Here is a 72089-nt window from a genome sequence, read left to right as displayed (position 1 = left end):
TTAAAATTTATGTTACTTCATCTAAACAGATATATTTTTATTTTCATACAAATAAAGAAATATAATTAACATAATTAAAAATATAAAATTTTCTTCCATTTTTCTCATGTACTCCTACATTTTAAACTCTGTTTGGTCCCAATTAATTTTCATTCTATTACATTTCATTTTTCTTTTTCACATTTTCAATCACATAATTTTTCATAAAATAATATTACACGTAATTCGAAATTTTTTCCTCATTTTTCAAAAAAAAAATAAATTATTCCACCCATTTTCATTTCTACAAAACGGGAGCTAAGCTCTCATTTGATAACTAGTAAAAAGAGTTTTTTGGAAAGAATAAATTTTGAAATAGTACTTTTTTTAAAGAATATGTGATTAAAAAGTAGGAGAAGTTTTGAATTTTGGACAAAATATTTTATTATAAAAATGTGTATTGAAAATGAGTTTAAGAAAAAATAGTTCTGTAAAATGATTGTCAAATAGGGGCTACATAATGATTTAAATAAGAGAAGTTTATATCTATAAATAATAATGTACATTAAATAGGACATATTAGAAAATAAAAAATCAACTATACTTTCGAAAAAGAAAAGGACATAATATGGGATGGATGAAATGGGGAAATCAATCATTCAATCCTGTTTTTTTATAGGATAAAGATAATATTTTCATCCAGAGAAAATGCTGACTGTATGATGATGGATTGGGTGATGTGATAAATGAAGGAAGATCAAATACAAGAAACGAAACTATAGATCTGTTTGAGATCTATTTTTTGGAAAATAAATTTAATAATAGTAAATTTTTTTAATTTTTTTTTTTTGAAGAATGTGATTAAAAAGTAAAGAAAAAATTTTGATTTGTGTATAAATTATTTTATTGAAATAATATATAATTAAAATGAATTCGAGAAAAAGAAAGATTTTGTTGAATAGGGCTCTAGGGGCTAGGTGGACTATTTGTGAAAAAAGTTCAAAGCATAAAGTGAAACGAAATCTTACATAAATCCGCGGCAAATTGTGATGTTTTTAACCTGCGCTTTTCTCCAGATATGAGAAATTTTCAGTCAACCGATGTAAGCCCATTTTTGAACCCCCATTTGTTACAAATTCCCTTTTTTTCTTTTAAATACACTTTTTTTCCCGAAAAATAATTTTACACGTAAATTTAAAATTTATTCTTACTTTTATCCTTACATCCTCCAAAAATCCTTATTACCAAACTTATTTTTCATAAAATGTGATTCAAACACACCCTAAATAACGATTGAAATGTTACACGATTAAATAGTCGAATTATTGCACCGTTGTACATTTTAAGTTGGATCAAGTGGCCAAAGAAATAATTAGAAGGGTCTCTCACACATTCATTTCACTAGGAACCATAACGCTGATTTGCATAATTGTTGGAAAACACACTTTAATTGAATTCTAAGATCATCAAATTGTGTGGAATTCCAAGTAAACGTACACCTTTCAAATTACTTTCAAATTTATGTTACTTCATCTAAACAGATATATTTTTATTTTCATACAAATAAAGAAATATAATTAACATAATTAAAAATATAAAATTTTCTTCCATTTTTCTCTTGTACTCCTACATTTTAAACTCTGTTTGGTATCAATTAATTTTCATTCTATTACATTTCATTTTTCTTTTTCACATTTTCAATCACATAATTTTTCATAAAATAACATTACACGTAATTCAAAATTTTTTCCTCATTTTTCAAAAAAACATTATTCCACCCATTTTCATTTCCACAAAACGGGAGCTAAGCTCTCATTTGATAACTAGTAAAAAGAGTTTTTTGGAAAGAATAAATTTTGAAATAGTACTTTTTTTAAAGAATATGTGATTAAAAAGTAGGAGAAGTTTTGAATTTTGGACAAAATATTTTATTATAAAAATGTGTATTGAAAATGAGTTTAAGAAAAAATAGTTCTGTAAAATGATTGTCAAATAGGGGCTACATAATGATTTAAATAAGAGAAGTTTATATCTATAAATAATAATGTACATTAAATAGGACATATTAGAAAATAAAAAATCAACTATACTTTCGAAAAAGAAAAGGACATAATATGGGATGGATGAAATGGGGAAATCAATCATTCAATCCTGTTTTTTTATAGGATAAAGATAATATTTTCATCCAGAGAAAATGCTGACTGTATGATGATGGATTGGGTGATGTGATAAATGAAGGAAGATCAAATACAAGAAACGAAACTATAGATCTGTTTGAGATCTATTTTTTGGAAAATAAATTTAATAATAGTAATTTTTTTAATTTTTTTTTTTTGAAGAATGTGATTAAAAAGTAAAGAAAAAATTTTGATTTGTGTATAAATTATTTTATTGAAATAATATATAATTAAAATGAATTAGAGAAAAAGAAAGATTTTGTTGAATAGGGCTCTAGGGGCTAGGTGGACTATTTGTGAAAAAAGTTCAAAGCATAAAGTGAAACGAAATCTTACATAAATCCGCGGCAAATTGTGATGTTTTTAACCTGCGCTTTTCTCCAGATATGAGAAATTTTCAGTCAACCGATGTAAGCCCATTTTTGAACCCCCATTTGTTACAAATTCCCTTTTTTTCTTTTAAATACACTTTTTTTCCCGAAAAATAGTTTTACACGTAAATTTAAAATTTATTCTTACTTTTACCCTTACATCCTCCAAAAATCCTTATTACCAAACTTATTTTTCATAAAATGTGATTCAAACACACCCTAAATAACGATTGAAATGTTACACGATTAAATAGTCGAATTATTGCACCGTTGTACATTTTAAGTTGGATCAAGTATATGAGTAGACGCTTTGGATTCAATCTCGCGCGACACGAGTAGGAAAAATCAGGGTCAATAGAAATGTACTATGAATCAAACCCTAGGTAATCAATTTAGGAATAGTCGTTGGTCCTTAATGTCGGCCATGACTTCTAGCAATTATTATTTTTCCTTGGCATTAATAATTAAGAAAAAAACATTGTTGTATCGATCTTAGCCTCCATTCGAAAGAATTTATATAAATAATTTATAATCTGTAAATATATAAAAATGAATAGTGTATAAATTGATAGTAATTATATTACATTAAACTATTACGTGTTTGGCACTCTTGAGTAAATTTGAAGATTCACTAGCATGCTTGTTTATTACTTATTGTATTTGTTGTTCGGAATTAGTGTTAAATTACTTTAATTATATTTCAATTTTTTCGCAATTTTCGACTCTTGGTATCAATCACAAATCTAGTTTATAAATTTGAAATAGCCTTTCCTTTTTGGCCTTTAGTAAATGTATTCCGCTTGTTGTCCAAAAATACAGATGTGCACGTTGAATTTAAATTCGAGACCAATTAATTTTCTAGAAAATTCTTGAGTAATTAAGATTGATAATAATATTTTACTAAATCTATACAGTTTCTTCTCAAATTTTGATAATTAATATTTGTACCTTTGAAACCTCTACCTCGTGGATCGGCAGTGTGTGGTGGTGGATATCCGATTTGCAAAATGTAATCAAATAGTTGAATTATTGGGACGGAATGGATGTTGATAACCTCTTGAACTTCCATGAAGAAAATGAAATGACTTAAAAAATGTTGACTAACAAGCAAATAATTGAGACCATCATATGAAAAATGATAGTCTACTATGAAGCTCATTTCGCAGATAGAAGATCTCAAAGTGAGGATGACATTTGAATAATTTCTTATTGTAGTATGAGAAATTCACATTTGAACTTATTACCATGTTAAGAAAAATTAAGATGAGATGCATCGTGACATCAAATTCAGGAAGAAATAAGCAATGCTTGAGTCATATTTCAAGAAGGTTTCATAGTTGAATCATAAGCACTATACATTAGGAAACTATTTATTTATATGTGATCTTTAAGAATTTTTTGAAATGTATTATTTATGAATTTAACAAATTATTAAATAAGCACATTACCCCCAAATTGAAACTAATAAACAAGAATTATTAATTTATGAAATATTAAATTATCGAGGTTCGTACAATTACAAAAGTAAAAAATAAAAAATGTATGGAAGTATGTAAATAGTATGTAAAAATTTGGTAATTACATGAATGAAACAAAAATAGACAAGTCATCGTCCCTCGGGCATATTCCAGTGGTGCAAAGGACGAGGGTGAGGTATACTCAGTTTTGCTGGTAGCCACAGTTTGAGAGTTTGATTATTGAAACATGGATTGAAATTCTTGGTGAGCACCAATGTACAGGCAGCTTTCGTTCTCTGGCCTGTTGGGGCACATTCCGCGATTAACCTCTTTCACGATACTTCAACGACGGGTCGATGGAGGATCTTTAAGGTTGGGATTCAACCTTTAAAAATAGACAAGTCATCTGTCATTTTCATTGATCAGATTCATTCGCCATCTTTTCCTTTTAATAATAAATCCATGTCATATTACTACAGGATACTGCTGGCCACCAATGGTCTTATCGGTGCCAAAGAAATGACAATAATAATACTAAACTTTTACGTGTCACATTTCGCTTCTCAGCTCTAAAGTTATGTTACATTAATTGCCATAAATTTTCCCACACACAGCATGAAACGACTGGATTTGGAACATCTGTGAAAATAATTGCCATAATAAAATATATGATTATATTAATTTGTTAAGTTATTTTTACATTTGGGTGGTTATATATAGAAGTACAGCTCTTGACGATCAGATTTCTGCAGCCTTTGGATTTCTGTGTCTCTCTACACACACACACACACACACACACACACACAGAAGGTAAAAAAATGTCAGATAGAAGAGAAACGGAGGAAATAACCGCGCCTTTATTAGATTACTCATCAATCCAGACAAAGGAAGGTATTGAAGATGATGAAGATCAAACTCTTTGTCTAAAGGTTTGGATTGAATCAAAGAAACTTTGGAAAGTCGTCGGCCCGGCAATCTTCAGCCGGATCGCATCCTACTCCATGTTCGTCATCACGCAAGCCTTCGCCGGCCACCTCGGTGAACTTGAGCTCGCCGCCATGGCCATTGCTAGTAATGTCGTTCTTGGCTTCGACTTCGGTCTCTTGGTACACTTTAAACTATTTCGTCTAACAGTTTAAGTTGCTATTCTTATTTTATTATCAGATTTTTGCTGAATTTTACTTTGTGGATGAATTTTTTTTTTTAGTTGGGAATGGCAAGTGCTTTGGAAACACTATGTGGCCAGGCATATGGGGCAAAGAAGTACTACATGTTGGGAGTGTATTTACAACGTTCTTGGATTGTTCTTTTCTTGTGTTGCGTTGTGACTTTTCCGATATTCATCTTTGCAACCCCAATTCTGAAATTACTAGGACAGCCTGCGGACGTGGCGGAGCTTTGTGGGTTGGTGGTTTTGTGTTTTATTCCTTTACACTTCAGCTTTGCACTTCAGTTCCCTCTACAAAGATTCTTGCAGAGTCAGATAAAGAACCAAGTTATTGCTTGGGTGAATTTGATTGCTTTTGTGGTGCATGTTTTGTTAAACTGGTTGATTGTGTACAACTTCAAATTGGGAATTGTTGGCACTGCTCTCATCTTGAATTTCTCTTGGTGGGTTATTGTTTTGGGTCTGTTTCTTTATACCGTTTGTGGTGGCTGTCCTCTTACATGGACCGGTTTCTCCGGCGAAGCATTTTCCGGCCTCTGGGAGTTCCTTAAACTGTCGGCTTCTTCTGGTGTCATGCTTTGGTAATCTATTTCGATTTAGCAACTTATTAAAAATTTAAACACGACCAAATATGTTGAACTTGTTTCTATATATATGTTTATGGACTGATTCAATTCAATTCTTTTTTCTTTTTTCATTTTTTATTTGAAATGGAACAGTCTGGAGAACTGGTACTACAGGATACTCATAGTGATGACCGGAAATCTGGAGAATGCTAAAATTGCTGTAGATGCTCTATCTGTATGGTAAGCAATTTTTTGGGAATTTGAATTGTCCTTTTCATTTCCACATTGTCAACCAATCAGAAAATCCTACCAACGTGTTCTTAATTCATATCTCATCAAATTATTTAAGTCAACTTTACATAAAAAAATTTTGATAGAAAAATAAATTCAACTTGTAATCAGCTGACCAAAGTCGAAAAAATAAGGTAGTGGTTGATTTGTATTTTCATTTTTCATTTTCATTTTCAAAACGATTTTTAATTTTTCTCGAAAACTGCCCGTTTTCACGTTTTGAGCGTTTTCAACATTTATAACTGAAAACGCTAAAAACGATAAAAAGTCGTTTTCCATTTTTAGTTATAAATTTTAACTCGTTTTCGAAAATGAAAAACGAAAAATGGGCCGAAAACGGCAAACCAACCACGGCTTAAACTTTTGATTAAAAAATGAATTACTTGTGGGTAGATTAAATTTTAGTTGAAGTAGAAAATTTCACTTTTAATTCTCTTTTTAATTTAAAAAATTGACTTGGTATTTGAAAGCTGGCATGATACACGTTATCTAGTCTTCAAAATGGCTACAAACTCTTTATTTTTAAACTATTGTCCTTTTATTGGTAGCTTTCACTTGTTAAGGCTTGCACAGTTTGCACGTCATGATTCCGACAATTGCTAAAGATGATATGCCATTTCTGGTTTTGGGCATACTGATATTGAAGAAGTTAAAAAAATAAAAAAATAAAAAATAAAAATAAATAGCAGAACACGATGCATGATGATGTTTATTTTGTCGATTATTGCAGTATGAACATTAATGGATGGGAAATGATGATCCCACTTGGCTTCTTCGCTGGAACTGGGTAAATACTTCTATTTCACTTTACGTACTTCTCTTCTTATCATTTATGAATCGTGCAAATCATTTTCATGAATTGTCTGTCTCTTTGAGTCCAAATTAAATGGCACTTTCGAAGCCCAATCTTGAAGTGCCACTTGAATGGATTACTCCCACTTCTTTTTTTTTTTATTGAAATATGAGGCTGATCCTAGATATCAAATTTTACACGTCTTTGTTATCTAAAATAAAGCCAATTTTTTCATTTGTACAGAAGCTGGGTTCATAGAACCCTACCCGAAACTCATAGTGACGTGAAGCCCCACGCAAATAAATAATAGACTAAAAATAACTCACTTCCTATTATGAGGTGTCGATAGGGGTTTTGTACCCCTAACTGTACACCTAGCATTGCCCAAATAAAACAACATAGATTTACAATGTTACAAGTCAAGGTCTTCACGAGTTTATATATTATTCAAAAATAGGGCTTATAGCGACCGAAAACATCACTATCGATCCATTATTGAACCATCATTTGGAGCTAATCATGGATTAGTTGATATTTCATTTTAAATTATGATATATATTTTGGGTTATACTATGTGTACATCGGAGTTGACAAACCCCTTCATAATAGGGTGCTTGCAATTTTTTTATTGGACATGGGTCCCCTATTGTGAAGGACTATACACCGGAGCGACATGTCCGTGCACACACACACACATATATGTTGTTAAATAGCTTGTTACTATTTTCTTCATGATGAAAACCATTTTTGTATAAGCTGTGCATGTGTAGAGGAGGGAAGGTCATATATATAATTAGAAGGCATAATTTGATGGGAGAAATAAATTTGTGGGATTGGTAAGTTTATGAATGATTATCCAATTATTTTTTAACCACACAATTTTTTTTCAACTTTTATCCCAATTTGATAATATTTTTTTATTAAAACTTTGTTGACCAATACCTTATATTAGAAATTGTTTAGTCTGCTACTTTGTCATTTCTCCATTGTCATTTACCCCTTTGGATTACTCTGTCTGCATCCCTGCTTAGTCATAAGTAACCCAATCCTGTCTGGAAAAAATTTTGCTGCGAAAAAATTGATTTTTGTGTCAAACCACACGGCCCCATCACGTTTGATTTAAAGCTGCTTGTTTGCCAATTTTTAAGCTGTGCATGCCTTTAACATTTCCAAAACGACAATTGAGCCCTTATTGCCACTCTATATGAATAGTATGTGAGGGGCAAAATTGGGTATCGTCATCCACAAAAATTATGGTACTATAATTGTCAGAAAGGGTGTCGGAAGGTAGACAATAAAAACGAGTAAATTTATTTGTACAGTTCAAGTTGTCAAAATTTGGACCAGTGATTAAAAAAATAATTTTTAAAATAAATGAATATGATGTTGGCAATCAAAATTGTAAAAAAAATAAAAATAAATTGTACAAATCGCATGATTGAATAAAAATTTGATATTGGAAATATGTTAAAAATTTGTCGACAACCCCTAAGAATTATTCTCGTGTCATCTCAATCGGCAAATCTCATCATCTAGAATGAGTTCAATTGATATAGTTTTTTAGAGACAAAGCTTGTGAGATCGACAAAATTAACAATATATATTGAAAAGGAAATTATGATTTTTAAATAGCTTATGTTTTTTAATTTGTGAAGTTTAACATGTTATCATAATAGACAAAAAGATCATGTATCACTCATTCAATAAAATTGTATACATATCAAGCATCTAATTAAGGGCACACTAAGGACAATATTCAAATTTATAAATAAATATATTCTACTATCACATTCATTTTCTTCTTCATTTATAGTATATAACTTAAAGTCCTTATATTCAAGCTTTAAGCCACCCTTTGGATGCAATTTATAAATAAAAAGTCAAAACATTATTTTCAACCGTACATTCATAATTATCACAGATTATTATCCGACATATTGTGGAACTCATGATTATTTCTCTTACTATTCCAATTTATAAATTTGCCAAACAGTGCATAATTATGTTGACTAGTTCGTTGTTATTATTATTATTATTATTATTATTATTATTATTATTATTATTATTATTATTATTATTATTATTATTATTATTTTTCTTTATGTATATAGAGTAAGGGTGGCAAATGAACTGGGAGCAGGAAATGGTAAAGGAGCCAAATTTGCTGCTATAGTGTCCGTGACACAGTCCATAATAATTGGTCTATTCTTCTGGATCCTCATAATGTTTTTCCACAATGAACTTGCCCTCATATTCACATCCAGTGATACTGTTCTTAAAGCTGTAAGCAAACTCTCTATCCTCTTAGCCTTCACCGTTCTCCTCAACAGTGTTCAGCCTATTCTTTCAGGTAACTTATTTGTTTTGGCCTTTTTATTATGATGTTTCTAAACAAGTTCCAATGTAAAAGCTTAAAAGTTTTCTTATTAATGATAGTGATCGAGCTGTCTTTATTCTTGCAGGGGTTGCTGTTGGATCTGGATGGCAGTCATATGTTGCATATATAAACTTAGGTTGCTACTATTTACTCGGACTCCCACTTGGATGTTTAATGGGATGGGTTTTTCATCAAGGAGTTATGGTACGTGTGTTTAACTTATCTTACAATATGTTTGGTACGTTGGACTAAAGTACATGGTTTATATCCTTCTCAGTCTTGTGCACTACGAGATAGTGAACATGTTTTAATTATATTAGTCGTGTTATATGTACCTAGTTTGGACTTAAAATGATAATTTTTAAACGTTTAGGGTATCTGGGCCGGGATGATTTTTGGTGGAACTGCAATTCAAACTTTGATATTGGCCATCATTACAATTCGTTGCGATTGGGAAAAAGAGGTGAGAAAAACTATTATATGATATTATTTATTTATTTTCTTGCTTTTTATAATTTTTACTGAGGCAATTTCTTTTAATTCTTATTAGAATAATGATATTCATAATCAACGACTGTAGTAATTATCTTATATGACTGCTTATTATTTGATGCTTTAATTTTGTTGCCTCAAATAACAATCATTATAATGCTTTTAATAACAAGCTGCTATATAAGAATGATTACTGCAATTATTGACTATGCATAGCATTACTCTTCTTATAGTCATTTTATCTTAACTTTTAATTAATTAAAAAACGTAGGTACATGGTTTGGCCATTTCATCACATCAGCTTTATTTTGTACTATTGCAGGCTAAGAAGGCAAGTATGCATGTGAAGAAGTGGGGAGATGTTAAACATAACATGTGATCTAAGCATGTGTGAAGGGACCAAATAAAGAAATCAGATATCCAAATATTTTTTCTTCTGCATATTTTTCGCTGAAGAAGTTGTAACGTAGCTTTCATGTTTAAAATTGAAGGAATTCAACTCAGAATCTCTCTTATTAGGTGGGAATTATACGTGCCATTGCATTATTATACAGTGCTTCACGAAACAGAGAAATCCTTTCGCCCAGGAATAGAAAGAGTACGAGTCTAAACATATGAAAGAATTTTACCTTTTCTTTTTAATTTATTTACTTAGGAAAAACAAAATGTTAGTTCTTTGAAATTTGTTGGGGTGGCTTCAATCAAGAGGGTGATTTTGAAATGAATAATTTTGTGTAGCACCACGGGTGATATATCACCAAATTAGATGGCATATGCAAGTGATATGACATTTTAAATTTTAAATTTTAAATTTTAAATTTATTATTATTATTATTATTATTATTATTATTATTATTATTATTATTATTATTATTATTTGTTTTTAAAGCGGTCTATTAATTAATGGCAATTACATATAATCGACATTGTTGAAAACTATTCAAAACAATAATTAGCAAGGGATTTTGGTCACCAAAGTAGATCCTCTAATTCGATGCTTAAGTTGCGCTATTAGACCAATGTTTTAAAAATTGATTTGGACATCAGTCTGAGGAAGGTAAAGGGTCAAATTGGAATGGATTTCAATGCTAATGAAAATCAATAAATAAGTATAAAATACATAAAATTTGAGGAAAGGTAAAGGGTCAAGTTGGAGTGGAATTAAATACTAAAGAAAATCAATTAATAAATATAATTTATATAAAAATTAAAGAAAATTTTGCCACAACAAAATAAAGATATAAATATAACTTATAAGTCAGTAATATTATAAAGAAAGAACAAAAAGATAATTTAACTAATATGTTAATATCTTTAAAAATATATAATAATATAAAAAAACCACCAAAATTTTGTGACTGATATTGATGATCGTGATTGAAGTATCATCTATAATTCTTGACAACATCACTTATAATATTACCTCGATAATAGTTGAGAAAGGTGTGCCATGACCACCAAAGATATCGTCTCAATTACCAATATATTTAGATTTTCAATCGAAACCATCAATATTCATAACATTTACGATCAACAATGTCTTCTTATTAGTGATTGGGACAACACCACAGCAATGTTGACTTAAAAAAATAATAATTACTTTTTCATGCGAACATTGGAATTTTCTTGACATAATTTTGTTGCGATTTTGCCCTTTTTTGAGGTTTTTGAATATTTTTTAGGTGAGATTTTTATTTGAAGGAAGAAAAATGAAATTTCCTTTTCGACCAGAAATGGCATTTCAATGAAAGATTATTGAGATTTTTAAGAGTACCTTCCCTAATTTTACCTTGATCTGAGGATAATTCTTAGAGTAGAATATTGTGGAGTTAATTGTTACATTGGCCACTGTACTCTACCCATCGTCATGAACTACCCGTTAAAGTTTACGATGCTTTCTAATAGCAATTGAACTTATCTCCGTTTCACTGAAATGGCCATCGGATGGATTCCGTCCGCGAACATGTCCATGTTGAAGACGGAAAGCTGATTTGTCGTGTTAAAATGGCAACCTCTTGCACACGTGGATGACAAGTCATTCAAACACAGCCTTATTAAAAGAATGTTTCCTTGGAAAGAAATGAAATGAAATCATAACTCTTTCCCTTGAGAGAAAATGGGAAAACTCAAGCCCCATCCTCGAATATTCAGTTTTAACGTTGTTCATTTCCCTTCGAATTGGAAATCCCAAACTCACGCCGCGACAAACCCAAACCCGAAATCCATTTCATTTTTGCATAGTGATTTCACCCTAACCCATGAAAAAGCCCTAACCCCAAATCCATTAGAAGCATCCATTTCATTCTGCTTGTTGAAAGGGGAAATTGGCAATCGCTATTGTGCACATCAACACTACTTCCTTTGAATTGATACCAGGTTTTCATGTAATTTGTGTACAAATAAAGGACTTTTGATTTTAAAAGGCTGGTTTCTATCAAATGTAAATTAGGAAATGCTATATGAAACAGGATGCTAATCTGAATTAAATGTGATTTATGCTTAATTACTTGTCTTAGCTAGAAACAGGGGTAAATTTCTTTGAATTTCTCTGTTAACTGCACATATTACTTTAAAATGGAAGGGAGAAATATGGGTATTTGTTATAGCTGTAGGATGCCTGGGCACATATTGCCGGATTGCCCAACAAAGACACGATGCCGAGAATGTGGATTGGCCTTTATGAAATGTATGGAGGTAGAAAAGAAGACAAAAACATAGGTCGTTTATTCTTATATTGTACAAGAGACTGTGGTTATTTTAAGTGGAACAATGATCTATCATCGTTGCAAGAAACACCTTTGCAATTTGATGGTGAGTCCATTGTAAAATTAAAGACGAAAGATCCGCTTGAAGATTTGTTATCTACGTTGAAGACACCGTCCAGTTTAAGGAAGAACAATTGGAGATATCCATCAACATAACGATTCGTAAGGGAAAATGAGCTATCGAGCACAATGGGAAAGGAAAGGGAAGAGTTTCATAAATGTCTTCCAACTATGTAATCGAATAAAGATGTATGTTCTAGTTTTCAAAATTAATGCTCATGTAATCGGCACTAGTAGTTGTGGTACATTAAGGCATCGAGACTTAGATGCGATGTAATAGATTAAGGATTGACTTCAATGCAATGTTGTAGTAACTCCATTATTTTTCGAACATATTTTCAGTTGCACATATTTTCTAATTTCTGAACTACGTAAAAATATCGATGTAATCATGTAGTGTGAACAATGTAGGTGTTGCATAGATTTGAGACTACAATTTTAAAAATGCGGGCTGATTTTGTGGACACTGAATAGAACAATTTATGTGAAGTGTGTTGTTTCCCTGTTGCGATCTTATTTATTGCACTGCATTGTACATTCCTTTTGAATAAAGATCACATCAAAATAAAGGTGTTGCGGAAGCTCTCTCAAAAGGATCTTCAAACGGTGGTTTTCCAGGCTCAGTCCAACGAACCTTTCTCTACCAACAACCAATCCAAACGGCTCCAAACCACAACCAATTGATTCACCTTGGTTGCTATTCAATCTTACCCACGTAGGACAAGAAATGATGATGATTTATCGCCACAAAGGCTAAGAGAAGACACTACAAAGGTATACTATGAAAGAACCACCAATTGCACACGTTATACCAACATTCTGGACACTTCTAGACACCTTTTTTCTTACACAAAAGGGGGTAGCCAGGATTCTCTTGTTTCTTCTCTCAAAATCACACAATCATCATATCAAAGTGGCTAGGGTTATAACCAAATATATACTCTAGGGTTAGGCTTTATGTTAGGCCTGGGAAAACTCAAGCCCTATCCTCGAATATTCAGTTTTAACGTTGTTCATTTCCCTTCGAATTGGAAATCCCAAAGTCACGCCGCGACAAACCCAAACCCGAAATCCATTTCATTTTTGCATAGTGATTTCACCCTAACCCATGAAAAAGCCCTAACCCCAAATCCATTAGAAGCATCCATTTCATTCTGCTTGTTGAAAGGGGAAATTGGCAATCGCTATTGTGCACATCAACACTACTTCCTTTGAATTGATACCAGGTTTTCATGTAATTTGTGTACAAATAAAGGACTTTTGATTTTAAAAGGCTGGTTTCTATCAAATGTAAATTAGGAAATGCTATATGAAACAGGATGCTAATCTGAATTAAATGTGATTTATGCTTAATTACTTGTCTTAGCTAGAAACAGGGGTAAATTTCTTTGAATTTCTCTGTTAACTGCACATATTACTTTAAAATGGAAGGGAGAAATATGGGTATTTGTTATAGCTGTAGGATGCCTGGGCACATATTGCCGGATTGCCCAACAAAGACACGATGCCGAGAATGTGGATTGGCCTTTATGAAATGTATGGAGGTAGAAAAGAAGACAAAAACATAGGTCGTTTATTCTTATATTGTACAAGAGACTGTGGTTATTTTAAGTGGAACAATGATCTACCATCGTTGCAAGAAACACCTTTGCAATGTGATGGTGAGTCCATCGTAAAATTAAAGACGAAAGATCCGCTTGAAGATTTGTTATCTACGTTGAAGACACCGTCCAGTTTAAGGAAGAACAATTGGAGATATCCATCAACTTAACGATTCGTAAGGGAAAATGAGCTATCGAGCACAATGGGAAAGGAAAGGGAAGAGTTTCATAAATGTCTTCCAACTATGTAATCGAATAAAGATGTATGTTCTAGTTTTCAAAATTAATGCTCATGTAATCGGCACTAGTAGTTGTGGTACATTAAGGCATCGAGACTTAGATGCGATGTAATAGATTAAGGATTCACTTCAATGCAATGTTGTAGTAACTCCATTATTTTTCGAACATATTTTCAGTTGCACGTATTTTCTAATTTCTGAACTGCGTAAAAATATCGATGTAATCATGTAGTGTGAACAATGTAGGTGTTGTATAGATTTGAGACTACAATTTTAAGAATGCGGGCTGATTTTGTGGACACTGAATAGAACAATTTATGTGAAGTGTGTTGTTTCCCTGTTGCGATCTTATTTATTGCACTGCATTGTACATTCCTTTTGAATAAAGATCACATCAAAATAAAGGTGTTGCGGAAGCTCTCTCAAAAGGATCTTCAAACGGTGGTTTTCCAGGCTCAGTCCAACGAACCTTTCTCTACCAACAACCAATCCAAACGGCTCCAAACCACAACCAATTGATTCACCTTGGTTGCTATTCAATCTTACCCACGTAGGACAAGAAATGATGATGATTTATCGCCACAAAGGCTAAGAGAAGACACTACAAAGGTATACTATGAAAGAACCACCAATTGCACACGTTATACCAGCATTCTGGACACTTCTGGACACCTTTTTTCTTACACAAAAGGGGGCAGCCGGGATTCTCTTGTTTCTTCTCTCAAAATCACACAATCATCATATCAAAGTGGCTAGGGTTATAACCAAATATATACTCTAGGGTTAGGCTTTATGTTAGGCCATTAAAGGGGTAAACGGGCCAAGATTCAAACCATCCATAAGGAATACAATTGGGCCGGGTGTAGCTCATGGACTTGGTTGTTGGACTTATTTCATTCATCGGCCTATGCCTATGAAATAATATTAACCCACGTTAACATCATAGCCCGAGATTTATTGGGTATCAAAAACCCAACAAATCTCCACCTTGATGCCTAATAAATCTGCAAGCAATCAAAAACACACAGTTAACACTTGCATAATCAAGGTAGCCAATAAAATTGGATCACAGACCTTACCTCATGTTTCCAACTTGAAACACATACCATACATGCTCCATGTACTCACTGGGGTAAGGTCAAAAAACACCCAAGCAGAAGCAAATATTTAACAGTAAACAATCAAGAGCAAATACACGTGCGATGACGATATACTATAGGATAACACACACAGATCTTTTCAGAAACACGTTCACATAGAACCATAGATTAACACCAAGTCAATCAAACCACGGTCAACCACATATACAACACATGCATAAATGACCATAAGAAAAGATCTCACCACACTTATCTTATCTCATTCCGTGTTGCTCACACCTCGAGAACACATATCTCCTCTCATCGCCCATCACGCTCACTAGACAGATCACTCAACTCATGTCTAACTGGTAAGTCACAATAGATCCTAAGTCTACGGGACAATCCTCTATCTCTACATCACTTCTCCCAACCTACGTAGATAATGGATCTCCACCTAATAGAAGTGATAGAAGTGCCGCTCTCACACTTCACCTGATTAGGGTCTCTTTTCAGATAAAAGATCCTAGACATTTGATCACATCTCCACTCGTGATCCAAATGTCACACTCTACATCCCTCGTGCATATCATCAATGCACCTCTAGGCATCTATACTCCACCTTACCAAAAAACATCCAACTCACTGCTAATGCATCTCAAACTCACTATGGCAAAACAACACCTTTCGGTGACTACAAAGGTTAATCCACTCACCAATGCTCCCAAAAAATTCACAAAGAAAATAGTGAAGGTGGCACTCTCAAAGAGAATCGAAGAAAGAGTTGGTTACTTCACAACACTCAAAAAGGAGGGTCACAAAGAGGAAGAATATAACCCTAACATGGCTGCCTCACATAATCTCACAAACCACACAGGCTCACAAAGATAAAGGAGAGAAATGGCTGCCCAACTTTCTTCTTACTACCGCACTCTCACACCACTCACAGAGCAAATAAAGTATGCCACAAAACTTAACCCACTATGCATGTAAACATATTACACAAAGTAATAAGTCACTCTAATTCATGCAATTACACATATCAAATATATTGAAAGTGTAAAATCAACATCGCAACAGAATTAAGTGACCACATACATGTAGAAAGGATTACACACAAATGCAATGCAAGAACCAGGTTTATTCTCTCAATAAACCTCACTAGGATCACTACTCGACCCTAAAGTCATATTCGCCTTGTCTCTATCCTCATCTTTCCTTTTATTATCATCCTAAGACAATCTCTTTCAACTATGTTCAAATTTCACCACAGTTAAAATATGTTATTTTTTGCATTTACCTTACACCCACATTTGCCAACAATACCAAATAATGACCACAAGTAAAGTATGAACATAATTCACATAGAATAGTCCAGTAAACTTTCCTAAGGCCACATGCAATTCTAATAATTTAGAAAAATTGACAGCAAATTTACAAAGAATTTAAGGCAAATAATTAACAAATAATTCCTAGGTCTAGCAACAGGCAATAGTTACCCCTTCATGGTAACCCCAAACCTAATGTTACCCCACACGATGACCTCTAATGCAAAAAATAAATTACTCTACACATTTATTTCAACTGCAATAATAAAAATAAAGAACACGATACCGAGCGAACCACGTCTAAAGGTCCGTAAATATCGAGAGACGCGAATTCACTACTTTAGGACTATCACTATTCATCCTAAAGTCTCTGGAAACTGCAGCAACCAAAAATCACGATCGAGTCCCGAGCGCCCGAAGAACAACGCTGTCCAGTTTCTACTGTATACCCTGAAACAGAAAACTTCCAACACGAAAAATGTCAGAAATAATATGAGGAACAAATTGCCTGAAGGGACCTTCTCAAAACTCCCTTCCACGCGCCCTCACACGCTCCTTTTCCTCTCTGCGCGTGGTCCTCACGCGCCACCTTCGACAGACACGCGTCGACCTGCAGGGTTCGCCTCCTCCTGCGCGTCATGCCAGTGGTCTCCGTTTTCCCAAACCCCTTCTGGATTGATCAGAAAACGCGAAAAACGGAGACTCATTTAAACAATTTTTGGACAGCTTCTTCGATCTGATTTCTGCTGCGTTTCTGCCTATTTTCTGGACGATTTCTGGTAGATTTCACGAGCCAAAACCTTCACCTTGAAACTCTGATATCAATTGTTGCGGAAGCTCTCTCAAAAGGATCTTCAGACGGTGGTTTTCCAGGCTCAGTCCAATGTATCTTTCTCTACCAACAACTAATCCAAACGGCTCCAAACCACAACCAATTGATTCACCTTGGTTGCTATTCAATTTTACTCACGTAGGACAAGAAAGGATGATGATTTATCGCCACAAAGGCTAAGAGAAGACACCACAAAGGTATACTATGAAAGAACTACCAATTGCACACGTTATTCCAGCGTTCTGGACACTTCTGGACACCTTTTTTCTCACACAAAGGGGGCAGCCAGGATTCTCTTGTTTCTTCTCTCAAAATCACACAATCATCATATCAAAGTGGCTAGGGTTATAACCAAATATATACTCTAGGGTTAGGCTTTATGTTGGGCCATTAAAGGGGTAAACGGGCCAAGATTCAAGCCATCCATAAGGAATACAATTGGGCCGGGTGTAGCTCATGGACTTGGTTGTTGGACTTATTTCATTCATCGGCCTATGCTTATGAAATAATATTAACCCACGTTAACATCATAGTCCAGGATTTATTGGGTATCAAAAACCCAACAAAAGGAATTCAATATTATTTACGAACAAATAAAGATACTGATAGTGTGTCGTTCAAGATTTACATATTCGCATAACTTATTCGGACACAAAGCATCCAACAAAATATACTGACTTAATCACTTCTCTCAAATGCTCGACGATTTCTAAAAAAAGTCATATGTTTTTATGGTCTACTAATTTCAAAAACACATAATTACCAACGCATTAGGTTTTGATATAACATATCTATACAAAAGCACTTGCTTATGACAGTTTCAAGAAAAAAAAATCAACCACAGCACCAAAAATTGTGATTTACTTGCCAAGCTTCAATCTGTTCATGCCGTTCTGCTTGTAGGTTGCAATAATGTGGCAATTGAAATCTTGGCATAATTTTTTTTTTATGCCCTGTCTGCCCTTAACCGCGATGATTCTACCTCATCAATACTCTGCAACTCATTGACAATCACTTCAAAATTAACTTTGTGGTAGGAACATTAACATTAGGTAAGGTGGTAGCTGGTCCAAATGTTACGCTCCCTATTTGCATTTCTCTAACTGCCATGGGAATAGGCAGGAATTGAAATTTTTGTCCTTCAACTAGGTTGTGGGTCGACGATGATCTCTTTCTACGTGGCATTCTTTTGGCGACCATGTTTTCCTGTAAATCAACAAACAAGTCAGATTAACTCCATGTTCAAATCATATGGAATAGGTGAGATGATGCAAAATAGATGAAGTACAAGAAACATCAATAGCATTTTCTTAAACATACACGAATAAAGAATTTTGGGCATCTGATGGTTATTGTTGTCCATTTGATTAGCACTAATGAGAAAAAGAGATACTGATTGTAATACGGACTACAACTTTACCCGTTCGTTACCTATTACATTGCTACTTTCATCCACGACTTCTAATTCTCCTTCAAACCATTCTTGTTACTTAAGAAATGAATTGGAATACAATTAAATGATTTAGACATGCTTATAAAAAACAAATGTTATGCTCACATCGGTATCAAGTGCATCCGATCTTTCATGATACCATTAATTGTGATCGCGTGCTCCGCATGTTGAACGTGTCATTTTCACTCAACCCTTTCTTCGAACGTAAGATTTTCCTCGAGAATCCACAACCACATCTTTGTCCACCCCTTTCCTCCTATTTACCTGCTCTTTTCTCTTTTGTTGGACAATACACAAAGGGGAAATTATGTCTACGACCTCCAAATGTGGCTATAATTTCATCCCGTTAATGGGGTTCAAAATGTTGTCATAGCATCTCATATATGTCTTGATTATGTAGCAGTTGTTAACGTATTTTTTCTGGGTCGTTCATAAACTCTCTTATAATGGACTTGCGTGCATGCACGGAATCCCAGTTAGTTTCATCCTCTACAGGCACATGCTCGTTCTTGTAAATCGACGACATATGTTCTGAAGCTGCAATCAACTTGCCATTTAGGCCCCCTTAGATAAGTGCAATGTGCATTCGTGAGACTTCTTCGCAATGTTTTAAAGTTTTCTCCTGATCTTAGGCCACAAACGACCCATGCATCTCATTATATTCTATCGATGCTTATGAATTCGAGTTATGAAGCTTAATTGAATAGAAGTAAGTATTGTAATAATCATATTTTCCCTATCACTTCACAATGTCTTATTGAACACATCACATACATTATTTAAAAGGATGTCTCTTTTGACATGAACTAAGAAATGAGACTTGCTCCATTCTTGCGGAGGCCTTTGCATCAACCATTTGTACGTATCTTTGTTGTGTTGCCTAATTTGCTGCAACCAATGTTGATGGTCAAGGATAGTTTTTGATTTTGCAACACACCAGAGGTAATTTTTTAGAATATTTCCCTTATAACCTTGACTGAAGAAGTTTGTGTACATACATTGGACACATAATCTATGCTTAGTGATAAGTGTGTTTTTACGCACTTATTAGGCATTTTAATGAGCTATTTATTGATGAAATTGAATGAATTCCTATTTATAATTGTGTAATTATGGTGTTCGTAAGCCAAAATCCCAAATTGAAGGAGAAAATGGCTAAATGAAGGAAAAGATGACCAAAAGTGCACAAAAAATGAATTCAAGGACCAAAGTGTACAAGTGCCGAAAGTTTAAGGACTTAATGTTGCAAATTTTGGAGGGCATGATTGAAAGAAAAGTCAAATTTTGAGGACTAAAATGTACAAGTTCGAGGTTAAGGGATCTAGTGTGAAAATTTGGAGAGGACCTGAGCTGCAAATACTAAAAATTGGGCGCGCCACTGTAGCAGCGCCGTGGTGCCACACCTCTGTCCCTTATAGTGCTGCAGCACAATTTTCAGAGCGCCGTGGCCGTGGCTAATGACCTGTTTGCCTATATCTTTGTAGGTAGTGATCATTTTGCAATTACAAAACACGATTTTTGAGCCATTTAAAAGGCAAAATTGATCCATTTTTCTCTCATTCTTCATTCACTTAAAAAACCCTAGCTTAGAAAGAAAAGGGGGCAAGCAAAAAGGAGAAGAAATACCACACCAAAGGGAGAAAATCTTTGAGAAATCAAGACCAAAACCAAGCAAGCTTCAAGGATTTGACCAATGGACGGGTTTATTTCTTTGTCTTGTATTTTACATTATATTTTTCTCAACTTTTGTGATGTATTCCTTTAATCCTTTCATTTGTGCCCTACAAATACAATTGGCTAAACATTTTGATGTTGGGATGAATGAGGAGCTTGGCTTAACTATATAAATTTCTTTATCCACTATTTAATGCTTATATTCTTGTGTTTTTACCATTGTTTTGAGTGTTTTATCATTATTGTGGCCACTATGTGATAATGTCTAGTGATTTGTGTGATTATTGAGAAATTGTTGCACATTTTAGACTAAGGTGGTAGAAACCTTAGGTTCTTGTGGAAATAGAGATATATTCCTAGCCCTAGGTAACTCTTTAGTTATTTTCATTAATATTTAATGCTTTCGATCGTGTTTAATCAACATAGAGATATAGTAGGTTAAACCAATTGATAAGGGTTAGTTTCACTTGAGAAAGTTAATTAACTAAAATAGGAAAATCGAGTTTGACGAGAAAAGTGAGCAATGCTCTATTGAATTGTTTTAAGGAATTAATTTAGTGACAGCCAAGTGGAATCATAAATCTCAACCAGATTAAAATCTAACTTCTATCATAATTGCAATTGTGTATTTCACTTGAATACTTAGAATCATTTTCTTTTAATTTTCAAATTCAAAGATATTAATTGTGTATTTCTCGATCATTTTTCAAATTAACTCCCATGTAATTGGAATAAACACTCTTCGAGGGATCGACTCGGACTCAAAAAGTCCATTCTATTACTTGAACGCGATCCGTGTACTTGCAGTATAGGATTTTAGCGAACAATTTTTTTGCGCCATTGCCGAGGAGTGTTTTAATTCAATTACAATCTTTTGTTGATTCGAATTTTCAGAATTTTATTTTTGTTCTTTTGTGTAGTTTTTAAATTTTTATCTTAAAGTTGACTTCTTAATTTTGGTTTCTCTAGGTCTTCAGTAGTGCATGCTTCGTTCGAAAAGTTTTGATCTTTTCGAACTTGATCCGGATATTGAAAGAACTTTTCGAAGAAGGCGACGGGAACAAAGAGAATTAAGAAGGCAACAATTGATTGAGATGGCACACCAAGGAGGTAATTTGGAACCTAATGCTTAACCGAAAAATGTTCCTCGAGGTGGCATTTCACCGGGTTTTGTTAATCAAGTGGGTAGAGCTCAAGAGCCCAATGTAAATGAGGAAGATATGCTATTTTGGGACTTTATGAACCCACCCGTAGTAGAGAATGAATCAAGTATTGTCTACCCTTCATATGGACATCCAAACTTTCAACTTCTTCCGGATGTCATCAGCTTGTTCCAGTACTATTCCATTCTGTGGAAGAATTAATGAGAACTCTCACTCACATGTTGCACGGTTTATAGAAAATGTTGGAAACTTTAACTATGAAGGTGTGAATGTGGAAGGGATCTGGATGAGCTTATTTGTTCACACTTTAAAGGATAAGGCAAGGGAGTGGCTTGAAACTCTATTCCCTGGAAGTATAAATAGTTGGATGTAATTTGTTCAAAAATTCACAACCAAATTCTTTCCACCCGCCTGAGTAGCCAAACTTAAGCATGACATAACCACTTTCCAATAATCCAAATTTGAGAGCTTTCACGAGGCTTGGGAAAGGTTCAAGGATATGCTTCGAAAATGTCCAAATCATGGAATCACAATGGGACAACAAGTGAATTATTTTTATGCCGGGTTGACTCCTTCTTGTCGTTCAAATGTATGTTCATCATCTAATGGCTCAATCAAGAAGAAGAGTATTCGGGAAGCATATGATCTATTTGAGGTCATGAGTGAGCAAAGTACTATGTGGTCAGATAGAGGTTCACAAAGAGGTGTTGGTGGAGTTCAAGATGGTGAAGTTTTCTCAATGGTTCTAGCAAAGATCGACTTATTAGCAAAGAAGGTAGAAGGACTTTCTACATCTACATCTACCTCTAAGTCTAACTCTCATTCCGCTCATATGGTACAATCTCCGCCTATGTGTGATATTTGTGGAGCAAATCACCCAAGCCCGAGTTGCCCATTGATAGGTAGTAGTTTGGCATCCACCGAGCAAGTGGCATATGCTCAAAACTTTCAACGCCAAGGGTATAATCCTTACTTTCAAACTTATAACCCCGGTTGGCAAAATCATCCAAACTCCTCTTATGGAAACCAAACTATGCTCAACCCGAGGCCATAAGAGAAAAAAGAAGGTTGGTAAGATGCCATTGCTAAGTTAGCAAACCATCAATTGCAATATCAGGAACGTAGTGATGTCTCTTTGAAAAACTTGGAACGTCAAGTGGGTCAAATTGCTAAGATTCTCTCCGAAAGGCAACAAGGGACGTTGACTAGCAACACCGAAACAAATCCAAGGGAGAATGTGCAAGCCATTACCATTAGGAGTGGGGTACAGTTGCCCGAAATCACGGTGGTACGTCCTAAGGCTCAAACTGGCAAGGCACCTATAGAAGAAGAAGGGGTTAGGCAAGAACCTAATGCAAAGGATGAAGCAAACAAAGAAAATGAACCGGAGCCATCAACATCAAAGGCTCCAACACCGATCAACTTATGTGCCTCCTATTCCCTTCATACAAAGGCTTCACAAACAGAAATTGGATTCTCAGTTTGGAAAACTTTTGGAGGTATTCAAGAAACTACACATAAACATTCCATTTGCCGATGCATTAGCTCAAATGCCGAGTTATGCCAAATTTATGAAGGATATTCTTTCAAACAAAAGAAATCTCGAAGGGCATGAGATAGTAATGCTAACGGAGGAGTGTAGTGCCATCCTTCAAAAGAAGCTACCACCGAAAATCAAAGATCCAGGGAGTTTTACTATTCCATGCATTATTGGTGATTTAAATTTTAGTAAAGCTTTATGTGATCTTGATGCTAGTATTAATTTGTTGCCTTTGTCTATTTTCAGGAAGTTGGGATTAGGAGAAGCCAAGGCCACCACCGTGTCATTACAATTGGCTGATCGATTAATAAAATATCATAATGGTGTCATTGAGGATTTATTGGTCAAGGTGGACAAATTTATATTTCCAATCGATTTCATAATTCTTGACATGGAAGAGGATCATGACATCCCTATCATTTTGGGACAGCCGTTTCTTGCCACCGACTGAGCTTTGATTGATGTGCAAGAGGGACAGCTCATTCTAAGACTCCAAGATGAACAAGTTACATTCAAAATCTTGAAAGCCATCAAGTATCCATCGGAATCCGATTCATGGCTTCGCGTGGATGTTATTGAACATGTGGTTGCCAAGCCTCTTTATAGGCTTTCTAAGGATCCTGTGGAAACATGTCTTGTATGTCCTTCAGCTATCAAAGAGTAAGATCCTGAAGTTGAGCATATGATACACTACTTGGAGGCTATACCTTCTCGGTCTTACAAGAGGACACCAAATTATGAGGACTTGAAACAGAGCTCTTCACCACCACTGTCATCTCTTCTGTAGGCACCTATACTTGATTTGAAGCCTCTTCCATCTCATTTGAGGTATGCTTATTTGGGAGAGTCATCTATGCGTCCGATTATCATTGCTAATTTCTTAAGTGAATTGGAGGAAGGGAAGCTACTTCGGGTGCTGAGGGAACACAATGAAGCCATTGGTTGGACTATTGCAGACATTCGGGGAATTAGTCCTTCATTATGCATGCACAAAACCCTTATGGAGGATGATTTCAAACCATCAGTGGAGCATCAAAGGCGGTTGAACCCCAACATGAAAGAAGTGGTAAGAGTCGAGGTGGTAAAGTGCCTAGATGTAGACATTATTTATCCGATTTCAAATAATGCATGGGTGAGCCCCGTTCAAGTGGTACCAAAGAAAGGAGGAGTCACGGTTGTGGAAAATGAGGATAATGAGTTTGTGCCTACTAGACCCGTGACCGGTTGAAGGGTATGCATAGACTACCGCAAGCTTAACAAGGCTACAAGGAATGATCACTTTCCTCTCCCTTTTATTGATTAAATGCTTGAGCGGTTAGCGGGATATTCTTACTATTGCTTTTTGGATGGGTATTCAGGCTATAATCAAATTTCTATAGCCCCAGAGGATCAAGAAAAAACTACATTTACATGCCCATATGGTACATTTGCATATAGAAGGATGCCCTTTGGTCTTTTCAACGCACCCGCCACTTTCCAAAGGTGTTTGATGGCTATTTTTTTCGACATGGTGGAAAAATGTATTGAGGTTTTTATGGATGACTTCTCGATATTTGGGGCCTCATTTGACGGATGTTTGAGCAATTTGGAGATGGTGTTGAAAAGATGTGGGGGACCAATTTAGTACTTAATTGGAAAAAATGTCATTTCATGGTCCAGGAAGGCATAGTTCTTGCCCATCGAATTTCACATAAAAGGATAGAAGTTGACAAGGCAAAAATCCAAGTGATTGAGAAATTACCTCCACCTATCTCGGTGAAAGGGATAAGGAGTTTTTCGGGACATGCCGAATTTTATAGGAGTTTTATCAAAGACTTCTCGAAGATTACAAAGCCACTTTGCTCCTTACTAGAGAAGAATACTCCATTTAATTTCTTTCAAGAGTGTCTCCATGCTTTCAACACTTTTAAAGAGAAACTCATCACGGCTCCTTTCATTGTAGCTCCAAATTGGAATCTACCATTTGAACTTATGTACGATGCAAGTGATTATGCCATTGGAGTAGTTTTGGAGCAAATGAGAGATAAAATTTTGCATGTTATCTACTATGCTTGCCGGACTTTGATCGATGCTCAATTGAACTACGCTACTACTGAAAAAGAGATGCTTACAGTAGTATTTGCATTTGATAAATTTCAATCTTACCTCATTGGATCGAAAGTGATTGTTTACACAGACCATTCGGCCCTCAAGTATTTGCTAGCAAAGAAAGATGTCAAGCCTCGGTTGATTAGATGGGATGGGTCTTTCTTCTACAAGAGTTTGACTTGAAAATTCGCGATAAAAAAGGGATCGAAAATGTTATTGCCGATCATCTGTCTCGACTTGAGCAACCCGTAGAGGTAGTGGATGGAGAGATAAATGAGGTGTTCCCCGATGAACAACTCTTGCAAATTATGCATATTCTACAAGCCACTCATATACCATGGTATGCAGACCATGTGAACTTTCTTGCTAGTGGCAGTACTCCATCGGATCTTTCTTACCAAGAAAGGACAAGGTTCTTCGCTGATATCAAGCGCTATTTTGGGGATGATCATTTGTTTTTCAAACGGGGTCCGGATCAAATTATTCGAAAATGTGTACCAGAAGAAGAAATGGAGCAAATTCTTGAACAATGTCATTCTTCTCCCTATGGTGGTCACTTTGGGGCCATTAAAACCGCATCAAAGGTACTTCAATCCGATTTTTATTGGCCTAGTTATTCAAAGATGCTCATACTCTTGTCTTCAAATGCGACAAATGCCAACGCAATGGTAATATTTCCAACCGAAATGAAATGCCTTTGAATTCTATATTGGAGGTAGAGATTTTTGATGTGTGGAGTATTGATTTCATGGGGCCTTTTCCTTCTTCATTCTCAAATCAATACATATTAGTGGCGGTTGATTATGTGTCAAAGTGGGTAGAAGCGGTGGCTGTGCCCACTAATGATGCTCGGGTGATAGTGAACTTTTTAAAGAAAAAATATCTTCTCTCGCTATGGTACCCTTCGAGCTATCATTAGTGATGGAGGTAAATATTTTTACAATCGCCTCTTCGACTCACTATTGACCAAATATGGAGTAAAGCATCGTGTGGCCACTCCCTATAATCTTCAAACTAGTGGCCAAGTTGAGATCTCAAATAGGGAGTTAAAGAGGATTCTTGAATTGACAGTGGGTGCCTCTAAAAAAGATTGGTCCAAGAAATTGGATAATGCATTATGGGCTTACTGTACCGCTTTCAAAATACCCATTAGTATGTCTCCTTATCGTATATTGTTTGGGAAAGCTTGCCACCTCTCGGTAGAACTTGAGAACTAGGCTTATTGGGCGATAAAAACTTTGAATTGTGATGTTAAATCGGCCAGCGAGAAAAAATTGCTCCAATTGAATGAACTTGATGAGCTCCGCCTTGATTCATATAAAAGTGCTCGAATTTATAATGAGAAGACAAAGAAATGGCATGACCAAAACATTGTAAAGCATTGTAGGGCAACAAGTTCTTCTTTACAATTCTCAACTCCGATTGTTCCCTGGGAAGCTCCGCTCAAGATGGTTGGGTCCTTTCACTATCGCTAAAATTTTTCCACATGGAGCGGTTGAACTTCATCATGAGGAAAAGGGAAATTTCAAAGTTAACGGGCAACTGTTGAAACCATACTTTGGAGGTGATTTTTCTAAGGTGAAGTCCTCCATCCCTCTTGCCAATCCGGAGTGAACAAGGCCTATAGTCGAGCTAGGGACTATAACCAAGCGCTTGTTGGGAGACAACCCAACTTTCTTATCCTTACGTTTTTTTATATATTACTTGTGATTAATACTTTTGTTATTGAATTTTGGATTAATACCGTTCTTTTGTAGGTCCTAATCATTGAAGTCCTAGCCACCCATAAATCTTAACAAGCTTGGGAGTGTACATTAAGCTATGACCTAAAAAGTCATCGACAACAAACTTCAACAAAAATCTTATCAGGGAAGTTTTGTCCATCCCCTTTACTTATTTTTATTGGTTATGTACACACTGAGGACAATGTGTAAATTAAGTTTGGGGGTGTTGATGGGATATTGTGCTTATATATTGTTCTTATAGTGGTGTTAACATTGACATGTTGGAGCCTTGTCGGCTTTTGATGATTTGATGTGATGTTTAAAATTGTTGTTAATTCATAAGTCATGGCCAATCATGTTATTTGCCTCGATCTTGAAATTTGCTTGTCCATGTGAGATATTATACCACTTTGAGCACATTAGTCACGATTGGTTGTTGTCGAGATTTGGAAATGGTTGATTGATGGAGAGATTTTTGAATTTGTTGAACTAGGTTGTGAGTTGTGCATAAATTTATGTCAATCATATTCTCACTTCTTTTTCACTTAACCATACTATGAGAAAAGTCTGGGGATGGTCGAGTCGGTGATGGATATTATCTAGAAGTGTGTTGATTCCGTCCATGTTGAAAATATTTGTGTGGAGTGTCTTTTGCCAACTATAAGCTAGGTAATGACCATATGCTAGGGATCTAAGCCTCATATTTGTTAATGCTTTTAAAAAAAAGGAGTATTATTGCACTTGTTGAATCTTGAGCCTCACTTCGTAGCCTTGTTTACTTGAGTTATTAAGTCTGTATAAGTATTTTAAAACCTGGTACCCTTTGGCCTAAACAACCGAGAGTTATCGACCTAAAGCTCGCTATAAAGATCAAGAAGAAAGCTTAAGGGAGTGAGGTAAAACATGGGATTTGACAATAAAAAAAAGAAAAAAAATTATTTGTTATGAAATTGTAATTGATATTTGGTCTTAGATAACTAGTGGGTTTGAATTTCTTAGTATAAACTTGAATATGGAATCACTCATTAGTGCAGAATCATCACATGAATAGAGATTGATATTGCTTGTTAGACCCAACCAAACTAGAGTGCAAAAAGAAATGAATGATTAGAGAGCAACCTTTAGTTTTACGCTTGGGAAAGAGAATGAAATTGCTATATTTTGATGTGAATTTCACGAGAGGAAAAGGAAAATACTTGACCAAAAGGATTGGGTTGGAGCTAATTTGAAAATTTTTCTGTCTTGATAATTTTTTCTGAATTTAGATAAAAATTAAATGTGACTATGCACACACATACACAATCAAGCATTGGACAAGCTCATACAAGTTCAAAGTTGAGGGATCTAGTGTGCAAATATGGGAAAGACCTGAGCTGCAAATACTAAAAATGGGGTGTGCCACTGTAGCGGCTCCGCAACGCCACTGTAGCAGTGCTGCGGCACCACACCTGTCCCTTGTAGTGCTACAGCACCATTTTCAGAGCACCTCGATCGTGGTTAAGGACCTGTTTGCCTATATCTTTGTAGTTAGGGATCATTTTGCAATTACAAAACACGATTTTTGAGCCATTTAAAAGGCAAAATTGATCCATTTTTCTCTCATTCTTCATTCACTTAAAAAACCCTAGCTTAGAGAGAAAAGGGGGCAAGAAAAAAGAAGAAGAAATACCACACCAAAAGGAGAAAATCTTTGAGAAATCAAGACCAAAATCAAGCAAGCTTCAAGGATCCGACCAAGGGACGGGTTTATTTCTTTGTCTTGTATTTTACATTATATTTTTATCAACTTTTGTGATGTATTCCTTTAATTCTTTCATTTTGTGCCCTACAAATACAATTGGCTAAACATTTTGGTGTTGGGATGAATGAGGAGCTTGGCTTAACTATATAAATTTCTTTATCCACTATTTTATGCTTATGTTCTTGTGTTTTTACCATTGTTTTGAGTGTATTATCATTATTGTGGCCACTATGTGATAATGTCTAGTGATTTGTGTGATTATTGAGAAATTATTTTTAGACTAAGGTGGTAGAAACCTTAGGTTCTTGTGGAAATAGAGATATATTCCTAGCCCTAGGTAACCCTTTGAGTTATTTTCATTAATATTTAATGCTTTTGATCGTGTTTAATCAACATAGAGATATAGTATGTTAAACCAATTGATAAGGGTTAGTTTCACTTGAGAAAGGTAATTAACTAAAATAGGAAAATCGGGTTTGACGAGAAAAGTGAGCAATGTTCAATTGAATTGTTTTGAGGAATTAATTTAGTGACAGCCAAGTGGAATCATAAATCCCAACTCGATTAAAATCTAACTCCTATCATAATTGCAATTGGGTATTTCACTTGAATACTTAGAATCATTTTCTTTTAATTTTCAAATTCAAAGATATTAATTGTGTATGTCTTGGTCGTTTTTCGAATCAACTCCAGTGTAATTGGAATAAACATTCTTCAAGGGATCGATTCGGACTCAAAAAGTACACTCTATTGCTTGAACGGAACCCGTGCACTTGCGATATAGGATTTTAGCGAACACTTAGCCCCAGAAAACAACTCCTCCATCACATTCTATAAACCTTTTAGTCTATTTGTCATCAATTTCCAACCTTTACCATTGTCAATCACAATATCATCTGAACGAACTTCATGAACCATCTCCAAGTTTTCGTGTTCTTTCTTTCAAAAACAACATATGCAATTGGGATCTTACAGTTGATGCTTCTGAGAGACTACAGGTAAAATCTTCGAATATAATGCAAAGTTTAAGGTTAGTGAGGATGGAAGAGTACAATGGGCTTGCAAAATATGCTATCTACATGGAGGATATGGGCATCTTAAATGCAGTCCCGATTGCTACTATCATAATGCTAGTATAACAAACAATGCTATTACGAAATGCTTGTAACACCACCCACAACAAGTCATAAACTATAACATCTACATCAAATTTACCTTTACCTTCGTCATCCATGTGCATGCCTTCTCTAATGCAATACAACAACTTGCAACTTGTAAGCTAGAATTTTGGAGGGTTGTCGACGGATGTTCGAAAATGATTTGGGTGTTCGGATTTGAAATTGATTTGGGAATTACAGTTGGGTTTGATATTTATGTTGTGATTCCCCTATTGCAATCAAAAAGAAATGGATTTCTATTTGGATTTCAGGCCTAAGGTTCTTTGTGACGTTTTTACGGGTTTTTCGATTCGAAGGAGGAAACACATTTCTGCAATTGAAATGGATTTGGGACAATGGCTATGGTTTCTTCAATTTCATTGGAGTAAGAATGTTTTGATTTTGATTTCATTCAATTGTCATTTCACATTTTTTTTATCACCGTAGGTGGGTAAGGCTGCGTTTGGATGATTTGTCATCTACGTGCAGAAAAGGTTGACATTTTAATAAACAAATCAGCTTTTCGTCTTTCACGTGGACATATTCACGAATGGAATCCATCCGATGGCCATTTCAGTATAACTGAGATAAGTTCAATGGCTATTGGGAAGCATCGTAAAGTTCAATGGGTAAGCTGTGACGATAGATAAAGTACAATGACCAATGAAAGAATTAACTCGAATATTATATCTCTAAAAATTTTCTTCCTTTAGCTTTTTAATTAATTTTCAACCCATTTTTATTTGTGCTGATGGCCTTTTTTATTAACGATTTTTAGGGACATTTATTTATTTTTTGTTAGTGAAAACACTTACAATTACGCTGTAAGTATGATTAAACTCTAGTTTTAATACTTTAGTCGAGTTTTATGATTTTGTGACACTTGTCATGCATTTTATTATGTACACATGATGATCATACTGATTTGATTGTATCAGGTTGTTCAAAAAATTGATATCTATGTTCAAGATTGAATTAAGGTTGTTTTTTTCGCCGTTTGGATGATGTTCCATTTGTCCTTTAATCCAAGTATTAGGGTCGAGCAAGGCTTTGTTAGATGATGCTTTGACTACTAAGGCATTTTATGTTTAGGGTGGGCCTTATCAACCTTGATGCAGATGATAGCGCACACATTGACATGCAATGAAGTCCTTTTGAGCAAACATCATAGGAAAGTAAAGAGGCCTCTTGGGGTCGATGTGGAGTCCTCATAATTTTGAAGCAAGGGTTTTATATTCCCGAGGAACGAAAGAGTTTGATGTTTTCCCAGTTGGCAGTTCTATAATTTTCGATTGCCATCTACCTCATGACTTTACCTATTATGATGTGCTTATGTCATAGCAAAACAAACGCTCTCTTTGATATCGAGACATCTATGCCAGAAAAAATAAAGATAACCTGTGTCTTTAACTTTATAAAAATTCGAAGTGTTAGGTATAGAAGAAATAGTAGGACTTACTTTTTGGAGGAGTAATTCTATTTAACACTTAAAAGTGGTTAACTGGTTCCCAATGAAATGGTAGGGCCAATGACTCCAAGACCAGGCTAGGTATGAATCATGCTATGTTATATTATTTATTTTGAAAATAACAGCTAGGGTAGACCAGTCCACATGTACCCGTGTGTTGACTTTTACAAGTGTATTTGTAAACCATACCAAATAGGCATGGCTAAGTTGATCTCGATGTTTTGGGAATTGGGCAGAAACAATTATGGATCATATACTTCGATAGTGGAATCCATTAATCATTGTATGGATGATCATATCGATTTGATTGTATCAGGTTGCTCAAAAAAAATGATGTCTATGTTCAAGATTGAATTAAGGTTGTTTTTTTTCGCCGTTTGGATGATGCTTCCATTTGTCCTTTAATCCAAGTATTAGGTCGAGCAAGCCTTTGCTAGATGATGCTTTGACTACTAAGGCATTTTATGTTTAGGGTGGGCCTCATCAACCTTGATGCAGATGATAGCGCACACATTGACATGCAATGAAGTCCTTTTAAGCAAATGTCATAGGAAAGTAAAGAGGCCTCTTGGGGTTGATGTGGAGTCCTCATAATTTTCAAGCAAGGGTTTTATATTCCTGATGAACGAAAGAGTTTGATGTTTTTCCAATTGGCAGTTCTATAATTTTGGATTGTCATCTACCTCATGACTTTACCTATTATGATGTGCTTATGTCATAGAAAAACAAACGCTCCCGTTGATATCGAGACATTTATGCCAAAAAAATAAAGATAACCAGTGTCTTTAACTATATAAAAATTCGAAGTATTAGGTATATAAGAAATACTAGGACTTACTTTTTGGAGGAGTAATGCTATTTAACACTTAAAAGTGGTTCACTGGATCCTAGTGAAATGGTGGGGCCAATGACTCCAAGACCGAGCTAGGTATGAATCATGATACGTTATATTATTTATTTTGAAAATAACAGCTAGGGTGGACCAGTCCATCTGTACCTGTGTGTTGACTTTTACAAGTGTATTTGTAAACCATACCAAACAGGCATGGCTAAGTTGATCTCGATATTTTGGGAATCGGGCCGAAACAATTAGGGATTATATACTTGCGATAGTGAAATCCATTAATCATTGAGATGAGACGATCGTCACTTTAAGGTATTTTATATGGGCAAATTGAACCTGAGCTCAATAATTTGATGATAAGATCGTTGCATTATATACTGTGATTTGATCACAACGAATTCGCCTTATGAAAATCGATCTTAGAGGGCAATACATGTTGAAGCACAAAATGATTATTCTGCCATTTTCAACATATTGACGATCAAATGGAGGTTGATTTGTTGAACGATAATAAGAGATTATTGTTATCGGATCATAATTTACTTTTATAACTGTCACTTGATTTAATAGTATAATCTCAAATTTTTGGAAAAATGAGTCAGGATTAATAGATGTTTCTCAATTGGTCAAGAGTTAACTCAATTAGAAATATCTATTGGAACTTGAGTCATGTGAGTTCGGTTAGGTTTCTCTCTTGGATCCAATAAAGATGTTTGACTTAATTGGTCTGCAATAATAAAATTCAAGAAAATTTGTGCAATTTTCTAACCCTAATTGAGTATTATAAATATGCTATTTATGGGAATATTTTTATATGGTTTTAGGGTTAGCCACATTTTATTTTCCAAAAAAGGAGGCATCTAAATGAGCACAAGGGAGAAGATTTAAGGGAGGAAGCATTTGGTTAAGCCATTAAAAATTCCTTCAATGTTATCATCTTCTCTTTATGTGTGAAGATTTAAAAACATTCAATGATCACAAGGTAATCTAAGGTCCTTTATTCGTTTGGTTCAATCTTTAAAGTTTTCTTGGGGTTGATGTGGAGTCCTCTCGAGCAATATTAATTTATTACATAACGTTAGTCTTTCAAGCTAGAGTTTCATATTCCTAAAGAACGAAGTAGTTTGATGTTTTTCTTGTTGGCAGTTCTAAATTTTTGGATTGCCATTTACCTCATGGCTTTGCCTATCATGATGTGCTAATGTCATAGCAAAACAAACGCTCTTGTTGATATCGAGACATTTATGTCAGAAAAAATAAAGATAACTTGTGTCTTAACTTTATAAAAATTCGAAGTGTTAGGTACAGAAGAAATACTATGACTTACTTTTTGGAGGAGTAATGCTATTTAACACTTAAAAGCGGTTTACTGGATCCCAATGAAATGGTGGGGCCAATGACTCCAAGACCGGGCTAGGTATGAATCATGCTACGTTATATTATTTATTTTGAAAATGACAGCAAGAGTAGATCAGTCCACCTGTACCTGTGTGTTGACTTTTACAAGTGTATTTGTAAACCATAACAAATAAGCATGGCTAAGTTGATCTCGATGTTCTGGGAATTAGGCCGAAACAATTAGGGATCATATACTTGCGATAGTGGAATTCATTAATCCTTGAGATGAGAAGATCGTCACTCTAAGATATTTTCTATAGGCAAATTGAACCTGAGCTCAGTAGTTTGATGATGAGATCGTTGCACTTTATACTATGATTTGATCACAACGAATTCGCCTTATAAAAATAGAACTTAGAGGGCAATACATGTTGAAGGACAAAACTATCATTTTTCCATTTTCAACATATTGATGGTTAAATGGGGATTGATTTGTGGAATGATAATCGGAGAATATTGTTATCGGATCATAATTTGTTTCTATAACTGTCACTTGATTTGAGAATGCAATCTCAAATTTTTGGTAGAATGAGTTGGGATTAATAGATGTATCTCAATTGGCCAAGAGTTGACTCAATTAGAAGCATCTATTGGAACTTAAGTCATGTGAGTTCGATTAGGTCCCTCTCTTGGCTCCAATAAAGGTGTTTGACTTAATTGGTCTACTATAATAAAATCCAAGAAAAAGTGTGCAATTTTTTACCCTAATGAGTATTATGAATATGCTATTTATGGGCATATTTTCATATGGTTTTAGGGTTGGCCACATTTTATTTCCCAAAAGTGGAGGCACCTAAATGAGCACAAGGGAGAAGATCTAAGGATGGAAGCATTTGGCTAAGCCATTAAAAACTCCTTCAATATTATCATCTTCCCTTTACGTGTGAGAATTGAAAAACATTCAACGATCACAAGGTAATCTAAGGCTCTTTATTTGTTTGGTTTAATCTTCAAAGGTCTCTTGGGGTTGATGTGGAGTCCTCGCAAGCAATATTAATTTATTACATAACATTAGTCTTTTAAGTCAGAGTTTCATATTCATGAGGAATGAAAGAGTTTGAAGTTTTTCCAGTTGGCAGTTCTAAAATTTTGGTTTGCCATTTACTTCATGACTTTGCCTACCATGATGTGCTTATGTCATAGCAAAACCAAGTGCTTTTGTTGATATCGAGACATATATGCCAAAAAACGTAAAGATAACTTGTGTCTTAACTTTATAAAAATTTGAAGTATTAGGTACAGACGAATATTATGACTTACTTTTTGGAGGTGCAATGCTATTTAACACTTAAAAGCGGTTCATTGGATCCCAATGAAATGGTGAGGCCAATGACTTCAAGACTAGGCTAGGTATGAATCATGCTACATTATATTATTTATTTTGAAAATAATAGTTAGGGTGGACCAGTCCACCTGTACCTTTGTGTTGACTTTTACAAGTGTATTTGTAAACCATAACAAACAGGCATGGCTAAGTTGATCTCGATGTTTTGGGAATTAGGCCAAAACGATTAGGGATCATATACTTAGGATAGTGGAATCCATTCGTCATTGAGATGAGACGATCGCCACTCTAAGATATTTTTTATAGGCAAGTTGAACCTGAGCTCAGTAGTTTGATGATGAGATCGTTGCACTTTATACTGTGATTTGATCACAAAGAATTCGCCTTATGAAAATAGAACTTCGAGGGCAATACATGTTGAAGGACAAAACGATCATTTTGCCATTTTCAACATATTGATGGTTAAATGGGGATTGATTTATGGAATGATAATCGGAGAATATTGTTATCGGATCATAATTTGTTTCTATAACTGTCACTTGATTCGAGAGTGCAATCTCGAATTTTCGGTAGAATGAGTTGGGATTAATAGATGTATCTCAATTGACCAAGAGTTGACTCAATTAGAAGCATCTATTGAAATTTGAGTCATGTGAGTCCGATTAGGTCCTTCTCTTGGCTCCAATAAAGGTGTTTGACTTAATTGATCTATTATAATAAAATCCAAGAAAAAGTGTGCAATTTTTAACTCTAATGAGTATTATAAATATGCTATTTATGAGCATATTTTTATATGGTTTTAGAGTTGGCCACATTTCATTTCCCAAAAGAGGAGGCGCCTAAATGAGCACAAGGGAGAAGATCTAAGGGTAGAAGCATTTGACTAAGCCATTAAAAGCTCCTTCAATCTTATCATCTTCCCTTTATGTGTGTGGATTTAAAAACATTCAATGATCACAAGATAATCTAAGGTCTGTTTGGTTTAATCTTTAAAGGTCTCTTGGGTTGATGTGGAGTCCTCGCAAGTAATATTAATTTATTACATAACATTAGTCGTTCAAGCTAGAGTTTCATATTCATGAGGAATGAGGAGTTTGATGTTTTTCCTATTGGCTGTTCTAAAATTTTGAATTGTCATTTACTTCATGACTTTGCCTAACATGATGTGCTTGTGTCATAGCAAAACAAACGCTCCTGTTGACATCGGTAAATTTATGCCAAAAAAGATAAAGATAACTGGTATCTTAATTTTATAAAAATTCGAAGTGTTAGGTATAGAAGAAATACTATGACTTACTTTTTGGAGAAGTAATGCTATTTAACACTTAAAAGAGGCTCACTGGATCCCAATGAAATGGTGGGGCCAATGACTCCAAGATTATCCTAGGTATAAATCATGCTACGTTATATTATTTATTTTCAAAATAATAGTTAGGATGGACCAATCCATCTGTACCTGTGTGTTGACTTTTCGAGTGTATTGTAAACCATACCAAATAGGCATGGCTAAGTTGATCTTGATATTTTAGGAATCGGACCGATACAATTAGGGATCATATACTTGTGATAGTGGAATCCTTTAATCATTGAGATGAGACGATCGTCACTCTAAAGTATTTTCTATAGGCAAATTGAACTTGAACTCAGTAGTCTAATGATGAGATCGTTGCACTTTATGCTGTGATTTTATAACAACGAGTTCGCCTTATGAAAATGAAACTTAGAGGGCAATACATGTTGAAAGACAAAACAATCATTTTTCTTTTTCGACATATTAACGGTCAAATGGGAGTTGATGTGTGGAACGATAATATGGGAATATTGTTATTCGATCATAATTTGCTTCTATAACTGTCACTTGATTCGAGAGTATAATCTAGAATTTTTAGTAGAATGAGTCGGGATTAATAGATGTATCTCAATTGGTTAATAGTTGATTCAATTAAAAACATCTATTGGAACTTGAATCATGTGAGTTCGGTTAGGTCCCTCTCTTAGCTCCAATAAATGTGAGTGACTTCATTGGTTTGCTATAATAAAATTCAAGAAAACTTGTGCAATTTTTAAACCCTAATTGAGTATTATAACTATACCCTTTTATGGGCATATTTTCATATGGTTTTAGGTTTATCCACATTTCATTTTCTAAAAGTGGAGGCACTTAAAGGAGAACAAGAGAGAAAATCTAAGGGAGGAAGTATTTGACTAAGCCATTAAAAGCTCCTTCAATGTTATCATCTTCCGTTTATGTGTGAGGATTTAAAACAATCCAATGATCACAAGGTAATCTAGGGTCCTTTATTCGTTTGGTTTAATCTTCAAAGGTCTTTTGGGGTTGATGCAGAGTCCTCGTGAGCAATATTAATTTATTACATAACATTAGTCTTTCAAGCAAGAGTTTTATATTCCTAAGGAACGAAGGAGTTTGATGTTTTTCCTGTTGGCAGTTCTAAAATTTTGGATTGCCAATTACCTCATGACTTTGCCTATTATGATGTGTTTAAGTCATAGTAAAGTAAATGTTCCTGTCGATATCGAGACATTTATGCTAGAAAAAATAAATATAACTGGTGTTTTAACTTTGTAAAAATTCAAAGTGTTAGGTATAAAAGAAATACTAGGACTTACTTTTTGGAGAAGTAATGCAATTTAACACCCAAAAGAGAAGTAATGCAATTTAACACCCAAAAGCGATTCACTGAATCCGAAGGAAACAATGGGGCCAATTACTCTTAGACTAGGCTAGGGTGGGACCAGTGCACTTGTACCTTTGTGTTGACTTGTAATTGTAAATCCTACCAAACAAGGAGAGATGCTCAGGTTGAAATTTTGTAGGGCTTCTATAGGTTACATATACAAGGGGTGGGTATTTTTTTGGCTTTTTTTCTATTGGGGTGGACCCCACCCACATAAATTAGGGTCGCTACCATAAGCTTGTTTTCAAATTGGATTTGACCCGGACTGCAACCTCTGCCTCGTATAAACACAACAAAATTCACAAACATAGTTATCCTTCCAAGTGACTAGTTTACAGTATATAGAGAATGGGGGAAGAAAGCAAAGCACCCTTAATACTGAGCCATTCAAATTCATCCGTTTATGAAGATGAGGATCTTAAACGAAAGATTTGGATCGAGTCCAAACTGCTTTGGCACATCGTTGGCCCTGCCATTTTCAGCCGGATTTCGTCCTATTCTATGAATGTCATCACTCAGGCATTTGCTGGACACCTTGGTGATACCGAACTTGCTGCTATATCCATTGTCAATAATGTCATCACCGGTTTCGACTTTGGCCTTTTGGTTCGTTCTTCATCCAACTTTTAAATTGGTCAGATTTCAATTTTAACCGTTCCTGATATTAATGTCGATCAACTAAGATTAATCTTGTTTTCTTCTTTTGATTCTTAACAAAAGTTGGGCATGGCAAGTGCACTGGAAACCTTATGCGGACAAGCATTTGGGGCAAAAAAATATCATATGTTAGGGATATACATGCAACGTTCTTGGATTGTGCTTTTCGCCTGCTGTATATTGCTTTTACCCTTCTATATGTTCGCCGGTCCACTCTTGAAGCTGGTGGGTCAGCCCGAAAATGTGGCGGAGCTCTCAGGTTCTCTGTCCTTGTGGATGATCCCTCTCCACTTCAGCTTTGCCTTTCAGTTCCCACTGCAAAGGTTCCTTCAGTGCCAGCTTAAGACTATTGTCATTGCTTGGGTGGCCTTATTTGCACTAATAGTGCACGTAACGGTCAGCTGGTTGTTTGTGTACGGACTGAAGCTAGGGGTGGTGGGAACCGCCGTGACTTTGAACATTTCGTGGTGGACTTTGGTGTTGGGAATGTTTCTTTACACCGTCTGTGGTGGTTGCCCTCTCACTTGGACCGGCTTCTCAGTGGAAGCCTTTTCCGATCTTTGGGACTTCATCAAGTTATCCGTTTCTTCAGGAGTCATGCTTTGGTAACTAGATTCAAAATTTCATCTTTTACTTAAAATTAATTGAATTTCTATTTTATTACATGTGATTAAACACAAATGTTTCATCAACAGCTTGGAGAATTGGTATTACAGAATACTGATACTAATGACTGGGAATATGATAAATGCAGAAATTGCAGTTGATGCCCTTTCAATTTGGTAAGCAATTTATATGTCTGTTGTCAAAATGGTCATTATTTCTAATTGTGCTCATATATAGTCCAATTAACTTTATAATAAAGTTTGTTTAGTCTGAGTTGTGCACTTTTTAACTGCAGCATGACGATTAATGGTTGGGAGATGATGATCCCTCTAGCCTTCTTCGTGGGAACGGGGTGAGGCATCAGTTTAATTGATAATTTATTTTTAAATAATTCGTTTCCTAACTTTATCTTCCAATATTATAAACGTATAATATCATATTGTAGAAAGGCTCGTAATATGAATGTTGTTGCAGGGTAAGGGTGGCTAACGAGCTTGGAGCAGGAAATGGAAAACAAGCTAGGTTCGCAACCATAGTGTCGGTCACGACGTCTCTAATCATTGGACTCTTCTTCACCGTGTTACTTCTGATTTTTCACGATAAATTTGGGATCCTTTTCTCCTCTAGCAAACCCATTCTTGATGCTGTCGACGACCTGTCTATCCTTTTAGCCTTAACTATTCTTCTTAACAGTGTCCAGCCAGTTCTCTCCGGTAAATAAAAATATTTTAATTTTTTTTGAATATTGGTTACGTACATAAACTTTTTTGCTTGCAACAAATCATTTCACTATATAATATATTTGACAGGTGTGGCTGTTGGATCGGGATGGCAAGGACGTGTGGCCTACATTAATATAACCTGCTACTATATAGTTGGACTTCCCCTTGGTATCCTAATGGAATGGATTTTTCACCAAGGAGTTATGGTAACTTTATTCATCTTCAAACTTCTATTCTTTGTTTCTCTCCATGTATGCCTGCTTTCAAGGAGAGGAAAAAAAAATGTGATCAAAATTCACTAAAAAGCGAATTAGGTCCCTGTTTGCCGTAACTTAAGAAGTTGATAAAAATTTAAATCAAAATTAATAATTATTTTAAGGCCGGGACAAGGGTTTCAAACCTAGTGAATTTTAGTCGAAGAAGTACTAAGCTGAGACCTACAAAAGTCGGTGTCATTGACAATAATATCTTTCCATATTTCGAGCTCGTGCCCAACACCAAATAGGGGCCAAATTTCCATAGCTACATGCTTATCCTTTTTTAGTTACTAATATATAGACCTTTTATTTCTGCTTTGTTTGACATTATTAGGGGATTTGGACTGGAATGATATTTGGTGGAACTGCACTCCAGACACTGATTTTAACCATAATTGTATTGAGATGTGACTGGGAAAGAGAGGTAAGCAAATTTTTGGCTAATGTTCCAAAATGGTTCATGCACACTTAGATTCCTTTATATTTATGTTCCGCTGGTTTCATAAATTCTATCTACTTATTCTTCATTAATTTCTTTTTATTTATAACTAATAATTTATAAATACTTTTTAAACAAGCATTATTTGAAGTTTTCTTTCCTATAGGCCTTAATCAGATATGTTTATTAATATTTTGTTACTTATATAACACTTAAATTAATTATTACAGGCAGATAAATCAAGCAGACAGTTAGAGACATGAAGAGGATCATCTCCAGTGGGATGTAAGTAGCACTACTCTGGATCCATTTACAAGAAAGAGGATGCAAAGAAACAGTGGAGATAAATTATCAGAATTTAAATGGTCACATCATCAAACGAAGAAAAATTAAAGAATTAAGTGGGGATATCTAGAAGAACTTTCACGGATTTAGGGTTGGACGTAGGCGGCTTTTGGGCAAATCCTCTCTCTCTCTCTTACTTTTCCTTTGTTTTTATCTCAATTTTCAAAGTATTACATAATATCAAAATAATATAAAGTCAAAATATTACATCTTTTTTTTTTTTAATATTACATTCTTGATACTATTTCAAAGTGCTAAGGGTCTAGTTTTCTATGTCGTTAATGAGGTGCAAAACGATCAATTGTAATAAATGTTACGGACTTGTCAAAAAAAGCTGTTTAAAGCTAATATTTTGAGAATTACGATATCATGCTAATTTTAAAAAATATTCGACGATCATATGTTAATCGAATCCAAAAATCTCCTACGTCATTTCGAAACTTGTTTCGAGAACTATATTATAAACATATCGAATTATCCAAATAGACATCGCAAATAATTAAAAATACATCGAATGTGAGATTTTAAAAGAGACGTCTAACTCATATTTTTCTTTAAAATTTTTCAATTATTTCATTAATATTTATTTTTTTAATTTTTTTGCGAGACAAATTTCTCAACATAATTTATGTCATTGTATTAGGAAATTTACATGGAGTATGATATCAATTTATTTATTTATTTATTTTTATTTTTATTTTTATTTTTTGCAATTTTACAGTTGAAAAGTCATATCCCATATGAATTTTCGGATGTAAATTTACAGAGTATGATTTTTTGGATATAAATTTTTAAATCTAAAATTTCTCATAACTTTTTCCGAAAATTTGGATTGTGCCTCTAACTCGAAATCTCTGCTTCCACCACGGTATGGGTTGGTGGTATGATAGATTTCTTTTAATTTTTTTTATTTTTTTGTCCTTTCACGTAAGCATCTTGGAGAAACGTGGCACACTTTAGTGGTAATCAAATGTCTTAATCAAAATTTCTTTAACCGCCTTGGTTGTTTTCTAGACATTTCTCCAATGATGTACTATTTTATTCTAGACAAATCTTCACACAGTGATGGTGGATAAAAGCTTGATAATTTCAGCGGCTTCTCGGTAGCTATAGATAGGTTGCTTAAATATCGTAATTGTAGACCAATATATAAGGCTCGACATACCTTTCTTAACGACGTTAATATTTTAGGATAGAACTTCAAGTTTTAATTTGATATTAGAGTCCATTAAACACAAACAATCAATTTTTGATTAAGACTCAAACGAGATACCGGTTCCATGATTGATTAAGACTCAAACGATTCACCATATTGCAATGAATAATGCTATTTGAAGTTGTTCACTACAGCGGTCACCCTACATGACATATACTTGATAGTTGGTTATTTAATGCATTAATGAATTAAAAATTACCAAATTAATAGCATTACTCTTAGGATGATTGCCGTAGTGAGCGATTACGAATAATATTACTATTTTACAATAACATGTTAAGGAATAAATACATAGACTAACATATACGAGTTTAAACTCCTCTTAATAAGGTAGCTTTTTCAGAATATACTCTTAACGATTCCACTTCCAAGACAATCAGCTGCCATTAAACCCATAATCAATGGAAATCAAAGTCATGCATCCCATAATTCATGGTCAATCAACAACTGGACTATTCGTTTTTTGTTTCAATTTTTTTTTTCCCTGTTGTTGCTGCTGTTTAGCACAACTGTGAATTTTTGTCAACCGGGCTTTTAGCAATGGCACTTTTTCATTTCAAAAGAGATGTTATTCCTGTTTACCGTCAATCTAAAAGGTATAGTCAAGATTAAGCTCTAGTTTAGCAAATTTCTAATGGTTTATAAAGAGGAACAGTAGTATTAATTATAAATGTGTGCTTAAAATTAATATTTGACTTTAACAGACTGCAAACGAATTTTGCTAAAAATCAAAGTGCTTTAGAGTGCATTTCAATTGTTAATCCGTACCATGTTCTGATCTATTACTAATTTATACTCTCGTAATTATGAAATATGGATTATGCAGTTTTGTTTAAATATTGTTTCATATTGCTTATTTGATGAAATTAGGCATTAAAGAGGGTTTCAATTACTGAAAACAACTCAAATGTTTTTGCAATGTAAAGTTAATGATAAATAAAGAAGAATCATTTCATGCATCTTGGTAATTTAAGACTTGGCGCACTTTGTTACGCCCCCATCTGAAACACTTCGAAAATTCCACAACCACGTCATACGAGGCGTGCGACATCCACCCGAAGTGGTTCCAAAGTGGATCCACCATCTGCTAACACACCACAAGACACGGACAATCTACCGAACTGACCGAGGCGCCCTCGCCCCTGAAGCCGGAGCGCTGTTCAAGCCGAAGTTTCTTTGCTAGAGGATCCGCCGCCAATTTCAGAGAGAGATCTATGTCAAGATCCTTTCTGCCCTCAAGATTCAATTGATTTGACGTCTCCATGAGCCTAGTTGATGTGACGTATCAACTTTATGTCAACTCAATTCGGGAGAAGTAATTATTCGCCTACTCTATAGACACAGCTGATTGATGCCTATGAGCAGACGTCTCACGCCGTCAGATGCATACACGTGTCCCACATCCAACGGATCTCCTCACCTATAAATACCCAAAGTTTGGCAAGAGGTAAAGGTAATGAAACTCTTACAACATAACTTTCCTGAACAAGCAAATATATATTCTCCTCCCCTTTATTTAGCAGAACCTGGGTATTGTTCCGACCACCTGAGGCTAACTTGACCGTCGGAGTGTATGCGGCCGCCGCCACCCTCGTTAGTCCTGGCTGTGTGCATCTAACCGTGCGTTGACTGTACGCAGGGAGGAATACGTGGAGTAGCTATCGATTGGCCACGTGGAGGCTCCAATTTGCGAGGTCAACAGATTGGCGCCGTATGTGGGAAACTCTTCCCATCCAAAGTTCTGCATTCTTCACCGGAGAAACCACCGGAAGACCAGTGACTTACCCTAAAAAGGGTATGTTCTTGAAAAAAAACAAAGTCGAGTTATAATCCAAGTTCTTATCACCCTTGAAAAAGGAAATAAGATGAGTTACAGCCATGAAGACAAGAATCCTATGAGAGAGGCCTCTGAAGAAGAGGTGCTCCGTAACAATGTTACCCACCAGAGACCCCATCACCGACGTCGCCGAGGTGAAAGAACAACCATGCTCGCCGAAGGAATGACTCAAATAGCTGAGGGCATGAGAGCTATCGTAGCCTAGAATATGGCAATGCATGAACTTCTCATGCAAGCCCAAGGTCACCAGGGCTCTCAAATGCCCCAAGAATCATATCCAGTTCATGAAGCCCCGGCATCCCGTTCCCGAGGCCATTTGAGCCAGCACAGAGAGCGCCCCCTCGAAAGAGGAGTGGGTGCTGAAGCCACATCCTATGTGCAAGGGAGCCAGCCAGCAGAACCACGATGGGGGACAATTTTCATCAGGAATATGAGACACAAAGGTCAGTCAGCGTCTTCGACCGAATAGGGCAGGACCCTAGTAATAGGGTCCACTCAGTGCCAAGATCAGCTCGGCAAGAGTAGGAGCAAGAACAAGCACTTCCCCCTCTTAGAAATAGGAAGGAGAGCATGGGCTTAGTCGATTGGGGGAGTCGAGGAGAAGCACCTCTCTCTCCCCAGAACATTCAAGATGACGAAGGGTTAGATGGGTCTTGTCGATCTTATGAAATTGATGATGATGATGATAACCTCTCTTTCTCAAGGTATATCCGAAGTTTCCAAATGCCTACGAATTTCATGCTCCCTAAAATCCCCAAGTATGAAGGAAAGGGGGATCCGGAGAAGCACCTCACCAAGTATATGACGCAGATGAGCCTCGAGGGAGCCTTCCTCGCTTTGAAGTGCAGAGCCTTCCACTTAACTTTAAGCGGAGCTGCTGAAGTGTAGTATAATAGACTTCCTCCCCTGAGCATTAGGAGTTGGTCGGATCTGAAGAAGGCATTTTTGAACCAGTACCTTTCACGCAGAGAAGGAGAGGCCCCGGTGCAACGCCTGCAAAATATGGTGCAAGCCCTTGGAGAGATGCTGAAAAGCTATCTCGCCAGATTCATAGACGAAATCACGTATTGTGAGTAGGTAACTAACAGAGAAGCCCTTTCAGCCTTGAAGGGCGGCCTCAACATGAACACTTTGTTCTGGAGGGATGTGCGCGGCAAAAATCCCACCACTTATGACAGCTGGTAGAAATGATGAGAGTTGAGATCGTTAGTAAAGAGATGATTGATCACAGAAACCGTGCAGCGCAGGGACTCCCTCCACCTCAGAGGAAGGTAGGTCGAGGACCTGCAGCACACCTTGTCACTTAGCAATAGACTCAAGCAAGTCATACAATAGCTCCCACCTCCGGACAGGCACTGGCTTCTGCCACGCTAAATGCAGTCCAGGTGTTGGCCTACGAGAATTTCCCTGGCGAAGCAGGGCCATCTGGAAGAACTGATAATAATAAAAAGAAGAAGAAAAGCGGTGAAACAGGCCCTTAGAAGGGGCAAGGTTTTGTACTTTCCACCAACTCTATGGGCATGACACCAGCGAGTGCAAAGACGCTAATCGGCAGTCGGATCAAAGTGACTCACATCCCTCCCAAGAGGAACGAATATCCTCGTAGATCCGCTTCTCCGAACAAGGAAGGAAGAAGACCTAGAGAGCAATCACCCCGAGGAAGAGAATCAAGAGACCGATGAGGGTCCAGACAGAGAGATCCAGCCCCATTTTCAGGAGGCCAAACCATCAGGGAGATCGACACGATCATTGGGGGACCTAACATCGATGGGAACACCAAGAACACCCAAAGAAATTACACAAGGGAAGCAAAGGACCCGCCAATACTTACCTACATTGTCAACGAGTTCCTTAGTTTTAGTGGGAACTGCATTTTAGGGTCCAAGTGGCCAATATGATGGCCCTAATCACATTCTCCTAAGAAGATGCAGAAGGAGTTCACCACCCCTATTGTGACGCATTGGTTGTGAGAGTCGTAGTGGCAAGAAACGGGCTCAAACGCATGCTCGTCGACAATGGCAGTTCAGTGAATATTCTATTCGGTTCCACGTTCGACAAAATGAAAATTGAACATGGGTTGATCCCCATGACCGATCCACTGTTCGGATTTACTGGAGACAGCATCGTCCCATGAGGGCGGATAACTCTGCCCGTCGAGATGGGTTCAACTCCTCTAGTGGCCCAACACTTCATGAAATTCTTGGTGGTCGACCACAGATCGGCCTACCATGGAGTATTGGGAAAACCCGCCTTGAAAGATCTTTGTGGGCTGTCACCTCCATCCACTACTTGTGTATGAAATTCCCAACTGAACATGGGATTGCCACGGTACGAGGTGACCATATGGGCTCCAGGGCGTGTTACTTAAACTCTCTGTGAAAATCAAAGCCCCAAACTGTTAACGTGATCATAACTGAAGTTGCCAGTGAACCCAATTTAGACGTGAAAATGATCGACGCCCCTAAACAAGGGCATACCTCCAAACAGGCCCCTGAAGAAGGGCACCCTCTTGATGAATTAGACCCCCAGATCATTCACTCTGAGCCAAATGCGACCCCAATGGAAGAACTTGAAACCTTCTTCGCCAACCTAGAGGACCCCAGTCTGGTCCTGTGAATAAGAAAGACACTGTCCCCCAAAGCAAAAGAAGAAATGGTGAACTTCCTGAAAAGGAACTCGGATGTCTTCGCTTGGAAGCATGAAGACATGGTGGGAATAGATCCAAGGATCAGTTGTCATCATCTTAACATCATCTCCTCCTGTACCCCACATAGGCAGAAAAGGCGTGCCCTCAACCCGGAGCGATACGAGGCACTCAAAGACGAAGTAGACAAACTTAGCCGCAGCGGCTTCATCAGAGAAGCCATCTACCCGAAGTGGATATCCAACCCGGTTCTGGTGAAGAAGCCTAGCGAAAAGTGGAGGGTATGCGTAGACTTCACAAACTTAAATAAGGCATGCCCTAAAGACAGCTTCCCACTTCCAAGGATAGACCAACTTGTGGATTCCACCGCCGGACATGAACTCTTGAGCTTCATGGACACATACTCAGGGTATAACCAGATACCTATGTGCCGACCCGACGAGGAGGCTATGTCATTCATCACAGACAGGGGACTGTACTACTACAAAGTCATGCCCTTCGGATTGAAAAATGCTGGAGCTACATATCGGAGGCTGGTCAATATGATGTTTGCCGAACTCATGGGCAAAACCATGGAGGTCTACGTGGACGACATGCTAGTCAAAAGCCTTCAGACTAACGAACACATGAGTCATCTTGACTAAACCTTTCAGATACTTAGAAAATATAAAATGAAGTTGAATCCCCTCAAATGCACCTTTGGAGGGGCTTCGGGTCAGTTCTTCGGATACATTGTAAACCAAAGAGGAATCAAAGTGAACCCGGTGAAGATAATGGCCTTGCTTAAATGAGGTCACCTCAGAAACCAAATGAGGTCCAAAGCCTCAATGGCGAGATAGCAGCACTCAGTCGCTTCATCTCCAGAGCTATAGATAAGAGCTTGTCCTTCTTCAATGTGCTAAAGCAAGGAAAGAAGTTCCAGTGGACTTCTGAGTGCGAAGCAGCCTTCCAAGCGGTGAAGAAGCACATGGTAGAGGCACCCATGTTATCAAAACCTCAACCAGAAGAGCGACTACTACTTTACTTAGCTGTTTCGGATGAGGCAGTCAGCGCTGTCTTAGTCAGAAAAGAAAACGAGCACCAGTTACCGACATACTATGTCAGCAAAGCACTCCTCCTAGTTGAAACACGCTACCCAGACATGGAGAAATTGGCACTCACTCTCATCACAGCCTCAAGAAAACTGAGGTCATACTTCCAGGCCCACTCAATTGATGTTCTCACCAACTTCCCATTAAAGTAAGTGCTGCAAAGAACGAACGCATCAGGACGCCTGCTAAAATAGGCGATCGAGCTTAGTGAGTTCCACATACTGTTCCGACCTCGACATGTCATCAAGGGCCAGACCCTAGTAGATTTTGTGGCAGAATTTGCCAAAGCCCCTAGAAATGGAGGTGGCAATGGAACCAGTCGAGCCCCCAACATGAAAACTATTCGTAGATGGATCCTCAGGAAAGGCTGGCTTCGGGGTAGGGATCGTCTTAAAAAGCCCCGAAGGCCACAAGCTAAATTGCGCAGTAAGATTTTGCTTCAAGGTCTCGAACAACACCAAAGAATATGAGGCCCTTCTAGCAGGCCTTAGACTAGTAAGAGAAATGCAGGTCAGAAGGCTCATAGCAAGCAGTGATTCTCAGCTTGTAGTGAGCCAGGTCAATGGAAACTTCGTGGCCAAAGACAGTAGCATGGTTGCATACTTGAAATTGGTTCTCGACCTAGTTCCTCATTTTGAAAGGTTCGAGCTGATTCAAGTCCCACACCTAGAGAATACTCATGTAGACGCCCTGTCTAAACTGGCCAGCAGCAAGGATTTAGAGCTACTGAAGATTGTACCCATTGAGCACTTATCGAAACTCTCCATTTTTGGAGGTGAAGAGGTGCTATGGATAGAAAGCACCCCGGTATGGATGTAGCCCATCATCACCTACCTTAAGGACCAGTTACTACCGACTTTCAGAAGCGAGGCAAGGAAGTTAAAAAGGAGGGCTGCACACTTCGTCCTACAAGAAGATGACCTCTACAAAAAAAGGCTTCGCTTTGCCACTTCTCCGATGTGTAGGAGGCGAAGAAGCTATGTATATACTCAGGGAAATCCATGAGGAAATTTGTGAAAATCACTCCAGGGGAACGCCTCTGGCACATAAAGTACTTCGGCAAGGCTACTTTTGGTCGACCCTGAAAAGGGATGCTTGCCAGTTTGTCCAGAAATGTGACAGGTGCCAACGTTTCTCTAATATTCAAAGGTAGCCTTTTCAGAGCCTCTCCGTAGTGACCAACCCTTGGCTGTTCGTCAAATGGGGCATTGACTTCATTGGTCCACTCCCAAAAGGAAGAGGAAGTGCGACTTTTGCCATTGTCGCCATCGACTATTTCACTAAGTGGATTGAAGTTGAACCTCTAGCTAAAATCACCGAGGTGAATACTACAAAATTCGTCTGGAAGAACATCATTTGCAGGTTGGCATTCCCCACTCCTTAGTATCTGACAACGGGAGACAGTTCGATAACAAGAAAATGCTAAAATTATGTGATGAACTAGGCATAAAGAAGGATTTCTCAACGCCTCATCACCCACAAGCAAATGGGCAAGTTGATGGAGTAAACAAAACAATCAAGCATACCCTGAAAAGGAAGCTTGACACCTCGAAAGGGGCTTGGGTCGATGAGCTTCCCCACATCCTCTGGGCCATCAGAACAACTAGCCGAACTGCAACCGGGGAGACTCCCTTCTCCATGACCTACGAAGCCGAGGCCATGAGCCCAGTTGAAGTAGGAGTCCCATCGTACCGTCGAGTACACTTCAATGAAATCAGTAACGACGAGGCTCTAATGAACGAACTCCACCTCCTTGAAGAAAGGATAGATACCTCCCAGGTGAACTTGGCAAAGTATCATAGAAAGATGACCCGCTATTATAACTCTAAGGTAGAAATCGAACTCTTCATCTGGGGGACGTTGTCCTTAGAAGGGTCTTTCAATCATCAAAGCCAATCGGGTTTGGATTGTTGGGACCGAACTGGGAGGGTCCTTACCGCATCCGTAGGGAATCCCAACCTGGCACTTTTGAAATTGAAGACATGGCAGGGAAAGTACGGCTTCATCAATGGAACATCGAACATTTGAGGAAGTACTATTAATAATGAGCTTGTGTTCCGATCCGATCTTAGTGATGTCCAGGTCACATGTGTCATGGTCCGATCTCATTTGTAACTTCCCTATTTTATTAAGTGCTGAAAATGCCTTAGTGAAGGGTGATGTAATTCCTCTATAGTATTGATACTTCAGTTGTTTGTCACATTGGTTAGTAAATTGTTACCTCAGTTCTTCAATATGTTAATTGATCCGATCTTCTGTTATTAATTGGTTATTGGTAATAGGCGCTTAAGTGGTTGTCATTCATATACTTAAGTCTAAAGAACTCAACACAATGAAAAAACAGAAGCAACAATACTTGTACAAAAAAATTTCATCTTCATTCATTTGAGAATTGAATTACAGAAGAGGCCGAAGCCATTACAAAAATTGATCAACCCTACTCTACTAGGGCATCTGCCACCACGACCTCCGCAGCTTCTGCTCCAGGGGCCTCTGAGCGTCCTCGGCGAGCCTATCAAGCCGACCTCCGGTAGGCCCACCAAACTCTACCTCAATTGAAGATATGTCCAGAGTAAGATGGACCTCTTTCAGCCGACCCAATATTCCTTGGGTGCTCCAAGAAGCCCAGAAGTTGGCAAAGTCGTCGTACATGGGGTACTCTTTAAAGTGGTCGATAAAGTTTTGTACAGCCACCTCCATTGCCAACTTGAGCTCCTCCTTCAAAGAGGTGATTTCTTCAGCTTGGGCATCCGCCCTCGGCCTTAGCTCCTCCTTTTCTTTGTTGGAAGCCTCCAGAGCCTTCGTGGCTAGCCAGTCGTGCTCATTTGCATGATCAACTCTTCGTATCATAGCAGCCACCTGACACTCCACTTCATAGAACTCCTTCTTCAGCCGCTCTATTTTTCCCTTCGCAACCCCCAGCTGTGCCTCAATCTCCTTCCTTCCTTTTCCTTCCTCCTCGGCCTTGGCCCGGGCCTCCCTCACTTCGTCACCATAGTGCATCGCCTCCTTAAGGTGCTTAGCGAGGTCCTTCCTCTTAGCATTGAGGTTTTTTACCAAGCCCTCGAGTTGGATGCTGGCGCTTAAAGCTCGAGCCACACAAGCACTGTTGGCCGCAACCAGGTCCTCGACAGTGCAGGAGGCGGTGTGATCTCTCCATTCCTCGGTCCAGTATTTATTGTGGACCACCGCCACCGCAGCCATCTCTAGAGGAAGAGCCTACAGAACTTCCTTCACTGGCGCCTCAAAATTGATGCCCAAGAAGTCCACCTCTTTGGAGGGATGGGACCTTTTCCTCTTTTGCTGTCCCGACGCTTGAGCAATGGGCACAGTAGCAACTGGCGATGTGGTCAGGGCTGGAGAAGGTTCGAAAGACGTAGGCCTCTTCTCCGAGATAACCACCCCGATTAGAATTGTCGTTTGCCTCAAAGCTGGAGGTGGCCTCACCACTATTGGGCGCTTTGAGGGGGCGACGGGCTTCTTTCCTTTTCACAGCAGATTGGCGTCCGGGTCCTCCTCCACCTCCTCCTCGATGGGAGGCTGGAGCCTCTTGCTGGCCTCCACCAGATCCTCTATCTGCTTTTTGTATGTAGACGAGGAGGTCTTCAAGGCTCTCGCCTCGGTCATCATCCTTTGGATGGTCTTGAAGTTTGGTCTCAGAGGAAGCTTCTTACTAAAGTTATCTGCAATGGGACAGGTAAACTAGCACAAGTGTAAAGAGTTTGAAAAATACTGAAGGAATTCGCTTCGAGACATTTACCTTGAGAGGCCATCAAATCGTGCGTTACGAAGTGGACGTTTTTCCTTATCAACTGGTGGTATGACATCTTCTTTGAAGGTAGCTGATAAATAATACAGATGATATCGAAGTCGTCGGTAGAAAGCTTGCATCAAGGAAGAGAACCTTCAAAAAACAAACAAAACAATTAAGGACTGAATCGAAGAAGAGTAAACAAGAAACGTAAAACCGCAGTACTCACTAAGCGTCGAATACTTTGTGGGGACCATAAGAGGTGCCAGGGGGTCCCCCTCCATCGTGTCCCATCTCCCGGCAGCCCAGCACCATGAGCTTTCCACTCCTTGATGGAGCTCGACAGATCGAGCACGAATGGAATGTGGGAACCCTATGAGGTCAAGTAGTACCAACCCCTGGTCTTATCCCCCCCAGCCGCTACCTTAGGGATGTAGAGGGTCTGGAATATGGAGAAAGGCATCTCCACACCAAGCGACGCCTCTTTCCACAACATCCAGGAGCCCACCATTTGGCTCCAGGAGTTCGGGTTTAGTTGGGTAAGAGCTAAGCCGTATGACCTAAGTACCATACGGAAGAAAGGGTGGATTGGAAGCCTAAGGCCTGCCCTAAGGATCACCTTGCTTATTGTTACCCACCCCGGCCTAGGGTAACAGGCCCGCTCATCAGGTTCTGGTAGGATCAGATCTACACTATCTGGGATCCTATACTGAGCTCTGGGATCCTATACTGAGCCCTAAATCTTTCCAGGTCGACACCCTTTAGCTTAGAGGGGTAATCTGACACTCCCCAATGCACAGATGTGTCAGTCGGACTATTTGGCCTCTTCCATATATTCTCCCTCCCAATAATCGCCTCGGCTATCTCAGAGAAGGTTGCCCAAATGGGCTCATCCACCCTCACTAGTTCCAATTCCCTACCCAAACTACCACTACCCTCAGAAGCCATTTTCAGAAATGAAAAGTTTCAAATACTTAGTGAAACTTTTGAAAAACGAAATGTCCAACAGCCGGAAACGGTTAAGAAACAACGTGAGTCATCGAAAATTGGGATTTTTCTCCAAAAATTGCTTGAAGATCGTCGGAAAATACAAAGATTTTGAGAGTGTATGAGAATAGGTCATTTAAGGTGTCAAAATTTTCCTGACAACTTGGTTTAATTTGATGGATCTATCGTATATAAGTCCAGCTGACATTATTTTTAAATATATATTTATTTCCTTTTCAATGAAATTGGGGTTTGGTTAATCACTTTTTCCAAAAATAAGTTCGATACTTCTAAGGGATATCCAGCTGTATAAAAGTGAAAAGCTCCAAAATCCCTCAAGTCCGCCTTTTATAGAGCGTCCCAGCTCATCTACACCATTGAATTCAAATGCAATCAATCTAGGTCGTTCGTCGCATCATCAATCTAGGCCATTGAAATGAAACGCCAGATTTATTATACGCCTAAGATCTAGCTATAACCTTCACGCTCTTGTGAAACGCGTTGCCTCGATCACCATCAGCCGTCTGTAATAAGTAGCTGCAGCAGCCTTTTCTGGGAATGGGCATCGCGCCCAACTGTCGCCTTGAAAATACGCAACAGCTGTCTAATCATTTAAAGTCAGAGATGCCCACCTCAAATCGAGCTCTTCACAAAATTTTACAAAGCTTAGACACATCTGATGTGGAGCCCCCTGTGGGTCATCACCTCAGAAGCTGCATTCCATCCTAAGTCTTACAAAGTTTTAGCCATCTCCCAATACGTCGCCCCCTGTAGGTCAATGCACCGTTGGCAGATGAGCTCTTCACATAGCTTTACAAAGTTTAGACGCATCTGATGCGAAACCTCCTGTGGGTCATCGCCTCGGAAGCTGCGTTCCTTCCCAAGCCTTACAAAGCTTTAGCCATCTCCCAAGCATTGTCCCCTGTGGGTCAACGCACCGGTGGTAGATGAGCTCTTCACAGAGCTTTACAAAGTTTAGACGCATCTGATGCGGAGCCCCCTTGTGGGTCATCGTCTCGAAAGCTGCTTTACAAAGCTCTATCCATCTCCTAACTCATCGTCCAGTAGGCAGCACATCCGCCTTGGATAAGTTCTTCCCTTACACAGTAATAAATCTTTAGCACGTCTTCTTGTGATCAACGCTTCGGTGAACACAGGAATTCGACCCATAAGCCCTCACAGATCGCGGTCCCCATCCCAAGGCGGACATACTCGATCGGAAAAACAAGGCGACCCATGATATAATATTCATACCTGAACTTGGGGGACCACTATTACGCCCCCATCTGAAGCACTTCGGAAATTCTACAACCGCATCGTACGAGATGTTCAACAGCCATCCGAAGTGGTTCCAAATTGGAGCCACCATCTGCTAACAAACTGCGAGACACAAACAATCTACCGAACTAATCGAGGCGCCCTCGCCATGAATCCGGAGCGTAGTTTATGCCGAAGTTCTTTGCTAGAGGATCCGCCACCAATTTCAGAAAGAGATCTATGTCAAGATCCCTTCTGTCCCCAAGATTCAATTGATTTGACGTCTCCATGAGCCTAGTTGATGTGACGTATCAACTTTACGTCAACTCAACTCGGGAGAAGTAATTACTCGCCCACTCTACAGACGCGGTTGATTGACGCCTATGAGCAAACGCCTCACACCGTCAGATGCATACACGTGTCCTACATCCAACGATTCTCCTCATCTATAGATACCAAGGGTATGACAAGAGACAAAGGTAATGAAACTCTTACAACATAGCTTTCCATAACAAGCAAATATATATTCTCCTCCCCCTTATTTAGCACAACCTTGATATTATTCCGACCACCTGAAACTAATTTGACCGTCGGAGTGTATGCGGTTGCCACCACCCTCGTTGGTTCTGGCCGTGTGCATCTGACCGTGCGTTGATTGTGCGCAAGAAAGAATACATGGAGTAGCTGTTGGTTGATCACGTGGAGGGTCCAATTTGCGAGGTCAACACTACCCAAATGGGCTTTACATGAACTTCTCAACTTGAAATTTAACTTTTTATTCGTCAAACAAATAGTTGTTATCTATTGAAGACCTAAATGCAGAATGGAGGCTTAGACAATATCTTTAAAAGTTCTGGGGCTAAATGCTTTACTATGCTTAGATTAGGGACTTCAAATGTAAGTTTTCCACGGTATTGTACCTGTTGTGGGCCCAGCGGCTCTATCATACAAAAATCGTCTTATCGATATTCTTCACAGAGAATCGATCAACTGCCATAGACCACTATCAATCTTCCACTGTGAACGAAATCTTCAACAAATGTTGCAATTTCAAAACAATCTGACGCTTCTCCCTTCAAACTACCTTTTCCCTTCTTTATCTCCACTTCTCATTTCCCATTCTTGCCAATTCTCCTTCAGAAACTCTGCCTCTTCCACTCAGTACTCTATCTCCTCAGCCCACAAATTATCGGTTGCCCAAGTTTCAGAAGAGGCCACCATTGCAATCAAGAGCTCCGTCGATGCACCGCCGGAAGAGGGACCCATCGAACTCTCGCCGTCAATTCCCCCTATTTTCTCCACCTCCGACGACCCTACTCGTCTCCAAACGGCCACTAGTGTTCTCCTCACCGGAGCCATCGCTGTCTTTCTTTTCCGGTCCCTCCGCCGCCGAGCCAAGCGTGCTAAAGAAACGGTATTTATACTCACTGTGGGCTGACAATCTCTCTTTTTTTTTTTGTCTTTTTTTCTTTTTTTTTCTTTTTTTTAATATAGAATGGGGTGCATTTCTATTGGTTCATAAAGGAATTGAAATTAATTTGTTTGCTTGTGGATGCATTCTATAAGGTTGAGTGCATTTTCTTGTTTGTAATTGATCTCTTTCAATATGGGTAGACCAGTTCAATTGATTGATTAAGATTAAATTGGATGTAGATTTGTGCATGTTCATATTCAGTAGCAACTAGCAAGATTCAATGTTTAGATAATAGATAATTAATGATTCAGTTCATAACAATTATTTAATAATAAAAAACGCGCTTTAATATAAAAAATAAATAAAATCAAGAGTTAAAATGTTCATTACGACATTTATCCTAATCCTAGCATTAACATAAAGTAACTACTCATAATGTCGAAATTAACACAAATAAAGTTTAAATAACATCATTAAGAAATTGAAGAAGCGTGATTAATTCACAAATTACTTGCATAATTATTGATGTATTATTGTACAAAAATCTGAAATTAATTCTTCAATTATGCGGCGTCTTCTGTCTCCTCCTCGTGTTTTTCCAAGTTTCGGCCGTGTCTATCCATGTCTTTTCTGGCCGTCTGTGCAATTCTGTCTAATCCTCGTCCAATTGACTCTTATTGCAAGTCCAATTACAAAACCCAATTAAGTATCAATTTCTCTTCAAGACCTCACATCATCCAAAATAGCGCAATTCAATCATTGAATCCAATTAATTGTGCACCCAATGTCCTTCTTTAGTTCAATTCAAGCCATTCAATTTCTAGCATGTGGAGTTAGTCCCCAAACTTCTATCCAATGGCCAACTTATCATTTCCCCCCTCCAATTGCTCCAAAAAGGGTCTATAATTGAAAACAAAAGGAAATGAACCCAAATTAAATAAAAGTCAATATTTCGAAGAGATAAAAGCTTAGTAATACAGTTCACATAAGTGCACAAAACACATTTATCAATCTATGCACACTTTAATATGTGTGCCAAATTCTAATAGTTTTATTTCTAATAAGAATAATAATAATAAAAAACCGGTCTGGTGGTTTCTAAATTAAGCTTTATGAATTTCAACCGAACATAATTTTTATATCATAAGGACATAATTTATATATTTTTGGCAACCGCTAACAGAAAACAAGTTCACAAGTTAATGTAAGGATTGATGAAGAGAATGGTGGTCAGTCAACCATTGTAATAAACTTTCCAACATCATGCAAAGAATGGTGGTCAGTCAACCATACGTGTTCTTCATTCTTTTGTTGATTAGGAATTTTTTTTTTTTTTTTTAACAATATTTGTAAAGATATTTTCATTACTCAATAAATAGAGGTGGACTCACTGCATTGAGTGAGCTGAAAATTTTATATTAAAAATTTCTTGAAAATCCTACTCAATTATTAGAGGATGTGAGTCTCTTCATTCATGTTACTCTTACAATACTATTTAGTTCTATAGCCTCGTATAATTCTCTTGTTTGTTAAAAAATTATAATCGCATAAAATTTGGTCAAATTCCATTTATATTCACATATTTCGTAAGTCCACAACTTTTATATACCTTTTAACCACTCTTTCTCGAGATTCACCACTCATGATTAAATAATAAATATGATATTTGACATACACACACATTATTAGATGTCTCAATAGATATTCTACCAATATAACTACAACTGAAGATGATATTACTCCTTTAAAGATGAATACAAAAATACTGAAAGTTAAACCAGTAACACAAATGAATTTCAGGGTAGCAGTAGAAATTTGAGGCTAGCAATTCGTCAGTTTTCTCAATGGCAGTGGGAACAAATTGTCTGCGCATTACTTGCTACAAATAGCTAGTATGCTGAAAATGCCCCGACCTATTTTGGATGAAACACCACTCAATGGATTTATCTCTACTTCTAACTTGGCTCTCGACCCTTCTTCAATAGATTTCTTTTAAATTGGAAGTTCCATCCAAGATCCTATAATTCAAGAATATCCTATGACACAGGTTGTTGTTCTCTGAGTTGAATGAAGACTAAGTGAAACATGGTTATTGAATCATTTCAATAGTCACAAAATAAAGTTTAACTCGCAACTTAAAAATGCTATGGATTACTTAGTTAAAAGTGTTATTGGTGAATCGACTGAAAAGTCATAGAGTTAACAAACAAATAAATCAGAAAACAGGTATGTCAGTTAAACCAGCGGAACATAGGGAAATAATGTTCATAGTTTGCATCAGCGGCATGTGAAAAATGACTTTAATGGAGTATATATGTTGCTCCTAGAATTGGTTCCCATCTACAAAAATCTGATCCAACAATTTAAAGAAATAGATTTGATCAATATGGGTTTGGATACGAAACAACGTAACGTTAATGTCAGAGCGAAAGCACTATCGCTCTACCTGAGAAGAAGTGAATATACTAGGGACATTTTTGTATATGTTCATGGAGACAATGATGAAACTTTGGACTTTTCAAATTTTGTGTACGACAATAAATTTACAAAGTTTCCTTCAAGTAGCTAGTTCGAAAAATATTAGGAACCGAAACAATATTGCACTTGGTGTATGATGAAAAAGAGTATGATTAGGGCACATGAAGTGTACATCTTTAACCCTTCACAGTACTTATAATTTCAAGACAGCGTAAGTTCTCTTTTTGTTGTAATTTGTTTTGTTTTGTTATTGGTAAAACATGCATGTAAGCTAGAGTGGTTTTTAAGGGGGTAAAAAAATTAAAAAAGAAAAGAAAAAAGCTTTGTAGGAAGTGTGATATGCAATGATATAAAACCAGTCTAATTTAATACTCAAGTTTGCACTGTATTCGATTTTCTTAAAAGCGAAGAAATATTCTTAATCAACAAGTTGGAAAGAGATTAGATCAATATAACTAATAGTTGCTACTCTACTACGCTCCCTTGCGATTGTTGCTATTACTGCAATGCTATCAATCTCGATGAACCTACAACTTTCACAAAATTCTACAAACTCATATAGAGGCAACATTCTCTAAATTTTGTTATGTGAAGCACAACAATGACTTCATGCGACTGCATGAACTAACTAAGGTTTTCATGTCTTACTTTCTTACATTAGTGGGCACATTTAATGTGGCAAGATAGGATATAAATAGAGGTGGGCAAAAAAATTGAAAAATCGATTAAACCAATCAAATTAAATTGAGTCAGGTTGGTTTAAACAAAAAAATCGATTTTGTATGATTAATTTTAACCATTTAAATTCAAGTTGGATTGGTTGCGGTTTAAAAAACCAACCCATAAACGCCCCAACTTGCTATTTTTTTTTTAAATTTTAAATTTATATTTTTAAGCTTTAAAAATAAAACTTAAAAAAAAACATAAAAATAATTCTTTATCAAATAATTTGTTTACCATCTACACTTTTCTACAAAAAACTTCAAATTTTAAAAAGGAAAGAAAAGCGAGGAGAAGAATTGTCTATTATAAACTCTAAACTTAGATTGTAATCTTGCTTTTCATTTTGATGTAATTGTTTGTTGGTAACAATGTGTGCGCGCGCGTATATATCATTTTAATTCCTACAAATGTTCAAATCAACTAACCAAAACATCAATCAAATCGATTTGGTTTGGTTTCAACAATTAGATTGAATCAATTTATATTGAAATTTACCTAAATGGACTAAGTTAGTTTTGATTTCGGGTTGAGCTCAAAACAAACCCAACCCCGAATCATGCCCAATCCTAGATACAAAAATCTTCTGTCGAATCATTTGAATTAAAAATTTAATCAATTAGATATGACTACATGTATATTATTTAAATATTGTACTATACCCGCTCCATTACTTGTAGACTATATTTATTTATTTTTCGTCAAAGCTTAACAAGTGTTCATCTAAATGGGTGACAATGATACTTGAGCAAAATTTTTTGTTTGTTCCAATATTATGTTAAATCACTTAATCTAAAACTTAAACAATTAGATAAAACTACACATATATCATTAAAAAATTATTTTATACATTTTTTGGACCATATTCAAATGATGTAATCAAATCAAATATATACTCTCTAATATATTAAATATCACATCAATTGAAAATCTTTTTTGGACAATTCTAACCATACTACAATTCAATTATTTCAATAATACCCTACTTTTATATTTTTCAGTATGTAATAAATACTAAAAAATCATTTTAATGAATGAATTTCTTACTATTATTTCTCAACTGATTATCATTTACATTAATCTAGACGCAATTTGACTTGAAGAATCTTGAACTACATGAATCTAAAGTTATTATAAATGAATTTATTTATATTCATGTATCTAAGGATTTTAATAGGTGTTTAAATTCATGTACTAACAATTAATTCTTATGTACCTAATGTAATATATGAAAGTTGTTCATTTGTAGTATTTCATCATTACACAAAATTTAAATAATAGAAGTTGAGTTTTGAGAGTTCAATTTTATTCCCTTAAATTTCTATTATAAATTTTATTTTCTTTAGTTCATTTGAGGCTCATCGGATCCTCTCGACAAATTGATATAAAATATTACTTTTACAGCACTTATAAAGTATTTCAAAATAACGTGAAATACATGTTTAACTCTAACTAGTAAATATAAATCAGCATACACATCTCTTACCTTGATTGATCACAATGCACTTTAATAATTGAACTATTCAACAAATTTGTCCAGATTTTTAAGTTTCATTTTTTTTTCAATACGTTATTAATATTTCCTCTAGTTAAAGTAATTTGCACACATCAAATAAAATACAAGAGACTAAAAAATATTAGATTAAATATCTCATTGAACATTATAGTTTTCACAACGCATTTCATTGACCACTATAATTTCCACAACATATATGACGACCACCAAAATTTTGCAACAACAAAAACTTACAGTTACAGGTTCACATGTGAATATCCGTTATGCAAGTCATCTGCTCCATTTAGTTTTTAACGATTGAAGGATCATATAAAGATTTGGTAAGTTGAATTGCTAGTCAAACATATTTCAAAGTTTAGTAGCTAATATGAACGTTAAGGAAAGCATAGTGTCATTGGTGCATTTAGCCCTACTATTAAAAAAAGACCTTTTATGGAATTAAAGCTAAATTTTAAATGCAAAAAGAATTGAATATTCTCCTTCAGATTTATCAAAATAAAATTTAATTTGCTTTGTAAATGTGTTATGGTATACACGTGTGTATGTTTTGATAGAGAAAATTACATGTAATAACTATATTTTCATAACATACCATATTCTACTTTCATAAATTTTTTTAACCATTTATATTGCATTTTTCAAAGTAAAAAGTGAAAGCAAAAACTAAAAAATAAAAATAAATAAATAAATAAAATAAAATAAAAAATTTGTAACACATTTAATATCTTATTGGACAGCACATACCTACCCAAACAAACATGCCTTATTTACTACAAAATAAGTAACGAAATCCTGTAATTGCCACCCATTACCTCAAAAATCCCAATTTCTTGTGAACCATTTTCATCAAAAATCAAAACCCAAAATCTTAGATTCAACAAAATCCCAAATTATCACAAAGATCGCTCACATTCAACACCCATTTCACGAGATTTGTAGTTGATTTTTCATGAAGTGATATTCTCCATTCAATTTTTTAGTGATCATTTACGAACAAAACCAAAATCTCCAAATTGCATACTACAAAATAACCTCAAAACATCACACAAATCACTCAACTTCAACCTCAAATCAAGACAAGCATGTAAGACATTGAATATGCAATAGTTGGTTGTTATATTGTGAGCTTTTATTATTCCTACACTAATCTAAAAGGACCAAATAGCCGAATCACAAGAAACAGAGCACCCACTCAAGGCTTTTGGATAGGGTGCAAGAGACACAGCTGGGTTTTTATTTTTTATTTTTATTTTTATTTTTTTTCACTTGTGAAATTCTTAGAAGGGATATCGAAAAGTGTGCAGTTGAAATATTTTATGTCACAGATCGATAAAGAATCCGCAGGTATAGTAACTGGCTCGAGCTTAGGGTGTGTGTGCATTGTGATAGCATTGTATCCCGATGCAATTAACTTTTATCTAGAAGTGAAGCTTTTAAAATCTTGTTTTGCCACAACCACAGGCCATTGAACTCACATTAGAAAAAGGAGCCAATTAAGCAATTGCAACTAGGAAAAGCTCTCACTTGCTAGCTTCTCAATCTTCCTAACTTCTTACTTCCTGCCATTTGTACGACTCCTCTAATGCAAGTAGGAAGAAATGAACTAGATGCCCTAAGGAATCACAACATATAACAATGTGAATATCATTCCCATTAATTATATCAATATTACGATGGAACACCCTGTGAAATCTGATGTTTAAATACTGGTTTGTTATTGACGTTGCGAAATCATTAAAGGCAGAGTGAAACAACTATTGTAGCTTCATGAAATTTGGATTTGTTATAAATAATATATGTTCGTCTAGACAAGAAGACTATTGGGATTTATTTTTTTATTATTATTATTTATCATTTTCAGAAATCTTAAAAGTTTGTTGGCGCATGATATTACATGCACATAATAAATTGAATTATAAACAAGATTCAGATTAGGGAAATCTGTTTGTAAAATTGTTGCTTGATGAAATGAAATATGAGTAGAAGAATAATAGACAAGATTCAGTTTAGGGAAACTAGTTTGTAAGATTGGTGCGAGATGAAATGAAATATTAAAAGATGAATAAAAGTCAAAGAAAAAACAATGATTGACCAACAGTTAGCATAAGACTGGAGAATGTTATTATCAAAATCATGACAAATTTGTTAACTACAAAACGTGAAATATAAATAATCATTTGTTCATATGTTCCAAGAATTATGTAATTTCAATTGAGAAGAAAAAGGGAATTGGAATAATTTCAAACAAAATAACACACTGTCTAGGGAAAATATGTTTTTATTAGTAAAAATCAAACATATTTCGACTGGTTATGACAAATGTTGTAGTATAAACTAATTTGTAAATTACGCAATTTGGAAAAACACTAAGATCATTAATTTTGTTGATTAAACGACGTGAAAAAACAATGATCAGAATAAATAGCAAATGAAATATACACTCGAAAATTTGTAATATCATGGTCGAGATATAAAATCTTTATATACAATGAATAATAGCATTTATTATTGGTACACGCCAGGTGGTAGTCAAGCTTAATAAAATATCACTGATTCAAAGTTGTATGAAATTGGTTTCTATTTCAATTTGAATTCCCGTAATGGTAGGAGGCAATAAAATGATCTCCAATTCTTCAGCCCATTCAAGAAAATGTAAGTTACTTAGGCCCCGTTTGATTGCGAAGAAAGAAAAGGAAAAGGAATTCCACCTAAGTTGGAAAACAAAAAACCATCATACCTATAAGAATTCATTTTCCATGGAATTGGTAAAAAACGTGCTTTCAATGATTATACATAAGAATTCGAATTCCATTTCCACATACGAATCAAACAGTCAAAGTGGAAATTATTTTCTTTGGATTTACAATCAAATAGGACCTTAATGTTATATGAGGAAAGTTTGGATGTCAGTAGTTTTGGTGTTTTTTTAATTAGAAAATACAGTAGTTTCTTTATTTTAAAATTTTAATTGTATTAATGAAAATATAATATATTTCATATGCAATCCCCAATTTTTCTGTTTTGGATATTGTAATTTATTTTCTACAGCCTTTCCTCTTATATTGTGGATAATCTGACGAATGGGAGCCCATGGGCTTTTCCAAAATGTACAGTCGCCCAATTTAATTTTAGAGAAATTATAGCTCCTAGCTTCCCCCCACATAGTCGTACTGTGGTCTCCCATTATCAATTTCATGCCCCCACGCTCTCTCTCCCCCTCTTTATCAATACCAGGGGAGGAACAACTCCAGAAAGGGAATGGTAAATTGATTCCAATTGTTATGTTTTTTTCTCTATGAATCCGTATTTATATGGTTCGATTGACTCTAAACTTGTATCTATACTCTGTTTTATTTTAGGGTTTGATTTTTTCTTCGGTCATATTTAGCATTAATAGTTGTTCGTTTTGATCTGTGTTTATTCTTGATTTTTTTTTCCCCTTAAGACTTCTTTGTTATTTTTAACCCGATTTGGTACCTTTTTGTTTGTGAAATTAACAAATAAAGAGGGATTGAAAAAGTCAATCTTGGGGGTGGAAAATTTTCAGGGAACCATATCTCCTCTCTTGACTCCTCAGCTAACAGTTTCTCGGGAGTTACATTGATTTTTACGTAGTCCAAACCAATTCAATTCTGCCTTATAGTTCATAGGGGGTCTTGGTACATGTTGACCAAGACTTGTAACAATACTATTGGAACTGCTTTTGCGTATGGAGAATGGATGTTTTGGTCATGAAATAGCGAATATATCGTAGTCAACTAGATTCCCACATAGGATATTCATAATGAAGGATAATACATTTGGTCCCTTCGATTTTAATGAATTTTTTTTTTTTTTTGTTCTTTTCGATTCAAAAATTTTTTTTAGGGTTATTTAAAATATTTGGAAAGAATATACAATGAGAAGGTATAATTGTCCGTTCTAGGAACTGCTTAGCATTGCCACTGGTCTTGATTTATTGAAGCTAGGGACAAAAACTGAAAAAGGGGAAAAATGAAATAGATATTGGTTAGATTTTGTTAAATGGTGAAAAGATTTAGGATTGATTGCCGAAGATGCTCTTGATGCATGTTGTCGAGTTTGACCCATTCCTTTATGACCTTATCCATGTTGATGTGTTTTAGCTAAATGTAGGCAAACTGAGCTAGCATGCAGCTTGTAGCCTAAATTTACTGCTTAGTTGGCTTTAACTTTGTTATCAATCTATGTTTTATTTATATCAATTATTTTTGCCATATTTTTTTATACAGTTTTTTTGGATATACCTTTACAGGTCAAATCTCTAAATAGCTTTTTATTCACTTCTCAAACACCTGCCGCTTCATTACCCTTATTATCTGTTAGTTTCTCCCCTTAATCTCTGCATCGTCATCAGCGTGTGGTATCGAATAACAGCTGCAACAAGTGACGAAGATGGCTGTCCGAGGTATCAACATTGAGAATCTAAATTTCCTAAACCTTGAAGTCCTTATCTCCCTAGATTATTGAGTCCTGAGATCAGGGTTGCCTCTGCTGCAAGCGGTTGATATTATGTTTTTCAGGTACTTGTTCTCTTCTGTTCTTAGCATTGGATTTTTTCTGCTATATTATCCCATTCAACAATTTGTATCCTTTTGTCTTTTTAGTCTTTTGGATTTTTCTTGTTGTGCATTATGTTATATTATTTTTCATTCTGACGCATGTTGTTGATTAAAATATTGTTGCTGAGATTTCAAATTACAAAACCTGCTTGTTGCATCGTATCTTCTAGAAATTTCTTAAATATGATCCTTCATTTAATTTAAAATCTTGTAGCGGAGAAATTACGTTTTGTTACTACAAGCAAGACCCAAATTTTATCATAATAAAAATGTACTCTCCATTTAACTGGGCAAGTGGATCAATAACTTATATGGTTCTTGATGCCCAAATCGAATGCCAAATTAATTAGGTAAAGGTTAGCTAAATATATTCAAGGGAACTATATATGGGTATTTTTTTATGTTAGAATATGTTACATGCTAATAATTAATTTTCGTCAATGTCAACAAAACTTTACTATTGTAGCATAATTTACAAAATTGTCGTGTGGCATGCTTTTCCATGCTTTAAACCTGTAATTTGTTGTACTCTAATGGCTAAGAGATCAATTTACAATCTAAGTGCTAATTTTTGTGAGACTTCAAACTGAAAAAATGGTTTCAAGCCTTTTCCAATCGTAATCTATTTTCTTGCAAGAACTTCTATAAATTTACAGCCATTTTGACACCCTCTACGTGTAAGAGGAGTTCAAGGATTTTATCGGAGGTTGAGAGTCGAATTCAAACTTATACATCTCCCTCCCACCTACATTTTGTATTTCTAACCTCTCACTCGCATGTGATGATTGACCCAAACCATAAGTGAGCACAAAATACTATACACGTCTTGGGATGTATAGTATTAATATCTTTCTCATAGTAAGAGGAATGATAATATCTTGATATACTCTTGACTCATTTCGTATAACTTATTCTTAAGTATTGAGATCCTTAAATGACTTGAACTTCATAGCGTACTCTATATTCATAATTGTATCTCAAATCCAAATTGTAGACAATTAGCTGGCCCGTCAATACAAGTAATATTGTTTGCCAAAAATACTTCCTTTCTGCTTGAAAACCCTCGATAATAACTCTATTGCTTTTCTACAACTGTCCTATTAAACCGTGTTAATAGATTCCCAAGGTGGATTAATCAGAAAACACATTTTTTAATGTTTAAATATAACTAATTGGGCAGTTGGCTATTCCTAAGGAGCAAAGTAAACAAGTATGGAGAATTAAGGAGTGCATGCCTCACAACCGTGCACCACTCTCAGCTGCGATGTGCACTTTCAAAAACTGTCTCATAACTAGTGCGCTGCCTTGGATGTTTCTAATATGCCTTGCTTTGAGGTTGGCCTTAAAGTGGGCCTCGATTGGGAATTTTAAAGAATGAAAGTAGCAACAAGTTCCATTAAAGAATTTTTTCTTTTGTTAATTTCGCAAATGAAAGAGGATAATAAATTGGGTACAACATAAGAAAGCAGTCTACTGAAAAACTTGCAAATCAAAATGCACAATCTATGAATACCAATGTAACTGAAAAGTAAACAAACTTTATAATTGAAAAGAGTGTTTATTCAATTTAGATTAAACAAAAGTGTTCATATACAGATTTAGAGGAAAAACTGACAACTGAAATATCAATTTACCATTCCTTCTCTGGAGTTGTTCTTCTACAGGTGTTGATACACAAAGAGATGAGTTTGGTAAAATGTGATTACAGTATGAAGGGAAGATAGGAGCTAGCATTATGCTTTTAATTATTTCTGAAAAGCCCATGGGCACCTTGTCATCAGATACTTATAGTTGATTTAAGAGGAAAATTCGTGGACAAGAAATTACCATATCCGAAACTAATATGTAATATTTCTTTCCGTAAAACCTCAATGATCACAACAAATTATGTATTATTCTTAATATATAGAGACAATTATATTATGTCTATTTGGTTTTAATTTAAATCAGATTTTATTCTAAGTCGAAGTCAAACAATCAATTCTAGCCACATATTTCATGATTTCTACGTCTTTTCAACCACACATTTCAAAATTTTTTATCCAAATCAACTAAAAATCTAATTTTAATCTCTACCAAACGGGAACTAATTATTTTTGCATCGAAAACTTACATTGAATCTAGTTCTCAAAACCTCATCTAGTCAGTATAGAATATTATATCTCTTACATTATCAGTACAGTTATAATTCCATGAAATGTCTTCTTTAATTCCATAAAATGTATTGTTATCTTTTGTTACTCGTTAGTACATAATCAATCTGTTTAACTAGTGTCTGTGACTTGTAAGCTTACAACTGAAATTAACATATAAATAAGGGTAGGGGGGAAAAAATCTATTTTTGAGTGAAAATAATTTCAAGGAAACCATATATAGGGGGTGTTTGATGTGAAAATACATTTTAGAATAGTAAATTGATGTGAAATGTGTGGTTGAAAAATAAGGAAAAGTTTTTTATTTACGTATAATATTATTTTAATAAAGAATGTGTGGTTGAAAAGAAGAGAGAGAAAAATGCATTTTGAAGAAAATGGCTACCAAACGGGCTCATATTGCCTCTCTGACATATGGCATGCACGGTTCCTGCACACTTTCTCTTCTCTTCTTGCTTGGTTGTTTTCTACGCAAGTAAGTAGGTTTTGCATTGAGCTATTTTATGTTTTTTTATTAATTATCCAGCATTATGTGCCCAGGTTTACTACTCTATCACTGCCATGCTATCGATGCCTTCGTATTTTAGTTTTAACTTAATTTTTTTATCCAGTTTCTGGTGGTTAACATGCTATTTTATGTTTTTTTTATTAATTATCCAGCATCATGTGCCAGGTTTACTACTCTATCACTGCCATGCTATTGATGCCTTCGTATTTAAGTTTCAACTTATTTTTCTTGTCCAGTTTCTGTTGGCCAACATGATTCATCTTGGGTGCAAAGAAATACAGATGACAGTGGAGTCCAGGATAATGCTTCAAGATTCCTGTAACTGGTCCTGATATCTGATCCAAGTAGATCATTCCGAAGTAAATAACAAGAATAAGAATCATTCAGCTTCATTAAGTGTACAATGGCCGAAATACATCCAAAGGCTAATAGGAAGTCTTTAAAGAATCCCGACCTCAAGAGAGCAGCTTCAAATCCCAAGGATCAGCCTGCTAAGAAACAACCTCGGAAAGGAGAAAACCCTCTTCGAATTCCACCAGCTACAGAGCTAACTTCCGATTTTAATTGTATGGATTCATGGATCTGTAAAAATTCTGCCTGTCGAGCAACTCTTTCAATTGATGACACATTTTGCAAGAGGTGCTCTTGCTGCATCTGTCATTTATTTGATGACAACAAGGACCCAAGTCTTTGGTTGGAATGCATATCTGAATCTGGCCTGGAAGACTCTTGTGGCTTATCTTGCCACATTGAATGTGCCCTCCAACATGGGAAGGTGGGAGTTGTTAACCTTGGGCAGTTGATGCAGTTGGATGGAAGCTATTGTTGTGCTTCATGTGGCAAAGTTTCAGGGATACTTGGGTAAATTCTTTGTCAACATGATCATTATATTACACACCACCCTCTTTCACATTATGTGGCCTGTTCTATTGCACGCAAAACAATGTTTAGAGGATACATAAATTAAAAATGAATAAGACTGTAAAGGAAATGCCACTTGTCAACTGTAGTCCTTTTATTTTTGTTAATTTTTGAATAATATATAAATTTGGATTACATCATTTAGTAGAGAAGGACTTCTTTTGCTAAATGTTTAGAGTTTTGTGATGACAACACTTTGCTACCTATGAGGGCATGGATATTACCTTTTTATGCCACAACATGTCTTCTGTTCTCTCTCTCTCTCTCTCTCTCTCTCTCTCTCTGTGTTTTTATTTTTCCTTATTTCCCTTTGTGCTATAGACTCTTATTAAATACACATAAGTTGTGGGTTCACAAGTCTTTGTCGTCATCATCATTGAAGAATAGATAATTGCATCAATAGGGAGTTTAACACGGTACATATTATATTGACCTGTACTTATAATACATAAACAAACATTTTAGTTTGTAAAGAGTGTCATTGCCTTCCTTGGCCTCAATAAAGGGTTTGCCTCTAATCATCATCATGATTGTCAATATTATGAGTAGTAGCAACATGGGAAAAGTTCAGAAATGCATGTTTTCTGTTCATTGTGTTTGTTAAGGGCTAGGTAATATGCACTACCTCCCTTCAAGGGTCTCAAAAGGGATTGACAAGTTTAACATTTGTCTTGGATATTGTTCTCAGATATATTATGTGGTTTCCTAACTGATTTTGTTTTGTCTTTTCTCTCGCCATTTATAATGGTGGTCTTTCCATTTGTCCTGTAACTTTTGTTAATTGCTTCTTTAACATTTTTCTACAATAAAATTTTTCGGGGCTTGTCCAAAATCTTACTTGACATGGATACTAGTGTTATTTTTTTTTAGATTGCCAGATGACTGCATAGAGTTCCATGGTATCTGACTTGGTTTCAATTACCAATAATTTGGACCTCATTTAATCTGATTTTGTAGCTCACGTGTATATTTTGGCAGATACTGGAAGAAGCAGTTAACTGTGGCTAAGGAAGCTCGACGTGTAGATATCCTGTGTTATAGAATATTCTTGAGTTATAGGCTGCTGGATGGAACTTCCAGATTTGAAGAACTCCATGAATTTACTAAAGAAGCGAAAGCCAAGTTAGAAACAGAGGTGGGCCCATTGAATGGTGTTTCATCCAAAATGGGCCGGGGCATTGTCAGCAGGCTATCTGTAGCTAGTGATGTGCAGGCAATCTGCTCCCTTGCCATTGAGAAAGCTGACGAATTGCTGGCCTCAAAATCTAGTGCTACCATGAACTGCATTGGTACTACTTTTGATTTTACTTTTCTGTATTTCAAATGAAGTTACCATGTCATAGGAGTAAAAATTTTCTGTTTGCTCCCTTGGCAGAGGATTCTCTTCCCGCAGCTTGCAAATTCCTCTTTGAGGAAGTAACATCATCTTCAGTTGTAGTTATATTGATAGACTTATCTACTGCATCCTCTGATGATATTAAGGGCTACAAACTCTGGTATTGTAAGACGAGAGAAGAAACTCATGGAAAAGAACCTGTCTGTGTCTTTCCAAGATCTCAGAGGCGGATTTGGATATCTAATCTGCAGCCTTGCACAGAATATACCTTCCGAATTATATCCTACACGGAGGCTGGTGACTTTGGACACTCTGAGGCTAGGTGTTTTACAAAGAGTGTAGAGATAATTCACAAGAATTTTGACTCTGTTTCAATTAATTATCAGAAGGAGAATTCAGACGGTGGAGGAAGCCCTGGTGCCAAAACAAAGCACAGGACTGAAACAGACATCGAATTGGACTCTGGTTTTAAAGTACGAGACCTCGGTAAGATCTTAAGGTTAGCTTGCATACAAGAACAGGGAGGTTTCAGTGGATTCTGTGGTTTAGATATTAACAAAAGTTGTCGAGTCTGTGATGTTAAGCCTGAAACTCTACAAGAAGATAGGTTGCCATCCTTTCGACGTGGGCTTGACCTAAATGTTGCTTCAGTTCCTGATCTGAATGAAGAGTTTACCCCTCCAGTCGATTCGTCGAGAGATGATGAATGTGGTTTAGGGCAGGGTGTTGAAGCAGATGACGATGCTTTCTCTCATGATCTTCGGAGGAATGGTTTAGCAAGGTCACATGGCAGCGGTGACTCGCACAACTGGAATCACGGGAAAAATGGGGAAGTACCAGCTGTTGAGTCCCAGGTAGAAGCTGGCCTGAAGAGAACGCGTATGAGCAATGGAGAGATGCAGGATTCTGATAGCACTCTAACAAATGGATCACAATTGCAAGTGTACAATGGGCCAGGATCCTTGGATGAGAACTTCGAATACTGTGTAAAGATCATTCGTTGGCTCGAGTGTGAGGGTCATATTAAACAGGAGTTTAGATTGAAGTTTCTCACTTGGTTCAGCTTTAGGTCCACAGAGCAGGAACGTAGAGTAGTCAACACTTTTATACAAACTCTAATTGATGATCCAAGTAGTTTGGCAGGACAGTTGGTTGACTCCTTTTCAGATATTGTATCCAGCAAGACACCGCGAAATGGTTTCTGTAGTGAGCTTTGGCATTAAATTATCTGGGTTCGTGGGAACAGAATAGTGCTACATGGGAACCAGCAGCGCTATTGCCTTGATATTTATAATTCCTTCGATTTAATTATTGCTGATCATCTGATGGCGCACTATTCGGGCGTGTGGAAACAGAATACTTCTATTGACTTGAGATCTATCATTTATTTGGTAAATTATTGCTAATCATCCTGTTGGTTATTTGTAAAGGTATTTTTTCCGCAGGTCACTTCTGAAGTGATTCATTTTTTAAGCCAACAAAGCCATTACTAGAAGATGTGGATTTCTGCTTATGAAGATGGTTCCTGATTTCTTTTGCCGAGGCCACAGTGGAAATGATGTTACAATATAGTAACCATTTCCATTTTAAACTTAATTGCACTTGCTGTAGTAGAAAAATTTGAATTCTAGGTTCCATTTAGATATTGTTGGTGGTGTTTCTTTCTATTAATGATCGAAGAGTAGATGAATTACTTAGTTTTAGACATTTTTACTTAATTGTAACTGGTTCGGCAAAATCATTCTCTTCTAGTCCTGCTTTATTCAGCAATATATTGCGTTTCCATGGCTGTAAAATTTGCAGCTGAAAACAGTTATTTCATGTGCTATATTGCCATATTGAATCAGTTCTGGTTTATATGTGAACCTGCTCCCTTTTACTGGTTTTCTGTGGGTTTGTTCTAAGTCGATTGATTTAGATAAAAATCAGATATTTAGAAAATTTTGATAAAAATTGATTGATGCTGTGGGTCTCATGAGAACAATGAAACGTATCATTATAATTAATTGTTAGCTTTTTATCTTTATCCTTTTATCTTTTTTTTTTTCTCTTTTTTTAAAAGCCAAATAGGTGCCTAATGTAAAACAGTTGAGTGCTGCAATTGGCACACTGGCCAGTTTGTTCTTTTTGGAGATGGACTGGTTGGTCATGTCCGATTTTAATGACTATGGATTATACTTCTGTACGGGAGATATTGTTTTAAACACTTGAAAATTGCTGGAGATTTGCACTGATTGGGGGCGTTCGTAGTGACTGAGGGGGTCGAAGACCAAGAAGTGAGTTAGTCCCTGAACTTATGAAGTCTTGTTTTTGTAGTGGACCAATTCGTTAACATACCGCCGACTTCATGAATTCACTTTATAGCATCAAACCCAACTCCACCCATAAGGGTTTGGGTCTTTTCCAAACCGGCTACTAGATTTGAGAGGCCCGGGGCCTTGCTTGATGATATGGGCGACCGACACTACTAATAGAGGAAAAAATAGAGGACGAATTGAAAAATTACAAAATTGCAATATGCACTGGCATTGAAAGAAGATAAATAATTACAATCTTATAATTCGGACGCGTATTTAATTAATTAATTAATTAATTATTTTTGGCAAATTTCAGTTTATGTAATTATTTTACAACAATTTAGCATATGTAATCTTTTCAAAAACTAAACACCACACAAAAACCACTAACATTCGTGCTTCCTTGCTGCTATTCACCGCAGTAGCATCGAAGTAACCCACACGTATCCACCACCCCAACTGGAAACCACTTCCAACATATTGTGGTTGAGCACAGAGTAAATTGGCATTAATGGCAATGAAAAAATAGTTGAGAAAACACGAGTGTGAGA

General features: G+C 36.3%; 5 protein-coding genes across 6 annotated transcripts; all 5 read left to right on the top strand.

Moving 5' to 3' along the window:
• The first annotated feature begins 4645 nt into the window (after positions 1-4645).
• LOC111390503 (protein DETOXIFICATION 27-like) lies at positions 4646-10301 on the top strand. The gene is made up of 8 exons (XM_023015549.1): positions 4646-5090; positions 5192-5733; positions 5872-5958; positions 6740-6796; positions 8914-9152; positions 9265-9383; positions 9553-9642; positions 9994-10301. The coding sequence occupies exons 1-8, from the start codon at positions 4803-4805 to the stop codon at positions 10048-10050; spliced, it is 1479 nt and encodes a 492-aa protein (XP_022871317.1). The 5' UTR covers positions 4646-4802; the 3' UTR covers positions 10051-10301.
• A 14754-nt stretch (positions 10302-25055) lies between these two features.
• On the top strand, positions 25056-28268 carry LOC111390517. Its single transcript, XM_023015570.1, has 6 exons — positions 25056-25520; positions 25640-26161; positions 26308-26390; positions 26512-26645; positions 26881-27071; positions 28191-28268. Exons 1-6 carry the CDS (start codon positions 25056-25058, stop codon positions 28266-28268), a joined length of 1473 nt encoding a protein of 490 aa, XP_022871338.1.
• A 9824-nt stretch (positions 28269-38092) lies between these two features.
• On the top strand, positions 38093-41014 carry LOC111390512 (protein DETOXIFICATION 27-like). The gene is made up of 8 exons (XM_023015561.1): positions 38093-38412; positions 38527-39068; positions 39159-39245; positions 39365-39421; positions 39544-39782; positions 39879-39997; positions 40383-40472; positions 40718-41014. Exons 1-8 carry the CDS (start codon positions 38155-38157, stop codon positions 40748-40750), a joined length of 1425 nt encoding a protein of 474 aa, XP_022871329.1. The 5' UTR covers positions 38093-38154; the 3' UTR covers positions 40751-41014.
• Positions 41015-54078: 13064 nt separating this feature from the next.
• Positions 54079-55068, top strand: LOC111390516. The gene is made up of 2 exons (XM_023015569.1): positions 54079-54094; positions 54518-55068. Exons 1-2 carry the CDS (start codon positions 54079-54081, stop codon positions 55051-55053), a joined length of 552 nt encoding a protein of 183 aa, XP_022871337.1. The 3' UTR covers positions 55054-55068.
• Positions 55069-62878: 7810 nt separating this feature from the next.
• LOC111390514 (VIN3-like protein 1) lies at positions 62879-71106 on the top strand. 2 transcript variants are annotated; one of them, XM_023015566.1, is made up of 5 exons: positions 62879-63004; positions 64017-64284; positions 67221-67845; positions 68884-69194; positions 69281-71106. In XM_023015566.1, exons 3-5 carry the CDS (start codon positions 67388-67390, stop codon positions 70462-70464), a joined length of 1953 nt encoding a protein of 650 aa, XP_022871334.1. In that variant the 5' UTR covers positions 62879-63004; positions 64017-64284; positions 67221-67387; the 3' UTR covers positions 70465-71106. The 2 variants fall into 2 exon arrangements, with proteins under 2 accessions (XP_022871334.1, XP_022871335.1); XM_023015567.1 differs by having other exon boundaries at positions 62892-63004; positions 64119-64284.
• The last annotated feature ends 983 nt before the right edge of the window (positions 71107-72089 follow it).

This window comes from Olea europaea, unplaced genomic scaffold, assembly GCF_002742605.1.
Source record: "Olea europaea var. sylvestris unplaced genomic scaffold, O_europaea_v1 scaffold686, whole genome shotgun sequence".
Lineage (NCBI taxonomy): Eukaryota > Viridiplantae > Streptophyta > Magnoliopsida > Lamiales > Oleaceae > Olea > Olea europaea.
This window is presented reverse-complemented; position numbering and strand designations above follow the sequence as displayed.

Coding starts and splice junctions, on each gene's coding strand:
- LOC111390503 (XM_023015549.1), top strand. CDS start 4,803: ATGTCAGATAGAAGAGAAACGGAGGAAATAACCGCGCCTTTATTAGAT. Junction 5,734..5,871: donor TCTTCTGGTGTCATGCTTTG/GTAATCTATTTC, acceptor GAAATGGAACAG/TCTGGAGAACTGGTACTACA. Junction 6,797..8,913: donor GGCTTCTTCGCTGGAACTGG/GTAAATACTTCT, acceptor TTATGTATATAG/AGTAAGGGTGGCAAATGAAC.
- LOC111390517 (XM_023015570.1), top strand. CDS start 25,056: ATGGTCCAGGAAGGCATAGTTCTTGCCCATCGAATTTCACATAAAAGG. Junction 26,391..26,511: donor AAATATCTTCTCTCGCTATG/GTACCCTTCGAG, acceptor TCTTCAAACTAG/TGGCCAAGTTGAGATCTCAA. Junction 27,072..28,190: donor TTGGAGGTGATTTTTCTAAG/GTGAAGTCCTCC, acceptor ATTTGGTCTTAG/ATAACTAGTGGGTTTGAATT.
- LOC111390512 (XM_023015561.1), top strand. CDS start 38,155: ATGGGGGAAGAAAGCAAAGCACCCTTAATACTGAGCCATTCAAATTCA. Junction 39,069..39,158: donor TCTTCAGGAGTCATGCTTTG/GTAACTAGATTC, acceptor TTTCATCAACAG/CTTGGAGAATTGGTATTACA. Junction 40,473..40,717: donor GATGTGACTGGGAAAGAGAG/GTAAGCAAATTT, acceptor TAATTATTACAG/GCAGATAAATCAAGCAGACA.
- LOC111390514 (XM_023015566.1), top strand. CDS start 67,388: ATGGCCGAAATACATCCAAAGGCTAATAGGAAGTCTTTAAAGAATCCC. Junction 67,846..68,883: donor AAAGTTTCAGGGATACTTGG/GTAAATTCTTTG, acceptor ATATTTTGGCAG/ATACTGGAAGAAGCAGTTAA. Junction 69,195..69,280: donor TGCTACCATGAACTGCATTG/GTACTACTTTTG, acceptor CTCCCTTGGCAG/AGGATTCTCTTCCCGCAGCT.